This window comes from Lynx rufus, unplaced genomic scaffold (genome assembly GCF_022079265.1).
Source record: "Lynx rufus isolate CCGP_SWC_20201006 ecotype Redwood Valley unplaced genomic scaffold, mLynRuf1.p SCAF_5, whole genome shotgun sequence".
Taxonomy (NCBI): Eukaryota; Metazoa; Chordata; class Mammalia; order Carnivora; family Felidae; genus Lynx; species Lynx rufus.
Window position 1 is genome coordinate 63,290,242 of NW_025814867.1, and position 72,089 is coordinate 63,362,330.

General features: G+C 43.9%; 1 protein-coding gene across 1 annotated transcript; it reads right to left on the minus strand.

Annotated features, from left to right (window-relative positions):
* Nucleotides 1-2,160: 2,160 nt before the first annotated feature.
* Nucleotides 2,161-52,981, minus strand: SLC7A14 (solute carrier family 7 member 14). Its single transcript, XM_047100295.1, has 7 exons — nucleotides 52,678-52,981; nucleotides 31,167-31,403; nucleotides 29,294-29,511; nucleotides 20,285-20,431; nucleotides 17,590-17,798; nucleotides 14,837-15,714; nucleotides 2,161-2,483 (listed from the first exon to the last, which is right to left on the minus strand). Exons 1-7 carry the CDS (start codon nucleotides 52,979-52,981, stop codon nucleotides 2,161-2,163), a joined length of 2,316 nt encoding a protein of 771 aa, XP_046956251.1.
* Nucleotides 52,982-72,089: the final 19,108 nt, after the last annotated feature.

Sequence of the window (72,089 nt, forward strand, 5' to 3'; positions counted from 1 at the left end):
TATTTGATTTAGGCAGATTTGTTGAATCTCAAAACTAGTTCAGAACTTTGTATTCACAAAACATTCCTGATAATTAGCTTACGGTTCATTCCCATGACTATATTTCACAGACCAGCTACCGTGTCTTTATGGTCAAATGTAGGGGAGAGAAGACACGGCATTGCCATGCATCACGTTAAAATGACAGAATGACCTCAGGGAACCAGAAATCTGAACAATTGATACAGAAAAAGAAGATCTAGAAAATAGGAGTTGCTTGAATTTATTGGCATACATTGGCTATGGGTGTGATATGCAATTGACTTAAAAGCGTGTTAAAAAAACTAGTTTCAGTTGACCTTTAATTTTAAGCCCAGTGCGCCATCCACAAGGACTCAGGCTTGGTGGTTTTGTCTGCGTTTGGCAGGCGTCAGAGCTGTGCCCTCCCTGAACTGGGAACCCCAAGGGCACAATGTTACACTTCTTTCCCTTCTCATCGCTTAGCCCTTGGTACTTTCTCAATCAGTGTTCACTGAGTGCAAAAATGGAATTTGCCTCTTCTCCAGAATCCTAAAGCATGCCAAGATGGCAGGAACCTCAACAGTTAAGAAAGAATACACTTCACATTAGTCGATGTATTCTGGAAAACTTTTGGCATAATGCTAGATCCGGGAGAGAGAGGGCATGAAATTTGCTATTTTGTCCTCCTTTCAGGAAACTTCCACAAAGATTTTAGCTCGACTGAAACTGTGCCTTCATGTTTTCGCATGCACATCTCAGTGCAGCCGTGGGAATCCCTGGAACCCAAGAGGAGAGATTAGAGGCCATGAGCTTTCTTCCTGCGGCACGTTCTCTCATCTAGGTTATTTCTGAGAAAATTCTTTTAGGAGCCCCTCTCATTGCCCAATTTAGACCTTACTGGGTAGGTGTTTCTCTGGGCTTCAGTGAATCCTGCTCTGGGAAATAACAGACAAAATACATGTCTAAAAGGGAGCTACTCCAGAAGAATAAGGTTCAGAAGTGAAATGTGATCTCTTGGAATGTGATTACCTAAGTAGCTGTGCTTTCACATCTTTGTTTTCAGAGGAGCCCCCACCAATCAAGTGGTTGCAAATCTCAACAAACTGCACAATTTATAATTTTGGAAATCTGAAATAGAATTTGCAATGTGATCTCCGTGGCTGGGTCACTTCTCCTTGTAAAGATTTTTATCCGATTATAAAACAAACGGCCTACTTCTTCAAGGCATATTAGTGCCATGAAATCATGCTCCAACTTTGCCCTCTTTCATTATATCAGCAGGAGCTTAGGGGCTGGTAAAAGAAAAGGTATGACAGAGAGTTAATTTCTGCCAATGCCCTTCTGGCCTTCGCTGCAAGAGATGCTTGTTTAATTTTTTCCCGGGCACGTAAGTAGGCCTTTGATGGTGCTTCTCACCATGTTGTGGGGTCTGTGTGACTGCTTTATGGTAAATCTGAAACCTCTGGGGAAATGGTCTCAGAGTCCCTAACCTTTGCTGGTTCCTGAAGTTCTGGTGTGGAGACTGAGAACCTCGGGGAATAAAAAGAAGCACGCGTCTTCTCCCATGAATTCGTTTTTGTGAGATCTGAGGACAAAGTGTTGCTGGCTGAGGAAGTGCTAGCACCCACCTGCCCACCCCCTGGGGAGCAGTCCTCAGCCCACCAGCGCTGAGAGGATCTTTGCCCTTGTGATCCCGGTGCCTGAAAAGCCGCCCTGTGCCCCGACCCGCCTGCTTTGGCACATCTCCAGGAGGAGCTGCAGCCTTGGTGTGGCCCAAGAAGTTAGCCCCTTGCTTCTGGGGTCTCAGTAAGAAGCAGAAGGATTCAACCAGCAAAGCAAAGGCCTGGGAAACATTTGCTGCCATCAGCTCTGATGGTGGCACCTAAGATAGAATTTCTTGTAGCCTCCTGTTTAGTTTTTTTAAATTTTTAAAAAATTTTTTTTACAAGGGAATCGGTGACGAAACCCAGGTTAGACCCTTCAACAGAACTATCCTGAAGAGCAAAAGTAGCAAATGAAGGGCTATGACTGGGGACTGACTCTGGGGGAAGGCTGGAGTTTTGAAATGAGAGCCAAAAAATGTTTTCACCCTCTAGCCCACAGGTTAAGTTACTGAAAAGAAATCACCATCGTGTCTACACGTTTCTTGTGTGTTTACTTCTACTCTGGAGAGTAATCTAACTCATCATTTGCAATCAGGGCCTCTGAGTTCTGTTTGTGTTTGCTTTTGCTCTTTGCTTTGCTACTTGTCCGGGTGTTTGCCTTAGCATCTGACATCTGTTGGTAATAGAAGCCTTTGTCCTCGGCGGGCCCGCCCCAGTTCTCCTGGCTTTCGCCTTCGGTGGCGTAGGAGAAACCCTCCTCCACCGAGAAAGGGTCATCCACGTCGTAGCGCTGGTACGTGCTTTGGTGCAAGGCTTCTTCTCGAGCACTGATTTCCAGGGTGCTGTTCCAGATGCCATACCCAAAATAAATGAGCATACCTGCCGGGAGGGAAAGGCACAGGTGAATAAGCAGTTGCTTGGGGATCCATGGGACTAGCGGGGAGATCACTCAAATGGTGAAAGCAGGGCTGGGGGTGGATGTGTTTTCTTTGGTCTGCACAGTGTCTGGAAAAGATTCAAAGTGGGATATCTTGCATTAAGCAACCCTTATTCACAGCTTTCCCTAAAAAACTCCGAAGGTCTGACAACCCTGTCCCCACATTTCTATATGACAGTTTTAGCTGGAGGTGAGAACAGCTGCCTCTTCGGACAGAATGTGGGCTCTTTAGTCGCCTCTGTCCCCACGTCCCTGTTGACATCCAGCCCACTACACTCATGGAGGTGCCAACCAGGACTTTGAATTTTCCACCCTGGCTTAAATATTTATGGATCACCCACAGTGCGTCCCCAGCCTTCTTACAGTATTTTATTATCCCACGCCTCCACCAGGGGACTCCCTCTTTTATCTTACCACTGAGCAATGCGCATATATTGCCCTATGGTTTACCTTGACATTTTTCACTCACCAAAGGAGTGTTATTATATTACTGCCACTCAGAGCTGTTTACTTTCTTCTGTGGGCTCTCAGAGTGTCTGGAGCATGCCACAGTTACGGCCCTGAGAACATCTATTGTGTGATTACCTGCACAGGGTGGTTCTGTTTTATAGACTCTGCAGAAAACTGGCGCTTAATATTTGTTGAATGAAAGAATGAGAACTCCTGATGAGCATGAATTTTCCAGTGCAACCTCCTTACTTTGATGTCATTCCAAGCCAAGGAAAGAAACGTGTCTTCCTAATTGATATGTAGCATTAATAAGGGCTAATGTTTCATTTCTATTATAATTTTTTTGAAATAACAAAATAGTTTGAGAACCCCTGTTTTCCCCCTTGAAAAGCTCATAAAGGCTCAGGGCCTGGAATGGGTGAGAACCATATCCCTGGGAGGTCATAGGGCATGATGATTAAGACTGTGAGCCATGGGTTCAAACCCTGCCTCCCATCACTATTAGCTGTGTAACCCTGGACCAGTTACTTAGCCTTTTTGTGCCTCAGTTTTCCCTTTTAGAAAACCATAAGATAGACACTTATAACTTGGGGTTGCCATGAGGATGGAATGAGATAGGCGGTGGCTTTCAACCCTGGCTTCACCTGGAGGGTCACCTGGGGAGTTTTTGAACCGCCCTTATACCCAAACACCACCCCTGGAGATTCCGATTTAATTGGCCTGTAATATGATCGAAGCATAGGTATGTTTTAAGGCTTCACAGGTGAGTCCAATGGTCAGCCAAGGCTGGGAATCCCTTAGCTCAGGAGTATAAACCTCCTGAGGCACATACTCCATTGCCGACTCTGGACACATTATGGCTTGGCCAGTGGATGGCACTCTGTTATGCAACCCCCTTCCAGACCCCAGACACCCTCTTCTGAGTGGCATTAGCACCTTTGACTTTGCTAACACAGCAGGCATCTCTAGAGCTGTTTGCATAGAACCTTAAGGTCAAGTGTGCTTTCCTCTTTGGTACTTGAGAAATCCTTCTCCCTTTTGAATTTGCAGTGTGTCTTTTTTAAGCTTGGATTTCTCCCTCCCTGTCTCAAATGACTTTCTCCTCACCCCTTCCCCCACCCCCCAGTGAAATCAACTTTCCAGGAGCCAAAGTAAGCAGAGATTTATAGTCCTAATTGGTAATAAATCCTGGAGTTAATCATTTGCAGATGTAGCTATTCTCAAATAGCAACTTCATTTTTCTGAGCACGGATCTTTACTCTTTCTTGTCTGGGGGCGGAGGGTGGCCACAGGGGATAGTTATCATCCTTGTGTAGCACAAGGCATCCAGACCGCCTCTAAAATGGCCAGTATGCTGCAGCTTGAAGAATGCCTGTTTTGGAAGCATGTTTGAGATCTGAGAGTAAATTTCAGGAGACTAGGTGGGATCAACAGGCACACACCTTTTTTTAAATTTTTTTTTGGCCCAATTTTGCTTTTTTGTTATTTTTTGTCTTAGACATCAAGGCAAGTGTCAAATCTTGCCTCCTATTCCTGCTTGGTATCTATTATATCAATTTTTTCCATCTCTGATCCCCTTCTCAGACCCTATTTATAAGCAAATTATTTCCCTACTGAACTTAATACCATTTCCCCCCCTTTTCCCTTTGCCCCTAAGTTCTCTGCTGTGCCATTACGTGGCTCATCATTCAAGCACTGGTTTGACATGTATTCCGACAGACCTTCCCATGCCCCCACCAGAATTTATGGAAATTCTCTAAGAGCCTCATAGAATCCTAGATATATAGAGCTGGGAAAGAGGCTGTGAATGAATGCAATACCTTCACTTTACAGAAAAAGAAACAGGCTGAGGGCAGAACCAGCGTTCTATATGGATAGAGAGAAGGCTCTTGCATACTCAGTCCTTCACATCTCTCCTCCGCAGGCTGGTGTATAGACTATGTATATCACAGTACATATTCAGTGAGAGGTTATGTCTAAAAAAACAAAAAGGGGCACCTGGGTGGCTCAGTCGGTTGGGCGTCCAACTTCAGCTCAGGTCATGATCTCTCGGTTTGTGGGTTCGAGCCCCGCGTCCGGCTCTGCGCTGACAGCTCAGAGCCTGGAGACTGCTTCGGATTCTGTGTCTCCCTCTCTCTCTGTTTTTCCCCTGCTCTCTCTCTTTCTCTCTCTCTCAAAAATAAATAAAAATTAAAAAATTAAAAAAAAGAGGTTATGTCTACATTTGTTGTTTGGGAATGGCTGAGTCTGAAGGGACGTGTGTGTGTGCATGAATGCATTGACTATGATTACTTTGAGAAAGCAACCTATGGAAATCTGCCATGTAAATATGGGCCTTTTAATGTTTGCTCTACAATTTCAAAGGTGCATTATTTTGTCTTCTAAAATATATTTCAAATATGAGTGCTCTGAGCCAAGAAGTGACTTGTGCATGCAGCCTGATGGAATAAATGGTCGACCTGGGCAAAGGTCTGGTGTTCTGTCTGCCTTCATCCTTCTTGCTGGCTCTTGAGTAAATTCAAGAAAAGTGTTGTGAGGGGTGCCTGGGTGGCTCAGTAGGTTGAGCGCCTGACTCTTTATTTCGACTCAGGTCATGATCCCAAGGTCATGGGATTGACCCCTGTGTCAGGATTTGCACTGAGCATGGAGCCTGCTTGGGATTCTCTCTCTCCCTCTCTCTCTGCCCCTTCCCCCCTTGTGTGAGCTCTCTCTCTCTCTCTCTCTCTAAAAAAAATAATAATAAAAAAAGAAAAGTGATGTGAAGCACTGAGGATTGAATAAAAGGAAAAATGTAGGGGGACAAAGAAACAGGAACAAATGAAGTGAGGAAGGGAGGGTAGAAGGGAGGTAGAGAGAGAGAGAGAGAGAGAGAGAGAGAGGAGAGAAGCATGTACTACCATCTGTCACACATAAACAAAGGCTTTGTGTCGGAGGAGTAAACAGAGCTGCTAAAAGCCTCCTGTGTAGAAGCAGGGTGTTTTGTTTCTGCTCCTTTCTTCAGCTGGCTTACAAAACTAAGCATGAGGTAGTTTCTGAAAAGTCTGTGGGGATTCTGGGAATTCTGAATCATCTAAACTGAACTTCGCACAACACCTCCGGGTGCTGAGGTCCTAATGATACATTCGTTATGTTGCGCCTTTCCCCCAAGAAGCTCAAAATGTTATACATATGTTATCCTGTTCAGATCCCTCCTCGCCTGTTCAGGAGTGTGTGTGAGTGTGTGTGTGTGTGTGTGTGTGTGTGTGTGGCCGGGAGTGGGAAGGTTGCGATTACATGCGTCGCACAGACAGGAAAGTTGGGCACGGGACAAAATAAGAGATTTTCCACAGGAACATGGTTAGTGGTTGGACTGTGAATCCTTCAGGGTCTCTCCGTGTCCTGATCCAGGGTGCTTCTGTTATTTCTCTCACCTGCCAGGGCTGTAGACTGATTGCAATCAAGCTTGCTCAACTTTTTAGTTTGAAGAATTTCAAACATATATCAAAGTGGAGAGAATAGTATAAAGAACCCCATATAGTCATCACTAGTTTGCTCCTGACATCCACCCACCGCTCCCTTCTCAGGTTACTTTGAAACAAATCCCTTCCATCCTATGCTTCACCTGTAAGTAAATGAGTACGTATATTTAAAACAGCATTCTTTTTTAAATGTTCATTTATTTGTTTTGAAAGAGAGAGGGCAAGCAGGGGAGAGGGAGAGGCAGAATCCCAAGCAGGCTCCACACTCAGCATGGAGCCCAATGCAGGGTTAGGTCCCACAAGATTGAGATCATGAGATCACGACCTGAGCCGAAATCAAGAGCCGAAATCAACTGACTGAACCACCCAGGTGCCCCTAAAATAGACTTCTTAAAAATACTTAACTTACTATCATTATCACATCTAAAAACTAATAATAATTCCCTAAGATTATCTGATATGCAGAAGTATTAAAATTTCCCTGAATTATTGTGCATGTGGGGGAAATACTCTTTACCGTATGAGGCTATAGACTTACTCCAATGATGCTATCACTGCTTGATAGAGTTTTGGGGCACTGTTATTCAAGTCGTCACTGGGGCTGGCATCATATTCTTTTGCAAACCGTTACAGATGGCAAAGTTTATCTTTTGAGAGAGGATTCGCTTTTGGCCTAAGCCAGAAGTCATTTGGAATGAACCCTTAAGAATGAGACGGCTAATTGATATTTGCATATTTAATCCTGCTGTGTCTTAAAAACTTAGATCCATTGCTTTGTAGTTACACGTCTTGTATCTGTGATAAATGAAAGGCAGGGGTGATGTTAAAAATCAGAGGGGGGTTAGCTCTTCTGTTGCCGTAGGGTCTTGGAAGCCCCCCTGGTGGGCTGAAGTTATTTTTTTAGGGAGAGAAGCTCAGGGCAGCAACAAGTTAGCAGCAGACACAGAAGGGTTTCAGTATTTTAAAAAACAGACATGGCTGTACCGGGCAAAAGGGGTGAATGCCAGCCCTGGTCAAAGGTAATGGCCATGAGTCCTGCAAAAGGCTGTTTGCAGCGAAGGGAAATATTCATTCAAAAGGAGGCATTGGCTTTTCTTTCAGACAGAAATTCCCTGGTGGAGAATGTGCCCAGGAGAGGTTCACGCTAGACAAGATGAGGAATCACTCCTTCAGCAATTTAGTGGGCTTTTTTTATGTAGTAGAATACTTTGTGATCATAAAGCCCTTTGTAGAAAAGTACTTCCTCGTCTATCATCCCAGAGAGGTTAAGAACTGGTTAATAAGTCAGTGATTGAAAAGGCACTGGAACTTTCATCTGTTGAGTCTAAATTGATGGCTGTGCCCATCCCACCGGGGCACCTCCAGGGAAGGTTTAGAAATGCCAAGCCTGCCTTCAGATGCTGGGACAAACAACAACTTACTCTACTTGTGTTGTTCCATTTGTGCAAACTAAGCAAATGACGCCAAACCTACAAGTGAGAGGGGTAGGAGGAGGGGGGTGTCTCTGGATCATATGGGGAAAACCTAGCACAAAACCTCAAGTCTGAAAAGAGACTGGGTGACCTGGAGATAGACAGCAGCAGCAGATTTCTAACCTCACGGGCCCAAAGTCTGGCTGAGGAGCAGATGTTGGATCTCTAGAGTCCCCTGGGGGCTTCCTGTCCTCTGTAGGCAGCAACAGGGCTCAGGGCCAGATGAGGTGGGCCACCTGACCTCAGGCTGGGTGGAGCTACCTCTTCCTGGGGTGCACTTTCCAGCAGGAAGCCCTGCCTGCGGCAGATAACTGAGGCACTTTGTTATGCCCAGAGGCTTTTTTATTTTTACTACTCTGGGATCGACCTCCCAAAACAGACATTTGCCAAGGCAGAAATGAAAACTAAATGGTAATGAGAAGGTGTCCTCCCCACCCACTGCCATCCCTACCAACTCCTGCTTTGCTGGTTAGTTTTTAAAATACCACCAGAGGGACACCTGGGTGGCTCAGCTGGTTAAGCATCTGACTCCTGATTTTGGCTTAGGTCGTGATCTCACAATCGTGAGATCGAGCCCCGCATCAGGCACTGTGCTGGGCATGGAGTCTGCTTAAGATTCTGTCTCTCCCTCTCCCTCTGCCCCTCTCCAGCTCTCTCTCTCTCTCTCTCAAAAAAAAAAAAATACCACCTCAAGCCCACTGATTATAACAACAGTAAGGTTTGTTTAAGATGGTGTGGCCAGGAAGAGCAGGCTTGGATTGAATAGGGGGTTGGGGGGGGTAGAAATTCTCTTCCTGGCCCCGCTACTGATCAAATACAAAGTCACATTACTTTATGCCTCAGTTTCCCACCTGCAAAATGGAACTGGGGACTTATTTTATTTGAGGGGTATAATGGCCATGAAACAGAATGCAATCTTATTAAAGAATATTTTTAAAAATCCAGTAATGCAAGCCAGTAATGCCACTTCTAACTCAGCAGAAACCCAAGGCAGATATGTTCATGTGTCCACCAAAAACATGTACAAGAATGTTCACAGCAGCTCTATCTGTAATAGCCCCAGAGTAGAAGCAAGTTAAATGTCCACAGGCACTAGAATGGATAAGTGCACTGTGGCATATTATTATCACAGTGGAATGCCAGCCGGGTAAGGAGAGTGAACGAACTAAAACCACAAGCAATGACACGGATGAGTCTTATAAATATAATGCTGAGGGAAAGATGCCCAGTGCCCACTCTTTCATGGCTCTAAGTGTGTTCCAGGGGCCCTGTTCACACCTGCTCCGGGGCCCTTCGTCTCTGCCATGGCCATCTCTCCTTTCCTTCTTTTGTCTCAAAGGACAGCCGATATTGTGGCTGCTGCTGGGTGCAGAGCCGTGGTATCACCCGGCCCTTTTCTCCATGCATAGCCCTGCCCGGCATAGCCCCTCTGCCAGCAGGCAGCCTGGACTGTAGCGGGACACGCCCCCCCCCCCCCCCCCCCCCCCCCCCCCCGCCTTGGAATTGCGCTGCTCCTCTTGCCATCCTCGCCCTGGCCTTCGTGAGTTTTGTTTTGCCCTTTTGAGCATGATTTATTTGTCGAAGTTGCCAATTGTTTTCTCCTCTGCCTACAAGGAGAATTTCAAGCTTATTTATGGGACATATCCTCAGGAATTGATTTATCTTGGTGTCCTCTCTGCTTCCCATTCAAGGCCCCCCTCTTCTCCTCCTCTTCCCTACACGACAATGGCTGCTTTGAGTCAATTTCCAACAGGGTTTTCAAATGATACTGCAGGTAAAGACCACAGCTGTGTTTTCCCTTTGGAAACCACGTTTTTTTTTGTTTTTTTTTTAATTTTTTTTTTCAACGTTTATTTATTTTTGGGACAGAGAGAGACACAGAGCATGAACGGGGGAGGGGCAGAGAGAGAGGGAGACACAGCATCGGAAACAGGCTCCAGGCTCTGAGCCATCAGCCCAGAGCCTGACGCGGGGCTCGAACTCACGGACCGCGAGATCGTGACCCGGCTGAAGTCGGACGCTTAACCGACTGCGCCACCCAGGCGCCCCTGGAAACCAGGTTTTAGTACAGGATTTACGAAGCTCATTGCCAGATTAGTGTCTGTTCTCTAAATCTATAGATGAGAATTTGGTTTTTCTCTGAGGGGCTGAAAAAATTCCAGGTGAGAACTTGGCAGCCCTCAGGGTGAGGGGGCCCACGAGCTGGTTCACCCGATCATTATTTTATACTCAAGTCCCACAGGGAACAGTAGACCTGGAAAGTACTGCCGTATAGTGTCATCACTGGTAACTGCTAGTTTCGGGCTCCCTGAGACTCTGCCCAACACTTCGAGGTGTTCTTTTACAAAACTGCATCAGCTGAGAGAAAAGGAACAGGAAGTCTGATCTGTGCTCATTTTGCTGGGGATTATCAAACATTTGCTGTGCGTGTTACTTCTCTTGTCTGAAGGAAAAGAAACAAGTGCTGAGTAATCTTGCTGGGACTTGGGCCTTATTTTATTCAGTGAGTCGTGCTCATCCGAAGGTTCAGAGCTTAGCAAAACAGTGTTAGAAAAATGCTGTGATTAAGATTCATCTAGAGAGGGCTGGTTAAAAAGATATGCCTGAGAAGATGATCGAGTTATGACTCAGCCTAACCATGTAAATCTCGTTTTTAAAAAGTAGCTAATGTTTCATAAGAAGCTCCGTTTAAAAATATCTCTACTGTTCTCCCCAGGAAAGTTATACTATGAATAACAAAATAAAAATCTGACATCTTGGAGACTCAGAAGTTTAGAGATGGGATAATTATTCTATGAGATCACTGAAAATTGTATAAGCCAATTTGGGGTTGTTCGATGGATATATTTTATATGTGCAAAAATTTGTTTTTGAAAAACAGGGAGTTTTTGTAATTAAATCATTTGCCTTGCCTGCTAATATCTTCTTATTCTTCTCTATAGACCAGTCCTTGTCACATTTGAGCATGCATCAGAACAATGTGTAGGGTTTGTTAAAACCTAAATTGCTCTCAGAGATTTTGACTAGGCAGGTCTGGGATAGGGTTTAAAATCTCACTTTTAACCTGTTCCGTGTGTGATGCTCCTGGTCTGGGACCACACTGGGAGAACCACTGTTCTAGATCATTGTAAACCTGCCCGCACATTAAAATTCCCTGGGGATCTTCAAAAAAAAAAAAAAAAAAAAAACCCAGTGCTTGGCTGCACCAGACCGATTAAATCAGAAAATCTCTGAGATCCTGCGTATAGAATATTTCAGGAGCAGCTCCGGTGATTCTGATGTGTAGTCAGGACTGAGACTGTTTGTTCTAGGCAGAAATTACTCAGGGACCATTTCTCAAAGACCACGATGCTAAAGCAGTTAGTAGCCAGCAGCTGGATGCGAGCTGTGAGCTCCTGTGTCTTCCGACTGGCCAACTCCAGGCTGCGTGGTGGCATCCTCCCATGTCATGGAGTATCAATTTCTGGAGCGAGTTTGAAGTTTATGCTATCAGCAAGATTACAAAAGGCTCTCTGGGAGTTTTCTTCTGCCTGATAACTGGGAGGGCAGCCTGAGTCAGAACAGGTTCATGCTGTACTTTGGCATGTGATAGCTAGTCTGGGCGACAATGAATCATTTTAGATTTTAAAGAGAAAGGCAGGGAAGAAATGATTCTTATTACTTTCTGCAATATTTTCTTATTTAAGCTCCAAACAGCAACCAGAAGAAGACGAGTAGAATTAATCTGCATTTTTACAGATGCGTAAACTGAGACCCAAAGGAGCTAAGTGAACTTCCCAAGGTCACAAGACACAGAGGTGGCAGAACTGTGATTTGAACCTGGGCTGTTTGACTCCAAAGGCAAGGGTCCCTGCCACCTTACCATGTTTGCAGAGTGCCTCTGGTGCTCCAGAAACCATAGATTTAGTGCAGAACTGGGGACGTAATTTACGGGCCCCAGTGTGAAATGAAACCATAGAGCCCCTTGTTAAAAAGTTGTTAAGAAAAAAAAGGTTGTTAAGAATTCAAGAAAGCAGCAGCAGAGCATTAGGCCAAATGTGGGTCCTATGCGCCCATGGAGCCAGCCCTGATGTTAGGTGTTAATCCGCACAAACTACATATCAAACATCCTGACCCAATAAGGAAGATGCTCAGAGGCACCCTGGCAGGGAGGTACAGGCTGCAGATCTGGGCGTGGAGATACTGAGTTTTTAATAATAGCTCTGTGAATAATCTCCAGTTATTCCTGTTGACCTTGAGTATGTTGTTTAACCTTTTGGAGGTTCAGGTTAGTCATCTGTGACGTTGAGAGAGGGAGCGGTGGGGAAGGGTAGATGATTTCAGTGTTTCTCAAACTTTGTTGTTGTTGTTGTTTTGTAATGCTTACTTATTTTTTAGAGAGAGACACAGAGCATGAGCAAGGGAGGGGCAAAGAGAGAGGGAGACACAGACTCCGAAGCAGGCTCCAGGCTCCGAGCTGTCAGCACAGAGTCCTAGGTGGGGCTCGAACCCATGAACTGTGAGATCATGACCTGAGCTGAAGTGGGACACTTGACTGACTGAGCCACCCAAGCACCCCTCAAACTTTGGTTATTTATATACCACATATTTTGTATCGTGGCCATGGTCATGATCCCTGGACCCATACTACCTGACTTCTAATTTTGGCTCCCCTAAATTCTAGCTAGGTGACCTCGGTCAAGTGCTTCCACTTCCTCATCTGTAAAATGAAGATTGCTGTGAGGAATACATAAGTTAATGTGAGGAAAGTCCTTGAGTAATAGTTGGTATGTGATAAGGGCTACATTAAATGTTAATTATTACTACAAATCATGGCACCTGTACCAGTAGTAATGCTTTTTCTTTAATTGGACTCACTTGTTAAATTTAAAAATAATCACCAGATTCATGTGAGTAGGTATATTTTTTCTCGTATGTGTGCAAATGTATAATACCTATATAATACTTTTAAAAATTCAAAAAAAGTCTATTCATATGCTCCCTAAAATCAGCCCAAATATTACTGACAGAATGGTCACCAAAACCATGGGGAACATTGTGCTAGATATTGAAGGCCCCTTCCAGCTTTAATACTCTAGGAATGAATGAACAAATGCACGTGTCTTCGTGTCTATGCCTTCAGTCATTTGACAAATACATGACTGGAATATTTCTACCCTCCTCAGTCACTTCTACCCACAGGAGAATCTTTCCATTGGTTGGCTACAGGTTTCAGTGGAAAAATGTTTAAATGGAGAAGAGAGATTGTGAATAAATCATGTAAGTAGTTTAAACTTTGAGGGGTTAGTGGGGTTCTCTCAAGAACTCCCCCTAAAGTCTAACAAAGGATGAAACCTAGAGTTGTGAAAATTGGCACGGGATGCTTCTAAGAAGACACAGGATGGCCTTGAGAGGTGAGGAATCTACCGGAAGGTCTGGACCCTTTCCTTTGGGTACTGTTTTTGCTCCACTTCCTTCTATGCAGATCTTATCTTATAGGATTACAGTTTCTGTTTGTTTTTGTTTGTTTGTTTATTTATAATTTGAGAGAGAGAGAGAAAGAGAGAGCACGAGGAGGGGAGAGGGGTAGAGGGAAAAAGAGAGAATTTTAAGCAGGCTCCACGCTCAGTGTAGAGCCCAATGTGGGGCTTGATCCTATGGCCTGGGGATCATGACCAGAGTCGAAATCAAGAGTTGGACTCTCAATCAACCGAGACACCCAAGCATCCTTAGGCTAATGGTTCAAACTCCACCTCCTCAAGTTCCTTTCCAGCTATTCTTTTTTTCTCATCGGAAGAGTAGTCACAGAGAAATATTTATTAAGCACATGCTGTGTGCCAGACACAGAGGACATAGTGCTAAACACCCGTATTCCTATATCAAGGAGTGGATGGGACCTCAGGGCTATCAATTTGTATAGGGAAATAAAGGCAGTGACTAAGGAACTTTAAAATCAGTTTTCACTTAAACATCCCTCTCAAGTTACCATGAGCACTGATCTCCAACCATTTCATGAACATCAGTACTTGTTGGATATAATAAACGTGTGATGTGAATGTAATATAAATCAATCACAAAGGAAAATGAAAAATCTTGGGACAGGGGCAGAGGGCTTTATGAAGGCAATAAAAGTGAATTTAGAGAGAGAACCTCTGATTTACACCCAAAGTTGTGGACAGTTGAAGTCCTGGCAGAACTGTATCAGTTGTCAACAGACAAAGAGAAAATCAGTTAAGATTGACGGCGTGATGTGTGCTTTCCAAGAGAATGACTAGAATATCGAAGGATGATGAAAGAATCTTGAGAGAAAACGAAAAACTCTTGAATATCTTATAAAAGTCAATATGAAGTGAGGGATGGTAAATGGTATAATCTAGTTGGAAAAATTATGCCAAAATCCACACTTAATTCATACTTTGCTCATTTAAAATATTAGGGCATGATTGGTATTTTACTTTAATTTTGTCAAATATAAGAAAAGTAATTCTTCCGTAACTTTCAGTTGCATAATTTTTAGTTTCTAAGATAGAATTCCAGTCAACCTTTTTCACTCTAATTTTTACTGTGTTATTTATGTCCCTTTATTATGTGGATTCATTTTACTGAATGACTGTTTATATTTCTATAAAATTTATTTACATTTTTAATTAATGACTTTTTATGGAATTAATTATCCATAAAAAGAATGTCCAGTAATAGTATTCAATGAAGTGATGGATTGATTAGCATCATTCTTCAGAACCAACGGCCAAGACCATAATAGGCAGAAAGGGCACAACTGGCTTTGTTGACTCTAATGCAGAGAGCAAGGGTGCATAGAACAAGCCAGACTTCTCTTGCAACGGAGATGCCTAGTCCAGCTAGGAGGTAATTTTGGGATAAGCCTGTTTAAGGCCTTGAGAGGGAATTCTCCAGGCGTCAAAGGAAATTGCTTACCCACAAAGCACCAGACTGCAAACCGGATCCATGTGATGGTGGAGAGCTTTAGCATGAGATAAATGTTCACCAGCATGGCAAAGGCAGGCACGAAGGGGAGGCAGGGAGCCATGTAGGGTAGCTTTTTGGGGTTCTCTGGTTGCTGCAGGATCACGAACACCAGGGCGCCGATCAGCAGCACCATCAGAACGACCAACAGGATGGCCCACCAGCTCCGCTCTGAGATGTGGTCGGAACCAAAGATGAGGAAGGAGCAGAAGATGAACATGAGGATGAAGAGCAGGAGCACGCAGATGGTCACCGTGTGCCCTGTAGCTGCTGTGGGCCGGTCCATTTTGCCTGGAAGGCCCAGCCGGATCCTCATGGTGTAGTAGCGGGGCCCGATCAGCTTCTTTAACTTGATGAGATAAATGTTTTCAGATTCGTCGGCTTCGATGCCTGTGGTCATGTCCACAGTGCCGTAGTTGGGATGGTTCACATTGTAGGTTGACTTGTCCGACTTGCCTATGAGCATCTCGTTGTCTCCCAGGGATGGTAGGTTCTTGGCCCCGCATGTGTTGGTGGGTGGGCCGGAAAACTCTTCCCCTTCACTCACAGGGGAACAAACTTCCTTCTCACAGTCCGCCAGGATGCCCTCCTTCTTCTTTGTGTGCTCCTGGGACAAGAACTTGACAAAACCATCAATGTCACTCTCTGGTTGGTATCGAAGGAGCAAGACGCAGACAGAGACCAAGGTGTAGGCAAGGAGTGTGCCGATGGACATCATCTCTATTAGGTCTTTCAGGCTGACTAATAACGAGAGGAGAGCTGCTAGGAACCCCGATACAATGCAGGCCACCACTGGTGTCTCTGTGTAGGTGCTCACATGAGCCAGGAACCTGGAGGGACGGGCAAGCAGAGGGTTAACAGTGAGCTACAGATGGTGACTGACTCTAACACGGCTTAAGTCCACCTGGTCCTGCCCCTCCAATGTACTTCTGGAGTCACTGCTTTGAATACAGTTATTCCTACTGCAAGATTTGGTTTCTGGAATACAATTTAAAAATAATTTACTTTCATGCCTTGGTTTTGAGGCAAACTTCTTTATTAAAGTCCCTACTTCATTATGCGATGTGAAGGGATGACTGAATTTAGGAAGGCATGTTAGAAATCTGAATCGAAGTGCAAGCTTTGCTGGGAAGGGGTGATATGTGGAACATTCATACACCTCCTTGGGGTCCCCTAAACCTGTGTTGCCTAAAATATGGTCAGTCCGTGGACCAGCAGCATCAGTATCACCTTGGAGCTTATTGGAAATGCACATATTCAGGTATCACCAGAGACCTCCTACATCAGAACCTCTGGGCATGGGGCCTAGCAAACTTTGCTTTAAAAAACCTCCAGAGGATTCTGATTTATACCAAAGCTTGAGAAGCATTGCTGTACAACAAAAGTGCAGAAGTTTAGTTGGCAAAATAGCGCAATAACTCAGAGCATGTGCTCATAAATGCAGCCCAAATCCAGCCACTTACCAACTGGAGAAGACCAACAAAGGTGAATGAATGACAGGTGCCTCTTTAGCAGTTCCTGTGGGCCTTAAGCAGGTTCCTGCTCTCCTCCTCACTCTCCTCCTAATCTGCCCTCCTCCCACCTCTTCCATTTCTCTTTTATTTTCGTCTTTCACATATGACTGACTATCAGCTGCCTTTGGAGCTCCAGCATCTTTCCCCTTTGACAGCAGAAAAACCTTTTGGGTGTGTGAAGTTGTAACATCTCCGCCACACTCAGCCTCTTCTTGACCTATCCAGCTCCCCAAACATGGCAGCTCTGACCTGGTGATGACTTCAGGGGGTATGCAGGGGAAATGGAGCAGAAGATGACAGCTGGCGGCAGAGATGAAGTCCCTGAGCTGGATCCCCCCCCCCCCCCCGCCCCCGTACCCCTGAGCGCTCCTTGACCTCCATGCTTGAAGAATGCCTTCCCTGCAAGCCCCTCATACAGTGGGCACTGGGAACCGAGAGATGGGCCACATTTCCTCGGGGCAGATTGACCACTTCATGGCCAATGTAGGGGGCTGGAAGCCAATATATTGGAGTGCTTGAAAATCCTGTCTTTGGAGTCAGACAGTCATGGATTCAAATCCCGGACTCCCCTCAGCAGCTGGAGGATTGGGGTAAGTGTTTTCGCCTTTCTAAGTATACTCATCTACTATATTTGTCTGCAAAACAGGGTTATTGTGACAACTACATGGGATCTGTATACAAAGCACCCAGGGTACACAAATGTTCAATGAATGGTAGTTATTGTTGCTACTGTTATTAGGTTCTGTTCAGATGGTCTTATACTCCCTGTGATGGTAGCTTTTAATGTTTTCACCTTCAGAGGGGCTGTGGAGAGATGGTCAGTACCTCACCTCAATGTGAGGGCAGGCCTAAGATGTCCCTGGGAGGGCTCCTTCCTTCTGGAAGTCACTCAGTGCAGCAGTTTGACACCCACAATCTTCACAAAGCAACACACAGTGTCAAACAAGAGGGGAGGGGCAGTTAGGGGGAGTATACCAGTTTGTGCTAGATTGGGAGACCCAGAGTCAAACTGAGGGGCTGTTATGGGGCTTACGTTCTTTTCGCTCAAACTCTTTATTAGGATATATGACAAATTCCATCGTCTATGTGACATACACGCACATCAAAATTATAGTCAGGCTGACAGTGGGTGACATTCTCCCTGGACAGGCATGGCAGAGCAGAATTAATTTCATAAAGCATAGTCCTTACCTGAAAAGGAGCCCATCACCAGCCATGGCATAAATGACCCTTGGCATTGGGAAGAGAGAGCCCAGCAAACTGACTGTCAGTCCTGCAACTGACCCAATGGCTACTACGAATTTTGCAACATAGAACCCATGAGCCACAAACATCTCCATGAGTGGGGATTCCGTGTCGATGGCGTAGAATGGCACCATCAGAGTTAAGATTATGCTCACCTGTTGAAACAAGAGAAAACATGGCTGGAGGTGGAGAGGACTGACAGCATGGATGGATGTCCCATAGGAGAGCGAAGAGGCCTGGACTTTGGATTTGTCACTTCTTGGCATGTGCCCTTAATTTAGACCAGTCATTTTGCATCTGGACCTCTTGGTCTCAGTATTTTCTCCTCACATTAGAATTTAGTGGACTTGACAAGATGGTCCTCAATATCTCTCTCAGGCTTTCATATCTGAGGGATAAGTATGTAGGTATCTAAGCCCCACAACAGCAGAACTACACTGACAGTTCAGTGAAGGGCAGATACCATCACATGGAAGGAACTGGAGCCAAAGGTGCTGGAGCCAGGACCTGGCAGTGGCCGTGAGCACCCTGCCGGCATGGGCAGGACTCTCATTTCCTTTATACTTTCAGGATCCTCTATGGTCTTAAATGGATTCTCCCGTTCACTCTGAAAATCAGAGATAAAAACTCCAAAGATAAGTGATCAGAGGTCCATAGCCAGTTAACAGGGGGCACCCATATGAGGACTATATTTCCATTTCCTCTCTGTAGCTCAGCGCCAGGAGCCAGGCAGCCCACAAATGAAGGCATCAGGATGGAACCCGGTCCTACTCTGGGGTTGTAAGACTACTGTGGCTTTGCTTAGCCAGGAATCACTTGGCTCCTAAGACCCATCTTCCTTTATGTCATAAATCGGCCATAACAACCCTCCCTCCATGGCCCCAGGCAATGAAACCACCAGTTATAGGTCCAGGCTCCCCCTGGCCTGCAGGGGCCAATGCTGGCATCAAGAATGGAGGTCAGAGCCTGAACAGGAGAGGGTGGTGCATTTCCAGACCACTTCTTTGCATATTCCTCGGGAGCCAACATCCTCCAGTGAAGCCAAGGGCTGCTAGGGAGGACAGCAGGATGGACCACCACAGCCCAGCAATTTGGCTCTTCTCCTGACGGTGGAATGGCAGCCTGCTGACCGGTGCAAGACCAAACAGCCCCTGAGGCCTCGTTAAAGGCCTTGTGTTCTAGAAGAGGATGTTTCCCAGCAGCTTCACCACTTGCAACATGGGGTGGGCTGGGAGACAGTGGGATTGATTCCTACAGCAGTTTGCGTTGGGTCGGCTGCTCATGTTAGATCTGGATGGGCAAAAAGTGGGCAGATGCATAGAAGTAGTCTGTAGTCTATAAGGCGCTATTCTAAGAAAGGAATTGTGATGACCAACTTTATTATGTGTGCAGCAGGGGTTGACCCCTGGAGGAGGGGGAGGTATATGAGGGAGGAATAAGAGGGGAAATGCAAAGCAGAGCATCTCTGCCCTGAGAAACTCTGCCCCACACCACCCTCATGGCCCGAACACTGTCTGCAGGGATCATCAGAGTATGGTTAAGATGAAGCCACTTGCCTGTGTGTGCTCAAGGGGAGGTGATAATTGACCCATAAAACAATTGCCAGGGACAAGTGAATTCCTATAAACCACATCCATGGCTGCTCTTGTGTTTTCCTTTGGTGCCCAGGACAATCTTATTTTGCAGCTTGCCCTAATGATCGAGCCAGCCGCTGGTCTGGCTTCCTTAAGTAGTTGCTAAAGCTGTTTCTGTTTTGTTTGTTTTTTGGGGAGGAGGTGCTTTTCCTATGTTTTGCAGCAGGGGTGCACGTAACAGCCGTGGATCTTTCCTATTGGTGATGAGTGAAGTGAGTGGGACCCCCAGGGCCTGGGGCATTTTTGTGACCACACACCTATTGACTTGTTGGCTGGTTCTCTCCATTGCCAGGGGCCGAGGAGGACGTTGGCTGCGAGTGAGCTATTTCTGTGATAGAAATTCTGGGATGGGAACTGGGAAATGACACATCACAAGTTTGAGGAGCGTCTGATCCTGAGATGACAAGAAGCTGCAGGCTTCCTTCTAAGGATTCCCCTTGGCAGGAAAACTTGAAAAATGAGCTTGGGCCGGTATAAAAAGAGGGAGCAACAGCAGAAAGAAATGGCATTTCCCCTGAGATTTAAGGGGAAGAGTGTCTCTGGGAGGGTGGTGTCCTCTCTCCCCACTCTGGAGGAGCCTCGCCTCCCGCTGCCGGGAAGATCCCAGAAGACAGAAGAGCATTGAGGAGGGTGCACAGAGGTCCACAATGCCTCTGCTTGCACACCCACCCGTTACTGCCAGCCTATGATCTGAGCTCCTTGGACAGCAGCCCACTCCCTGTACACCGTCCCCTGGGCAGTAGTGGACACCCAGAGCCTGTGTGTGCGGAGGAGCAGGGATGGAAACTCAGAGGTCAAGACTGCCCCCATCTCCAGTTCAGAGTGCTGATTTTCTTCTTGTCATTGGTGGGTGGGGATATAGGGTGCATGGACGCATGCATACAAACGCCGAGACGACACAAGGAAGGGATCATTTCCTGACAGAGGGTGACCCAGTCCCAGAGCTACTTTTTAAGGTCAAATATGAAAAGGCCATCAAGATGGTCCCAAAAGGATGTAGTACTTACAGATACGTATGCTGTCAGGCAGATGACCAAAGAGGCGGTGATGGCATAAGGGATGGACGTGTTGGGATTCTTGGCTTCCTCTCCAGTGGTGGCAATGATGTCAAAGCCAATGAAAGCATAGAAACACGTGGCTGCTCCTTGCAGCACCTGGTGGGACAATAGCATTTTTCAGACTCAGAGTGTCAGGGCAGCACCAGGGCCCAACATGTGGTACCAACAACTGCCCAGTGCTCGGCCACGTCACTGAGCAGCAGAGGGAATAACATGGTGGATCTCGTGCTCAGCACTTGAGTTCTGATCTCCTGTGCTTTCTAGCTGTGTGATCCTGGGCAATTCCCTCATGTGTAAAATGGAGATAAGAAGACTTATGGCCACATAAACACTGGGTTGTTCAACATATTCAAATCATTTCGGGAAGTAAGTGGGGTTATAAGTAAATCAATAAACTGGCTATCCCTATGTCTTGCGGAACTCATTAACTAACCTCTCTGTGCCTTATTTTCTTCCAATGGTTCTCAGCCACAACCAGGGGTCGTATGACTTCCCTTAGGGGATGTTTGGAAATGTGAAGAGCTACTTGTGACTTTCACAGAGACGTGAGGTGTGCTTTCAGCATTTAGGGTACAGGACTCAAACGCTTCTGCACCAAGAATTGTCCTACTGACATTACCATTGGTGCCCTTCATAGATCATCTCTGTGGTAACACCTAGCTCTGAAATGATAGAAAAGATTTTCAGATCTTCAGATATCCTACTGTCTTCCGTGGGGAGACAGGTAGAGACAGTCTGATTTTTCTGTCCCTCTGGGGCTCGAGTGTCCTAGCTGGGTTATAAGGCTGGAGAAGATATGCAGTGAGAGGCAGTGTCAGGCTGGGGAGGTGGTAACCAGTGACATCTGCTGGATGTCTGTTGGACTGAGCCTGCACGGCTGCAAGGGTGGGTGGGACTATAAGTCAAGATGTCAGTGCGAATCTTCTATTAAGGAGTGGGTTACTTTCTTCCAAATAACTGACTGAACTTTAGATGAAGTTTTCCCACCTTGGCATTCTCATTATTGGCTGAAAGCAAAAAGTGTGCCTCTCTGAATGCTTGGGGAATGTCCTTTCAGGGGAGGATGAGAGAGCTTTTTCTAGACTTGTGTGTATGGGCCAGGGGACTTGGCAACATGCAAGCTCTAGCCAGGGGCCCAGGGGTGAGCTTCATTGAAGGATCATTTCTCCCCCTTTAATCCACATTTAGCTTACAAATGATGAAATTCAAAACATGTGCCAAGCAGATACCTGTGCCCAAAGTTTCACTCTTACCTCTCCCACTGACTTCTCAGTAAGTAACAGATAAAATACTCAGTACTGGAATCGACCAGGTACATGACAAACTGAATATCTTCTCAAACCTCAGAAGCAAGTTTGCTCACCTGTAAAATGACTTGGCCCTTTCTGTGGTCTTTCCCACCAGGATTCTAAAGTTCCAAGTCCCTAAGTGGGCATTCTTATCCTGGGGTCCGTTCAACTCAGGGTGGGAGTCTATGAACTTTGCTAAGAAAAGATTACATCTTTATTGTTAGTAACCTCTGACTAACCATAAGCATTTCTTTTAATTATGAATGTAAGTGACAAACTAATAGTACCTGTGATTTTGTCACCAAAGCAATCAGGTATTTTTTCTATACTAGTAGATAGTTGCAGAGATCTTGAAATATTTCTTGTGCTTATTGCTACTTCCAAATTATGATAGTTATTAGACACAGATATTAATATTTAAAACACTAATATAGAAGCACATTGTTATTATATCACAATTAAAAATATTTTTATAACTATATTTTAATATATTTGCTTTCTTTTGAATTCCTATGTAATTAGGTTATTCATTTATAAACACAATTCTCAGAAGGGGTCCATAGGCTTCATCAAACTGCCAAAGAGTCCATGGCACAAAATAATCTAAGAGCTGCTGGTCTATTCCAAATTCCTTTTTTTTTTTTTTTAACATTTATTTCTTTTTGAGAGAGAGAGAAAGAGAGACAGCATGAGCAGGGGAGGGGCAGAAAGAGGGAGACACAGAATCAAAAGCAGGCTTCAGCCTCTGAGGTGTCAGCACAGAGCCCGATGCGGGGCTCGAACCCACAAACCATGAGATCGTGACCTGAGCCGGAGTCGGATGCTTAACGGACTGAGCCACCCAAGCACCCCATAAGAGCTGCTGGTCTATCCTAATAACTCAGGTAGAAAGAACTTCTCAAGGAATTGTCATCAGAGGACTGCTTTCTGGGACAGGAGATATCTCAAAATTTACTCCAGTAAACTCCTTCATTTCAGGGAATGGAAAGTGTTTTGGCCTCCAGGCAAGGAGAGAAAACAGATCTCACTTCATTGTACCTGGAGGTTTACCGGTCTGGAAATGTGCTTGTTTTCGCTTATCTAGCAAATGTTTTTGGTCTTTAAGGATGAACAGAGACTGCGATTGCAGGCTCCCTAAACCTCCCCAATTAAGGAAAGCCTTGCTTTAAGATAGCTACCAGAAAACAGGTTCTGCTTTCTCTTCCTTTAACATCTTTCTTCCTTTACACGTACATACATACGTACGTGTGCGTGCACACGCACACACAGCTCCTGCAAATCATACAGATCTGTCAGGACAGTCAGTTGATGATGTATCCCTCCCAGTTAGGACGTGCCATGCATAGTCCCTATGCCTATTTGCTGTGGTCAGTTCTGGATGGAAAGTTCACAGATATTGCAAGAGCTCACTGTTGAGGAAAGGGGGTTGGAAGGATCTTAAAATAAGAACTTGGGGGCCAATCTACCCTAGAAACAGATGAGAGGTCTGTAAGCCACGCCTTGTGAGGAATCACTGGGGACCCAGGGAGGTCAAATGTGAAGAAAAGAAGACTCAGTGGAAGACTTGGAGGACACCTTCCAATTTTGAAGTGCTGATCATGAAGCAGTTGGAGGAGAAATATACTGTAGGCTCCAGAGGGAATCCCAACGCCATGCACAGCCATCCACAGGTTGGGGGTTGGGGGTGGGGATTGGATTTAGTTAGGAGAACAGATTTTACAGATTGTCAGACTTAGCGTGGTTCTGTCACATACTGGCTTGGTGACCTAGAATAAGTTCCTAACCTCTTGGAACCTCATTTTCTTAAATGGAGATGAAAGTGGTGTTTAGTTCATAGGGTTGTTGCAAGGATTAAATGAGATAATACAGTGAACTGCAGTCATAGACTACAGCAGGTACTTAGTAAATATTAGCTCTTACCAGCAGTATTTTTTAATTACTATTATAAAATTTCTAGAACAGATGAAACTCAAAGGCATAAACAAATTCTTCCTCCTCCTTTTTTTTTTTTTTTAAAGGGCATATATCTTATTAACTGCTCCCTTGTGCCAGGCACTGTGCTTGGGGATGTGGATATAGTCATGAACAAAAATACTGTGAGCTTAACCCCCTGGGGCTTGGAGTCTAGATGATCCTGCAAGACCTAAAATACAATATTGACTGTGGTAATAAACTGAATGAGATTGATAAGTGCCTGTATTATTTATGAAACACAAATTCTGCTGCTCTCCAAATAATCGAAAAAATAGATGGCAACGGCTGAAAATGATGAGATACCAGAATATTGACTATGGCCAAGTTGGGAATGGAGAGAATTAGTCTGCAAAAAGAATGTCTGTTAGCCTGAATTTGCTATGTAAAACTAGAAAGCCATTATAGTTGAAGGAAGACTGGATAGATCAAAGGTAGGACATTTGGAGGTTCTACTGCATTAGGCAGGAAACAGAATTTAACTCAGATGGTTTAAATGAAATGATTTCAGTGAAGGCCCATTGGCTAAATCCATCAGGGAGCAACCAGCAAGGGGCCTTCTGGAGCACAGAACAGAGTATGAAAGATGGATAATGGATCTGGGGAGGGAGGAGAAATAGAAAAAACCCAGCATACCTGTCAAGATCAAACAGATCCTGGCCTAACAAGCTATAGATTAAATAAACACATTATCAAGGAGAAGGTAATAAAATTAGCAAACAAGATCACCTTTTTGCCTAAGTTAGTTTTACTTAAGTTAGTTTGAATGAATTTTTCTTCCTTGCAAGCAAATGATTCCCGATTGATGAATACAAAAGAGCCAGGAAATGAAACTGGGTATGGGTCTGTCTCTACCCAAATAACCACTAAAATTATTCGCTCTATCCAGCCCTCAGATATGGCCATTGGTATTTGTGATTAGGATTCCCTTCCAAGCCTGAAAGAATGCGTATGTTCTTAGGAGTGAACATCTATGAATGAAATTGGTGGGTGAAGTGTGCGTATGTGCATGTTTCTGGGTTCGTTGGTGCTTTCGCCTAGCTTTAAAAAAGTATTTCGCATGAATAAAACATAGCATTGACTTTTTAATTTGACGACGTAAGTGGAAAGTTTTCCGTGGTAAAGCTGGTGTAGCTGCTCAGCCAGGCGATCCAGATCAGCTCATCCCTCTACAGAGCCTTCGTGGGGAAGCAGCACCGTGCCTCAGTTGCTGGAAGGCTGCTGCTTACTTGGTTGTCGAAAGCAATGCCATTAGCGGCATGCTGTTCAGTGTGTGGGGTCCCTAAAAGCTGGCCCTCTGTGTCTTGCTGATATTCAAGAGGCATAGGAATGAGGCAGCTCTCCATATTCTGCCTTGGCCAGTCTGCCAGATGTCTAGGAGATAATTGGGCACCTTTATATAATTCACTCCCACGGTAACGAGACAAAACTCCAACTTTAATAGCATTTTCTACCACCCTCAAGCTCCGGATATCTATTAGCAGCCTGTCCACGGTGACAGTGGAATGCGTTAATAGGTTCCAACAAGTGAATTAAACTGTGGAGAACACGAAAACCAACGTTTCCTTTGTTTGGAGGCGTTCAGCATTCCCCACACATGCTTGCTAAGGACCATTTTCCTTGGAGCTGTTTGTGCGGTGGAGTGTCTCATTTGGTTCAAGAGAAACCATAAGATAACATCAAGAACAAATAACATACAGGCAATACACATCCAACAGTGTCCAGGGGCTAAAGAATTGCAGATGGAAGCAGGGGTTCAGCTGAGGGCCAGCAGTTACTTGATCTAGAGAAAAATGTTTGTTGTTCTTCGGCTCTTCAAGACCAAAGCAGCATCTGACCCAGAACCTGTAAGTGAGTAAACCATTCCTTAAGCTATTTTCTTTGGAAGGATGTGGTTGGGGCAGGGAAAGAGTAGGCTTGTGAAGGGTCTACGGCCAGAGGACAGATTGTTTATTATTAACCCTTTCAGTGTACTCGAGAATTGTGTGTCAAGTCATGTACCGGTGTCCTTATAAACCATCTCCTACATAACACAATGATCTCCCCCAGCCCATCCTACCAGAAGCGATTGAAGAGTAAAGTGGATTGGAGCTCTGTATTAGACCCTTTGTCAGGGATAAGGGTTGGGTTTTCCCTAAGGAGAAGTCTGCAGCTGTCGAGTAGTCAACTCACTTTTGTTGACAATTGTCAAGTAACAGAGTAGGGAGTGTGTTTATTCACTTGGTGGATGTCATGTTCATGAGAGGGTTTCAGACCTTAAAAATTAGGATCCATATTCAAAGTGGCCTTGCTAGGAGCCAGCTGGCTGGCTCAGTCAGTAGAGCACAAAACTCTTGATCTTGAGGTCATGAGTTCAAGCCCCACGTTGGGTGAAGAGTTTACATAAAAAAAAAAAAAAAAAAAAAAAAGAAAAAGAAAAAAAAAAAAGAAAGAAGGAAAAAGAAAAAGAAAAAAACAAAACAAAACAAAAAAACCCCAAAGTGGCCTTCATGGACTAGAAAAGTGACCAGAAAACAAAGTTGAGAAAGAACAGGTCCAGGCCAGTTTGCTAGGGAGGAAATGTACTATGCAGAAATCCAAGGCCGGGCAGATAGAAAAGAGGATGAGTCAGCAACATCCTCAAACTGGGCTGTCCTTTGTGCTCAGCTGATGCTTTTAGTCACAGCCTCTAGAGCACATATTTGAATTCCCTGCAGGGATAATGGATTTGCAGCAAAAAATACAAAATTCCAGCTAGACCTTTTTGGTGGCCAGTGACAAGCCTACTCAAGATCGTAAGGTTGGGTTGCAGCGAGATTGCGAGGCCAAAGGTGCAAAGAGAGGCAATCGGTCCCGTGTGTCCAAACCAGGTTGGGGGAGAGTAGAGTAAATAGGGCTTTGACTGAAGCAGAACTGGGATTGAATTTCAGATCCATTGCCATCTAGATCTGTAGCCTTAACTTTTCTCAATTTAAGGTATTTTGATGTACGAGTAGAGACCATTGTCCTTATTTTGTAAGGCTGCTGTGAAGATGAAATGAAAAGTGTACATGAAAGAGTGCATCACAAAGAAAATGGTTCGTGTTAGGAACAGAATCCTTCCTTTCCTTTTTTATGCCTGACTTCAGATCTTCTTTTCTGGCCACAAAAGCTAGTGAGAACATGGGATATGTATAAATGGGGACCCCCTAAGGCTGGTTTGACTTAGTTTCTTCCTTGATGAGGTAGACTCCTGACTATCCTGAGGAGGGATATGGAGCCCTTGAGTGGGAAGAGGAGACCCCCAAAGAGAATAAATACCCCAGCACAAAGCACAGGGGGAAGGGTAAAAGATTCATTCATCTTTTTTGGCACGGGCACAGAAGAGATTGTTTCTAGTCTTTACGTGGGGCCTAGACTACAATGTATGCCATTTTGGTGAACTCTTAGGAGGATTTTGGAAAGTAGACATGAACTGAGTAATTAAGAAAGGTTTTCAAATTGTTTTGCTGTGTCGTCTTGGTAAACAATGCACTTTGGCCTAGGTTGGTTTACACGCCCAACTGTAGGTAAGAAGAGTAGCTAGACCACGTCTTAATGCTCCTCCTAGCTCGAAGACTTTATGACTTTGTAAAAGCTTAAAGGAAATGAAAATGTAACATGTTGGATGAATTACCTTATTGCATTTTTTTAAAGAAGGCTCAGATGGAAGGGGGTGATCATGCACAAGGTAGTCCATGAAGTAGAAAGCATGTCGTAGTCACATAGACCCAAGTAGGAATTTCAGTCCTGGCACTGACTAGCTAAGTGACCTCAGGTAAGCTCCCCAGCCTCTTTGAGCCTTGGATTCTCCACTGTTAAGTTGGGGACAACAGCACCTTCTTTAAAGTTTTGTTATAAGAGTGAAATAATATCCATAGAACACAATGCTGGGTACCTAACTGGTAGTCAATAAAATCTAGCTTCTTCCTCCTGTAATTATCACTATTGCTAACCACACAATGTGTACTAAAAAAACTATCCAAGATGTTCTTCTTTTTGGCAAACATTTGATACAATTAGTTTTCCCATTTGGTGCATGAGAAAACCTGAGAGCACAGAAGTTAGCTGTTGGTCAAAGTCCTAACAGTAAGTCCATGACCCCCAAATGTCTTAGATTGTGAAAAAAAACGGTGGGAATTTGTGCGCTACAGTGGAAATGCAGTTGTGTTCCGGAAAAACACTTTTTTTCTTTGCCACTCTTGTAATATATTGTTTCTCTTATTTGATAGGAAAAGAACAATTTGTATCGCAAGAGAATATAGACTCAGGGATCCAGAATAAGGTCAACAGTGTTTCTTTGTCTTTTCTGGTTTTCACCAGTTTCGGGATTTATTCACTTCAAGGAGGAGAGATGAACTTTGGGGTACTGTGGAATTCTTACAGATAAGCAGAAGACTAGAAATCTTGGCTCAGATTCCTCCTTTGCTTATTTCTTGGCATTGAACAGTGTGGCACGGTTCAGAATAAACAGGAGTTATTTTGAGTATTCTCCAAGAGAGATTTCTGGTCCCTGGACATCTTGGAGGAAAACCAGTCTAAGCAAAAGCTACACAAGCAAATCTGGGAGAATCATGGACATGCGTCTGCCAGTCGCATGGCAGTCTGCTAGGCGGGCATGCCTTTCTCGGCCTCCATTTCTTCACCTGCTAGGTGAGGGGATAAGACCGGGTGATTTCTAAGACCTCTCCCAGCTCAAAATTCTCGGATTTATGTTCTATTATTAAAAAAAAGAAAAAGGGATAGGTGGGTGAATTTTACCAATGAATTCATAAAGTAGGCATTTTTAGTCATACTAGAAAGAGGATCCAGACACAATTTAGAACTATTTATCAGCCAAGTAGTTGGCTTGCCACTCTGACCTTCCCATTTTTCTTTAGCATAAACCTCACCACCCAGATCATGGGGATGAGATCGGAAAATGTCCTTTGGGTCCAGCCTGCTCTCTGGTCAACTCCCAGACCACTCCAGGTGGACTTCTGTGCCGTGAGCCACACCACTGGAATGGGATTTATGAGCTGCCCTCACTGGGCCGGCCCAGCTGCACTTAGACTTCAGTGGGGCTCTCCATATTGGGCCAAACATTGGGATTAAATTTAAAAACCGTTCTTTCTCTAGTTCTGTACCCAGGCAACACTCATCCCTTACCTACCCACCCACTCTCCCGGCTCCTTTACTACCTTGTCTATTTAGGGCTGTCTGTCTCTCGGAAAATACTCTACAGAGATTCTATAGGACCAAGCTGTACAGGCTTTGGAGTCAGACCATCCTGCCTTTGGGTCTTGACTCTGCCAGTTACATTGTATGCTTGATAGTGAGCACACACTGACCTCTCCAAGTGCGAGTTTTTCATCTATAAGACCAGAATGTGAATATCTTCCTTGCAAGGTTCTTAGGACACCTAAATATTACATGCAGAGCACTTAGCATAAGATTAGGCATATTTCACGTGGCCAAAACATAAAATCTTTTCTTGTTGTTTGTATAAAATAGGATCTCAATAAATGTGAAACAAATTAAAAAATTATATAGGAACCACTTTTTCAGAGCATTCCAATTAAATTCAGATAAAAAGTAATGAAACGGATGCCATGAAGATTACAGGACAGAGCAGCATTTTCTTAAAAATATGTCTCAGACTAGCCACAAGATGGAAGGCAGAATGTGCAATAGCCATACTAGACTTTAGAAGTGAACTCACCCCTGACCAGCCGTGGGGCAAAAACTGGCCCTCAGCCCAGTATTTCCCATTGATGAAGAAGAGGCCTGCAATCATGATGAATGCCCATACTGCCAGATTCAGCACATTGAGGACGTTGTTGAAGCCCACGGAATTCTTCACCCCCAGCGCAACAATGATGGTGACAATCACAGCAATTACTAGAGCCAGAAGGTCAGGGTACGATTTTTCACCTTTCCCTAGAGGGGAAAGATATGAGTTAATGTTGTTCAGAGGGGAGAAAGGGCCATGCAAACCCCCAGCACCGCTTCAGAGCATTTGCACTCTGCTCTGACAAGGGTAATCAGTTTATCATGGAGGGAGGGGAGGCTTGCGTGTAAGTGGGTGTATGTATGAATGCATGTGCCTACACTGTGGTCCACAAGTGTCTATTTGCAAATGGGGAGATTTTGAAATACAAGTAAGACGACCTGATATCCTGGACCAAAAATTGGGATACATGATATGACAATGACAACACGGCCTAGGGAACCATGGCACAGAACATTTGAAGTCAGAACCGTACTGACATATCGATGGTATAAAACATGGGTTTAACATGTCGTTTGAAAACTGGTTTATCTTCACAGTTGTTCAGTATAGAGTCCATAAATTTTCCATCCTAGTAATCTTTTCATTTTTAGAAAGTTTTAAAATGTATATCTTTGAACGCTATTGGAAGAAGAGTATTCTTTGCATTTATGTGTATATGTTTGCAGAGAAGATAAGCAGTGAACATACCCCCACCTGATTGGCCTTGTCTGTTGGCCAGTGGACTCCTGCTCTCTACAGAATGGAGAAGGCACTGCCTCAGCTGTCAGGGTCCTGAATTTCAGCTGTACTTTTGCCCACGACCGGTTGTGTGGCCTTGGGCAAATGCCTCAGTTCCCTGGATCTCATTTGTAAAGTGAAGAGTTTGGACTACCTGATTTTGGAGGCCCTTTTGAGCTTAAAAATTCCATGAAATCAGTATACTGTGGAGATGTGGTCTTCATACTTTTTATCTTCTTATGGTATCTGCTTGCTCAGCATTTTTGTCAATTCTTCTGAGATAGGCACACCAAAGTCACATGACTAGCACACAGCCAAGAATCTATACTTGGAAGTTCTGGGACAAGACCCCCAAGTTTCCCCAACTATTGTGTGGCTTCCCACGAATATGAGAGGTTAAAGTCAGACATTAGGATGGGAAGCAAGGCAAGCGATGGATGGAGTGAGTGGTATTTGTTATGTGAGCTTCTGACTGTTCAGTGTTCACCCAGTTGTATTACCCCTTCCTTGACCTCTGCTAGACTGGAATCCATTTTTCCCTTTTAAAAGTATATTTTCTCATTTAAAAGTTAATACATGCTTATTTATAAAAATTAAAAAAAATCTGCCGAAACCACTAGAGAAGTTCCTTACGGTTATTTTTCCTGCATTGATCTTGTTTTTATATAGTTATTAACATAATGCATATACAATTTGTATCCTTTGTCACATGACATTGCATCAAAAACATATTCCATATTATTACAACAGTCCTCCTAATCATCCTTTTAATTGCTACATAATATGCTTCCACAATTTACTTAATCGTTTGTTCCACTGTAGAGTATTTAGGCGGTTTCTAATCTTTAATATAAATAAGGCTGTGATGAATATCTTTTCATATAAAGCTTTTATGGAAATTAGAATGATTTCCTTAGCATAGATTCACAGAAGAAGAATTACTTTGCAAAAAAAAAATAACAAAGAAGAAAGAGACATATTTAAGGGTCCTGATACATTTTGTCAAATTGAATCCTGAAGGAGGAACCCATTTGTTTGTTGGGGTAATTTTGCACGTTGGGGCAAGAGGATATGGCAGTCTCACCTAGGCCATTGAGGGTTCCCACAGTGTCTACCATCCAGCGGCTGATGGTGTGGTTTGCCAAAGAGTCAAACATGCTGCTCAGAGCACTGGCGCCGGCTGCAGTGCCAATCAGGTACTCCAGGATCAGGTTCCAGCCAATGAAAAATGCCACAAATTCTCCGACAGTGACGTAGCTGTAGGTGTAAGCCGACCCCGTTGTCTTGGGAACACGGACTCCGAACTCTGCATAGCAGACACCTGCGTGGGAAAAGCATATATGGGTGGGGGACTTTAGGAGATGAGATAACCTCTTGGTGGTCAACCATCTTGGGTACAAAATACTGGGAATCTCTGGGATCTTAGAACAAATACGCAAAATTTTATGTATATGAATAAATTCAAGGCCAATTCTAATGTCTTTCAACATCAGTTCTGAAAAACTTTTAACCTGAATGTTTGGGAAGAGAATCAGAACTAATTTCAATGGACTATTGGAAACTGCTCTTTGTTTAGAAAAATTCCTATTTGTTGTATGTGTCTCTGTCATGTTCTTTAGGTGTTCTTAGGTGTCAGAATGAGCACGGTCTAGTTCATGACTTGATGACACTAAGTTTACATTATGTATAACATTCTTCTCTTTCATTTTTACATATTACAGAGGTCCTCCTCATTTGACAATGATAGTTCAAGTGATCTGTGAAGGTTCTGTACTATATACGGGAGGCAGGATTGATACAAAATGCAAATATAAGTGTCTAGTTTTTTTTTTTTTTTGAGAGAGAGTGAGCATGAATACCAATGGGGGAAGGAGAGAGAGAGAGAGAGAGAGACAGATTGAGAGAATCTTAAGCAGGTGGAGCTGATGAGGGGCTTGATCTCACAACCCTAAGATCATGACCTGAGCTAAAATCAAGAGTGGACGCTTAATCTACTGAGTCACCCAGATGCCCCTATTGCCTATCTTTGATGGAATTATAGATTAAATTAGAAAGAGACTGGGAATACACCAAGCTTCTGGGAGCTGGGAGAGTTTCCTGCATCTTGCTAGGGACTCTGGATGTGAGGCCAGTAGGTAGGATGCCAAGTTGGAGGACAAACCTAGGACAGCCTGGAGGAAACACACCAGGAATGGGTTGTAGGAGGGATTTCAAAGTAAACTTTACCTTCAGTCCCAATTTTGTTAAGGGCCAGCCCTGAGGTTCTCTCATCATAAATCAGGGAATAACAGTTCACTCTTTTGTGAATAAAGAGAGCAAATTTCTTCTCCTTTGAAGGGAGTGATATCAGTGCAAGGAAGCACAGAGATGTCAGAAGCCACGGCACAATGAGTGGTTAAAGGTGATGCACTTTCTCTTTTCCTACCCCTTAGTGGTGCCGGCTCTCCAGGTGTCCATGTGAAAGGAGCACTGGACCAGGGGAGCTGTGCTCTTGTCTCAACTTTGCCTTGAACCTGTTCATCCCTTTATATTCAGTTTCCTTCTTTGTAAACTAAAGGAATTAGACAGGGATGCTCTCTTAAGGGCCTCCCTACTGTGACACTCTAGGATTCTACCTGTTACACTGAATTTTATGGATTTTGCTGCAAAACACATTGAACATCGTTCACTTTTCTTTTACATCAATTACTATATTGTTCTACATATGGAGACATTCTCAGGCCTAGCAAAGTCATCCATCCCTGCACTGAATGACCTAGGCCACTGTTTGTTTTGAGTTCCTGTGTTGGCCCCGCTCCCCCGCCCCCCACCTTTGTAAAACAGTTTTTCATCTCCCTCCTGGAGGTCAGACTGTAAGTTGTTTCTTTTTGTTGCTGTCACAGGGATTACCTTGAACAGGCTGACCACCTCCTTTTCTAAATTGCCACTTCCAACACCTGATGTTTACATTGTTAGAGTGAGTCTAAAACTAAGAGGAAGTGGTCCCTGAAGGAAGGACTGAGGAGTGTATGGAGTGAATAAGCACTCTCTCCTGAAGAGAGTTGGGTTTGTGGATACACATTAGGTTGCCCTTTAGTGCAGTGTGAGGAAAGGATTAGGAGGCAATCCTAATTCTGCTCTTGGGTATAGGATCCATAGCTTTACCCAAGAATTCTTACATCCTGTGAACTTCATCTTTTCACCCTTTTTACCCCTGATAATGCACACGGCTTATAAATAGAAAAATCTCAACCAACGCTTTTGAAACTGGCATTGATTTGATTGTAAATTTAATTTGGAGAGGTAATATTTTGAAGTTTGGGCAATCAGTGGTTCTCTCCTTAATATTTGATCTGCCAAATTAGTTGTAAAAATTCCCAATTCACCATCAGAACTCACTCGCCAACTCAATGGCCACATCTTACTTAGGTCTTGTGAAGGAGCCAGGGCATTGCTGTCCTGAGGCAGAGGAAGAGGCCCTTAGCTGTGCACAGTGTAGGAGCATATGACATCAGTTGTTTATTTCCCAAGGTCCAGCTTGTATTCTGATAGGTGGAGTTTGGGAAGAACAGCAGGAAAACTAAATGAGACACTAACTAGGTAAGACAATTTCTGCTCCTAGAGACCATTCTTTTGGATGCATTGTAAAGGATTTTATTTTTGCATCTTTCTGATTTATTTGTATGCAAGAATCCAGGCTTTTAGTGGGCATTAGAGACTATCCAGCCTGGCACTGAACCTCAGTGGTGAGGAGTAAGTGATCTCAACCCCAAATGTCCTGAAAAAAAAAAACCAACCTGGAAAAAGTTGTCAATCACTCCACTTTTTTCAAAAAGATGGTGTGTAAGAGAAACATATTCAAAAGTATCTTTCTAATTTAATGAGAAACAAGAACCAAAGAAAGGGAAACCTCGGTTTTTATCTTAGATTATATAATAATTGAGTGTCGAAGAGCAAGTTACTTACCTAACATGGGTAAAGTGAGGGGGCCAGGTAGATAAACTTTAGGGTCCCTTCTAGTGTTGCCATTCTTTGGTTTCACAGCCAGAATCAACTTTCAAACATTTGAGTCAATGGGGGCAGCTCCGGAGAAAATACTGGAAACCAGTAGTTTTCAGCAAAAGTAGTACTGCCATCTAGGGGGAATTTTGGAAATCTGTGGGGGTGTCCAAGGTTTTCATGATTGTGGACACTTGAGGCATTCAATGGGTAGGGAGCCATTAGACATTCTGCAGTGTGGGACTGTCCCACAGAATGAAGCATTTTCTTGTGTCTTACATAACTTCTGAGGGTCCCAAAGGACCTGTTTATGAAAACAAGTTTATAAATTATAAAAACCTTTTTATAATTTCTGAGCCTGAATCTATCTCCATTTTAATACATTTAAAAAAAAACACTTTTTTTACATTTATTTTTTTGATAGGCAGAAAGAGACAGAGCACAAGTGGGGGAGGGGCAGAGAGAGAAGGAAACACAGAATCGGAAGCCGGCTCCAGGCTCTGAGCTGTCAGCACAGAGCCTGACACAGGGCTTCAACTCACAAACTGCTAGATCACGACCCGAGCCGAAGTCGGACGCTCAACTGACTGAGCCACCCAGGCGCCCCAATTTTAATACATTTTTAAGTTTATTTATTTATTTTGAGAGAGAGAGAGAGAGAGAGAGCGCACAGGAGCTGGGGAGAGGAGCAGAGAGAGAGAGAGGGACACAGAGAATCCTAAGCAGGCTCCATGCTGTCATCACAGGGCCTGATGCGGGGCTTGATCTCATGAACTGTGAAATCATGACCTGAGCCGAAATCAAGAGTGGGATGCTTAACTGACTGAGCCACCCAGGTGCCCGTATCTCCATTTTACAAATTAACACAAAGTTGTTTTTTTTTTTTTTTTCATGATTTTATATGCATCGAATTTTCCAGGGCTGCAACAGCTGGGTAAATTGAGGGACAGTCACAATTTGTTTTGTTTGAATTAAGAGTTGGTCATTATTTTGGGAAACCACATCATCAACAGCAGCATAAGTCATGGTCTCTGAATATACAACAGCACACCTATGCGAGTTGTGTTCACAGTTGTTCTACAAGTGACAGCAGACATCTGATGACTTCGTTACGTCTCCTATTGTTCTTATGCTCTAGCTTCTACACACTGAAATATTATTTTTACTAGAAGTGACTTTTCTTTCGTTTACCTTCCACACTCAGGGGAGATATATATATATATTTAAATTAAGTGTGTGGCTCTGGAAAATAGTAAGCGTTCCTCAAAAAGTTAAAAATAGAACTACCTTATGATCCAGCTATTGCGTTACTAGGTGTTTACCCAAAGAACACAAAACTCGAATTCAAAGGGATACAGACACCCCAATATTTATAGCAGCACTATCTACAATAGCCAAATTATGGAAACAGCCCAAAGGCCCATTGACTGATGGATAAAGAAGGTATGGTGTGTATACACACACACACACACACACACACACACACACACAATGGAATATTACTGAGCCATAAAAAAGAATGAAATCTTGCAATTCGTAACAACAAGGATGGAGCTAGAGAGTATTAATGGTAAGTAAAATAAGTTAGTCAGAGAAAGACAAATACCATATGATTTCACTAATATGTGGAATTTAAGAAACAAAAAAAAAAGGAACTAAGTGGGAGAAAAGGAGAGAGAGAGCGGGGGAGTCAAACCCAGAAACAGACTCTTACCTTTAGAGAACAAACTGATGGTTACCAGAAGGGAGGTTGGGGGGGGGTATGGGTTAAATAGGTGATTGGGATTAAGGAATTGGCACTTGTTGTGATAAGCACCAGATGTTGTATGGAGTGTTGAATCACTAATTATATAACTGAAGCTAATATTACACTGTATGTTAACTGGAATTTAATAATATTTTTGTAATGTTTATTTATTTTTGAGAGAGAGAGAGAGAGAGAGAGAGAGACAGAGTGTAAGCAGGGGAGGGGCAGAGAAAGAGGGAGACACAGAATCCGAAACAGGCTCCAGGCTCCAAGCTGTCAGCACAGAGTCCAATGTGGGGCTTCAACCCATGAACCTCGAGATCCTGACCTGAGCTGAAGTCGGACGCTCAATGGACTGAGTCACCCAGGCGCCCCTATTAACTGGAATTTAAATAAAAACTTAAAAAATATATATAATTTTAATCACTAGAAAAAAATAAGTGTGTAGGAAGGTAAACATTATCTCTAGTTTATTTCTAGAACTATTTGATAGCAAAGGAAGAATTTCAAAGTATTCATTACCTAAAGTTGATTTGTACTAGGGGGGGAGAATCACTATGAGAGAAACATTTATAAATAATCTGTACTCAATTTAGTAATGCATTAAAAAGTTTCTTGCCCTAGGGTTATCTTCCTAGTCATATTTGCTTTATGCTATTGTCAAAGTGATTCTGCATTCCTTGGCTAACCATCAAGTGATTGGAGACAGAGAGATATATTGATTTCAAAAGTATAGCTGTGTGGCTGGAGAAAATCATGAAGTACAACGTCGGGGTACAGATGGTGCAGACCACTGGGTGAAAGTTTCCCAATGGGGTTGTTCAGAGTTGGCAAGTCCAGGTCCTTGAGAAATATAGGGGTTCATTTGAGCAGGACAAGAGGGAATAGAGTGATTTTTCATAGCCTGAAACTCAGGTATCCTTTTCAACTTATCAGCTCTTTAAGTATATTGTAAACATGCCCTTCTTTTCATTTTGTCATATCCCTAGTGTTTTGTTTTATTTCTACGCCCGGAACTATTTTTTTGTTAAATTGACAACCAGCCAGCCTGAATAGCAGTCAAACTTAGGACTTACACATCGAAAAGAAGGTTGGGATAAGATACCAAGGGGATTCTTCATTTGAAATATTCTCTATTGATCTCTCATGTACCCTATAAATGATGCATGGTTTGGAGTTTAGAGAAATTTGGTCCTTTTCAAAGTGGATTTCTTTCCAACTCAGAGAATCTGTGGTTCTATCGCATATAGATATAATCAGCCGGCCTTACATTAAATTCTCCCAGAGAGCCTAGATGGGATGTCGAATTTTCCAAACTGCCTAATATGCTATTGCCAATCATCAAGATAACCTCTACATGTGCTTCCTGTCACTCGAGAACCAGGAGGCGAAGATTCTCCTCCATTCTAAGAGGTGTAGAAGAGAAAGATCCAGCTGGGAATAGGTGAAAGTTCGAGAAGGATTTCTCCACTCAAGAACTATATTCCCTCCACATTCTGCTAAAAAAACAAAACAAAACAAAACAAAACAAAACAAACCATTGTCTACATAAGTACTTTTTAAAATACTTTCACCTGGAAAGATTAAATCTAGAGGTTTTTCACACTTGAATGCCAATTACTCTACTCAGATACAGAGAGGGTTTCCGTTAACATGCAGTTTAACTTATGGACTGATTCCCTAACTTACCTATCAACTAACTTACTGATTTCCTACAATAACTTCTGACTTCCTAATGTCTTTCCTTTAAGTGATGCACACAGTTAAGTGCCTACTATGTCAGGCACTGAAGTGAATACCAGAGGCATAAATCTCCTGATCTTGAAGCATCTGGATTCCAACCAGGAAAGAGTTTAATAAACAGATGATTCCATGCAGCCAGTTTCAGTACTATCAGTATTTACGAGGTGCTCTGGGAACCCAGTGGGGTGAGCGGCTCTTAGAGAACACCGTCCTCGGTTTCTGGGGAGGTAGTGACGAAGGGGAGGCTTCTGAGCTCATATTGAAGGGCGACTTGGGCTTTTCCAGGCAGAATGTAATGGAAAAGGGTGATCTCAGGCAGATGGAAGGGGGTAGCTGGATGGCACGTGTGGGCTGCTTTGTGGATTGAGGAGGATGAGTCTTGTAGAGGTGAACTGAGGATCAAGTGATTGAAGGAGTGGGATCTTCTTAATAGACTGGGGGAATCTAGCTGAAAGAAAAAACTGTTCAATCATCTACTTGTCTCGTTTTAAAGCTTTGTCTTGGTTGTAAAAACCTCTTCGCACACAAGTGTTCTTTAAGAGTCTCATACATAAATAAGTAAAAGCAAGGTGGCTTTGTTTGAGGAGGGGGTAGGGAGCCTGAGGCTGATCTGCTCAGGATCCCCCTCATCCTATACCTCCCAAAATGCCAACCCTCCTCTGTGGACTCACGGGGCCGCACTGAACGCAGTGTGGGGGGTGCGTGTCACCTGCTCATCAGGGCTTTTCCCTTGATGGTTGATGCAACTGAGCCCCAGACCTGACGTTGCACCTTCAATTAGTGATAGAGCCGTGCATATACTGATATGCAGTTCTAGGAGCTTTCCAACTCATCCATTCATCCACAACATTTATAAGGTTCTATCTCTATGCCTCTATGTTAGATTTTAGAGATTTAAAGGTGAGTGGGAAGAATACAGTCCCTTTGTTGTGGGTCTTATAGCCTAGCGGAGAAGACAGACCAAAAAACCCCAACACATTATAATAAAACGAGAAAGGAGATATTAGTCGTGGCGGGGGGATGGGGGAAAATTCATGAGCTGCTTTAAAGAGCTGCAAAACTGAGTTCTAAAGTAAGGTCTTTGGACAGCCAGAAGGACTGTCTCTAGGGCAAGAGGTATCCGGAGATATGAGAAGGAGGGGGCGGAGTCTCCAAGAAAACAGTTTGCCAAGCTGCCGCTTCATTCAGGCCTCTGGGATCAGTAACATCGGGAGTGTTGCTCACAAGGTCAATCAGGCTCTCTTGGTCACAGACATCAAGCCTGTGCAGTTATTTTGAACATGCGTCTCTCAGTGATTTTCATTCATGAAGTCGGTTCCTCCCGAGTGCCAGTCATCTGCTCTGTCTCCCAGACACAGGATGGAATCAGCCATTGGATGGAACCTGTGCACCACACCAATTAGGCCTGAACAAGTCCTCACCAAATACAACATTTTTGCTGAGATGGTTGTTAACTCATTTCTTTGTCCTTTTCTTAGTTTTCTTAAGACATCTTTGTTCTGTTTACAGATTCACAGCCGGGCTAAGACACGACTATATTGCTGTGGGTGATAGCACTGCATAAATGTGGACTGGGAGTGGGCTATCGGAAGAAATCACAGGACCTCAGAGAGAAATAGAGTGTGGATTCTCTCGGAAACATTTGTTTCCTTTCTGACACCGGATTCCAGATGGCAAGTAATGAAGTATCACCATCATTGCTGTTGCCCTTGAGAAGCAGGCTGCTGGATTCTCAGAAACATCTATCTCTTCAGTCCCCTGGTTTGTGGGACCCTGTGATCCCTGCCCCCGTGTCCTCTTTCCAATGCTCTTGATTAGCCAAGAAAATTGTGCATTTCTTTTCCCAGGAGAAATCCATCAGGCTGTCTCTTCCTCTCACCTCCTGCTCCTGTCTCATCTACCTGAGGAACCCTGGTCACTCCATCACCTGTCAGGGAAGTCCAGGCAGTTCTGACAAATGCGTCTGGAAGAAAAGCAATTTGTCTGGGAACGCCCATTTCTTTGCGTCTAAGAAGAGACATCATTTTTCTGCCAAAGCAGGGCCTTAGGGGGACAGTAGGAGCCTGTGTTCAGAGGATGGGTAGCATCTTTGATCAGGGTGTGTGTGACACTATTCGTTACTGAACCTGACAGGGCTCCAATTAAAGTTGGGTTGGGGAAAAGAGGGCTCGCTGGTTCCCTAAACCAGAGCACCAATCTATCAACACCTACACAGAAAGGAAAGAATCTGTTCTCATAGTCAGAGAAGTGACCCCTGAGAGCTGTCGAGGAAGTTTCATAATTTACTGATTAAATGTGACCAGACTATCTGTGTACTCTCTTCTCTAGATCTCCTTCTGTGAAAAGACTTTAAAGGTTTGTCGGAGGTACGATTTCCATAGCATGATGGATTAGAGTATTATATTGTGTGGCCATGCTATTGTTAATTATCATCATTAGTGCATACTAGTTTTATTGCTTTATCAAATGATGATGGAGATGGTAATAATAATAACACTCATGTGGTTGCTTTCAACGAAGTGACCCACAGGCTTAGCTGTTCCTTGATCCCATATTCTGACCCAGATTGGTCCCTCTTCATTGCTGAGGTGGCAGGTGGACGGGGACAGCTCTTTTCTCTGCTGCTAACATTTCTATGTAGGTGACCTCAGGGTAATGTCAAAGGCAGCCTCGGAGGGAAAAAGAAGTTACAAAAGAGAAAGGCACCTGGTTGTTGGCATCTACCTGTGCCAGGCCCATTGTACACAGTTTGTCATCTGATGCCCAGGTAAGCTGTAGGCAAATGACGGGGACAACATCAGCAGCCCGTCTCTGGCTTTAGGAGAAGCAGTGAGTGTCACAGGAGCCACACAGCATCTGGAGAGAGGTCTAGAGAGTGGTTTTGACAGCTAAATGAGATAATGCACACACATCACTTTGCCCAGTGCCTGGCACACAGTAAGTGTTTAATAAATGGCAACTGAAGTTATTACTAACTGTGGCCTTGAGTAAGGCACCCGGTTCACTGGGCGTTAGTTTCCTCATCTGGACAGTGGCGAAGGTGATCCCTGCTGTGAGGTTGCCATGGGTCTGCAAAGGAGCACACGTTCTGGAGTGTGGTGGGCACTCTGGCAGTGGGAGCAATGGCAATTATTACCAAGGAGGAAAGGGAATCGCACAGACTTTCTTAGCAGTAGCCTCCTGAGTGTTTCTGCAGGAACCTTTTCCTTGGGGATGGGAGAGAAGAGTTGGAAGCAAGAATAGTTGGCTCATGGTTTTAGAGAGTCAGCGTTGGCAGGGATATCAGAAATCATCTGGAGTCTAGACCAAGCCCTACGTGTGCCCAATTCACTTCTTGATGGATGCTTTGGTTCTTTTTTTTCTCCTCTAATTCACTTCTAAATGAGAACGTGGAAAAGTTCCTTCTTAGGTTTTAAACCTTTAATCTGGAAACGCATGTTCTTTTCCGCAAGTCCAGCTGGACGTTGTGAGGGTGGAGAGAAATTTCCTGCTTTCTTGCTCAACCTTTCTTCATGAGGCCTCTGGCCCCGTTCAGATGACTCTGATAACCGGGCTAGAAAGACTTTGTGCAGAAAGGAGAGAACAGGGGTCAAGGGACAGCCAGCAATTCTCGTGCACCCAGGTATTTTCCGGCTCACCACTCCCCAGGGGTAGGCAGTGTCCCCATTTCTAAAGCAGATGAAAATGGCACCAACAAGAATGACAGACCTAAGAAGCTCTGTGAGGGGACCAGGCCATCACTCCCTGCCCTGAGGACTCAGTGGGAGGGGGTCAAAGCTGAGTCCTAAGAGAACACACACGAGCCCTTGTGTGGCTGCTCGGCCCAGCTCATGGGCAGGTGGGACCGGGTTCCCCCGGGGATTCAGGTTCCCCCCGGGTTCCCCTGGCTGCATTCTCAGCAGATGCCTGGGAGCATGAGACACGCTGAATCTCTCACGGGCCTGGATCTATTCTCTGTAGAGGACCTTCCCAGAGACATGAGACACCCTTCATTTAAGAAGAGGGGTGCCATCTCCGTTTTCCCAGACAGGGCTAATATGCAGGGAGGGCGGAGCAGGGCCAGGGACTAGGGATTTAGGGGACCTAGCAATGTGAGGAGGGGCACCGAGTGCACAGAGCCAGTGCCTGCAGAACTTCCGAGCCGCTGTGCACGAAGTCTGCTTTGTCCCGGGCCTCTGAGGGCGAGGCCTCTTCACGCTGTCTCATGCAGTCCTGCCTTACTCACTTCTAGCACCCATTCCAGTGCTTCAATACCCCTTGTTCAGAAAGAGTACTTTGTCACGGGACCCTGTTTAATTTCCTTAAGGGCATTTACCACAATTTGTAGTTAAATGTATCCATGTACTTGTTTTCTAAGGCACAGCCTGCCTGTACGTTTTGAAGCACAATCTTTTGGAAGGGGGTTATCCTGGTAGAGATGAGAATTGCTCTTGGGAATATACCTTCAGATGCAAAAGAATGCTCTTTGTGGAAGGTCCATCTGGAGAAAGGGTGAATAGGAGGCAGGCCCTCTGGGTCTTTTACTAGGTGTGCACCAAGGGGCTTCAGAATCTGAAAGATGGGTGCTCATTTGCAGTAAGAACCAACCTAGCCTTGTTAGGTTGGAGATCTGGCTAATAGTGTTGGCAGTAGTAATAATCCGGGCAAATTTACTGAGCATTTACTACGTGCACCGGCTCTACTAAGCACTTTACATACACAATCTTCCCAAGTAGAAACTATTATTATTTCCATTTACAGATGATGAATCTAAGATCTAAATGGGCTATGGTGCAGACATGAGAGGGAGGTCAGCAGGCACAGGGCGAGGCCGCTCACAGGTAGAGGTGATAGCCTGGGGTCTCTGCCACCTGCTAGCTGTGCAGAGGGCTCAATACCGTGGCCCACCTGTAACTTCGGGCAACCTGTTTGGGAAGGTCTAGGTTAAGTATGTTTCCCAAGTCACACAGGTTGTAAGTAGCAGAGCAGGGCTTGAAATGAGGGAGATCCATTCCAGGGACTAAGTGCATCTGGCGCCTGGCTGCTACATGGGGTTGGAAAGTGCGTGTGGAAAGTTGAGACATTGTGTCTTTCTTTACAGATCTTTCCCCTCCCTGGGTTCTTTTGTTGTCCTCACACAGGCAATCTAATCTGAACTGTTCCTTTTGCAGAGGAAGAAACTGAAGTCAAGAGGTCAGTGACTTGCCTAAGCGTCCCGAGCTGATGAGAAACAGAGCTGGAACTAGGACTCGGATGTACCGACTTCTGTCCTGGGCCCTGTGGTCTCTTGCAGTGCTCATGATTATTTCATGCGGGCTTGTCTTGTTTCTTCGCATGGATGTTGAGCCCTTTGTCTCCTGGTTTCTTTCCTGTGTTCTGCAGCACAGCGGCTGTGCTGAGCCCAGAGCAGGTGACCAGTCCCTCCCATGGCCATGCTAGCTGCCCTTGCTCTGCACTGTCTACTCTGCCAGGTGCTGTACAAGATGTAAAACAAGCCCGGTCCTCCTCGGTTTGCTGGAGGAAGCTCATCTCAGAATCAGCAATTTGAGAGCCTTGTAAATTTTTATTAAAATGGGCTCACCTTCTCTGAACTGGTAACTGACATCCTTCCTACAGGACTGTCAATCCAGCTCTGTATAGAAGAGTTACATGAACTTCACAACACCCTTCTCACTGCTGACAGGTGACAGAAAGGTGCTGAGCTTAGAAAGCATTTTCATGACCTGGGTTACAGAAGTTATGATCTAGAAAAGTGCTCAACTGATCAATAGAACAGAGTGAGCTGCAGGCTCTTTTGAAACCTCAGTAAGGGTGAGAGTTTCCTTGATTCATTTGATTCTCTTTGGTGAGTTTTTAAATTTGGGGGATGTGTCTGCATGAAGCAGGTTAGGGGTAATAGCCTTTGGAGCCAGGCAGAATCAAATTTAGATTCAGCCTTCGCCACTGACTGCCTTATGGGCCTGGATAAGCCACTATACCTCTCTGGGCCTCAGTTTTATCATCTGCAGAATAAGTATACAGTATCACTTATTTTGTAGGATTCATTGGGAGGATTTTGCAGCTGTGTGCAGCTAAAGCCAGGCACATGAAGTCCCCAGTGCTTTAGTTGTTACGATTAACCATAAAATGGGGACACTAATAGTGTCTCTCCCTCCCAGTAGGGAGGTTGAGAGCATTAAATGAGGTAATATATGCACAGTGCCTGGGGCACAGTATTTGATTAATAACAATAAAAATAATAGTAATAATAATTACTAACATTTATCACGTGCTTCCTAAGCTATGGCTTAGAGACTTCACAAACATCGGGGAAGCTGCTATCGCTATTAAGAGTTCGACATAGAGCTGTGTGTTTGGACAATATTTTGGAGAGCTAGTTTTCCAGAAGCTTGAAGACTGGCACGTATCTGTTCATCTTTGCCTTTCCTTTCTACCCTTTCAGTGTTTCTACCTCTTGCCTCACCAGGGTGGCTGAGAGCAGTGCTCAGGTATGTTTGGGCAAACGCATAGATGCAAGCTTGTGAAATGAATGAGTGATCCTAGATCACTGAGAACGATCAGCAGTGCAAAAGGACCCACCCTCCTGTGTCCACCTCTCTAGTCTGGCTTCAGTTTGAAGAGGGGAAAATGGTTTGTTCTGAAAAACAAGACAAGGGAACTGAGCAGACTATCTATATAGACTCTGAATCTTTAGAAATCTTCCTTGGTCATGAAAATCCAGCCTGAGATGAATATTGGAGTGAGGATATTCTGCTGAAGTCTGGTGAAGGCCCAGCCCAGAGGGTGGGGAGCTTTGCCTGTGGGGAAGGCATCTGCTTGACAGAACTCTGTGCCCCTTACCGCCTTCCCAGGGATTCTGTTCCCACACTCTCACGTGATGATGGATTAGAAGATGCCAAAGAGTGAATGACGATGGCAGGAAATACAAATGATAAATGCTAGCGCTAAACCATAAATTAAGAATGCCAAGAAAATACTACTCAGCATGTTGGCCTGTATTGCCTTAAAATTGTTTTCAATGTTTATTTGTTTTTGAGAGAGAGAGAGAGAGAGAGAGGAGAATGAGTGGGGGAGGGGCAGAGAGAGGGAGACACAGAATCTGAAGCAGGCTCCAGGCTCTGAGCTGCCAGCACAGAGCCCATGGGGCTCGAACTCACAAACTGTGAGATCATGACCTGAGTCAAAGTCAGACTGAAGTCAGACCGACTGAGCCATCCAGACGTCCCCAGTATTGCCTTTTAGATGGTTGGCTTCAAAGATCTCAGAGGCACTTGCTGAGATGGAAGACTGTGAGTTCTGGAGTCCTGCAGGCTGAGGTTGGAGTTCTGGCCCTGCCACTAAATATCTGCCTGCCTCTCAGGAAGTGACTTTAACTTCTGACCGTCTGGCTCCTCCAGCTGAGGGAGGAGATAAAGTCACTCTTCGCCCCACTGTGTCCGTGGGGCTGCGCGGGAGCCCCGCCTGCGGTGTTCTGCACACACACGTTCATTCACTGCCCCTGGTGGCATTCTGTGGAGGTCCCCTTTCCTTGGGTTTTCTGTTTCTACTTTCACTTTCTGTCACCAGAACTGTGCTGTAAATCCGTTATTCTAATGACATTATTTCAAAAACACTCTCATGTGTTACGTCTTTTCTCAGCTACAGAGAGCATTTATCCCTCTCCCCCCGTCCTCCCTTGTCCACCCATGCCCGCATCCTCTCCATCTGAAGCTTCCTTCTGATCTCCATTCATGGTCTCTTGCCTGTTTTGTACAACTGCATGGTCAGTTTCTTCACCCTTGCTCTCTCTCCACCATATTAATACATTGCAGATCTGGTCACGTTGCTCAACTTCTCTGCCGAACAAGTGATCTCCAACCTTCTTGCTTGGCCCCCAAGTCTCTCCCTTAAGAACCCACTTTGTTTAATGAATTATCTTGATGGGCCATTTTGGTTAGGGGACAAAAGTCTTTGGAGTATGGTGGGGATGAACTTGTAGAGAGATAGAGAGATAGTATACTGCTCTGGATAAGATATGGACAAGGGTTTTAGGGCTTGACAGGGAACAGCAAGGGAAAAGAAGGTGAGATTGAAGGAGAAACGCTGCCCATTAATGGTGCTGGAGGCTGGACCCAAGGAAAAGAGAGCGTCTGTGGACTTGTTTAAAGGCAGGGAGAATTGGAGTCCTACATTCAATTAGAAGTTTGTGGTCTGCTGGGATGGACTGTATTATAGCTCCCGTCTCTCACCCAAACTTTCTTTTTTTTTTTTTTTCAATATATGAAATTTATTGTCAAATTGGTTTCCATACAACACCCAGTGCTCATCCCAAAAGGTGTCTGGCCCAAACTTTCTATAAAGCCCACTGCACATTCAATTTTGTCTTGCGGATATTTGGGGAGAGGAGGGATTGGAATTCATCTGGTTGCATGATGAAGTAAAGAAAATGGGCAGAAGCTAATGAAATGCAGAATGGAGACGAAGACTCCATGGGAGCGGAGATTCCGAGTCGGCAGAACTAGGAAAAAGTCAGCCTTGCAACTCCCTAGGTTTATTGAGGGGGACTCTAGAGTTTCTGGTTGTACGTTACTGGGAATTAGAACCAATTTTATTTAAATATTTCAGAACAACTTGACCTCAGCAAGATGGAGGGCTTAGAGGTTATGCATCCACTATAGATGTGGCAGTGACAGCCAGTTTTCCTGTTCTTCCCCATCGACACAGCCCCTGTGATACTGGGGTTGGCAATATACCCTGTCTGAAGACTATACTTCCCAGCCTTCCTTGTTGTGGCCAAGTGTCCAAGTTTCAGCCAATTGTAAGTTATAGAGAAGGATTTCTGAAGAAGTTTCTTAAAAGGGGACTGAGGGGCACCTGGGTGGCTCAGTTGGTTAAGCGTCCGGCTTCAGCTCAGGTCATGATCCCACGGTTAGAGGGTTTGAGCCCTGCATTGGGCTCTGTGCTGACAGCTCGCAGCCTGGATCCTGCTTCGGATTCTGTGTCTCCCTCTCTCTTAGCCCCTCCCCTGCTTACACACACACACACTCTCTCAAAAATAAACCAACATTAAAAAAACTTAAAAAGGGGGGGGGACAGAAATATGGGAAATGACCTGCCTCAACTCTCTGTTCTCCTTCCTGACTTCTGGAACTCAAATGTACCAACTGGAGCTCCAGCAGCCATTTGGGGCTTGAAGTCATCTTGAGGATGGAAGGCAAGCATCCTCATCGTTAGAACCAAAGATGAAGGGGCCTGAGTCCCCATGACTGCAGAGCCACAATACCAGCCTCCCTCCAGATTCTTTCTACACAGGAAAGAAGTGAAATTGTCTCTCATTTTTAGTTTTGTTTTGTATGTGATGGAATCTGACCCTAATCTGCTACCGCCGTAGACGATTAGCAGCAAGGTGATTAAGATTTGGCCCTGGAGTCAGGGTGCTTTCACTCTATTCCTTGCTCTGTCACCTCTTAATCAGGTGCCTTAAGCAAGTTACCAAACTTTTCACAAGGCTCTGTTTGCTCCATCTGTAGTATGAGGATAATGACACCACTTATCATGTAGAGTTGATGTGAAGGTTAAGTAAAATAATGTGTTAAGCACTTAGAACTCTTTTGGTATATAGTAAATGCTCAATAAATAGTAGCTACTGCTGCTGCTATTATTTCTTTTCTTTTTTTAAAATACTTTTTTATGTTTATTTATTTTTGAGAGAGAGACAAGGGACCATGAGCAGAGGAGGAGCAAAGAGAGAGGGAGACAGAATCCGAAGCAGGCTCCAGGCTCTGAGCTGTCTGCACAGAGCCTGATGAGGGGCTCAAACTCATGAACCGTGAGATCATGACCTGATCTGAAGTCGGGTGCTAAACTGACTGAGCCATCCAGGTGCCCCTGCTGCTTTATTTCTATTATTACTACTATCATTGCCATAGTTACCTATCAGATTAGGTGTTCATCTGCATCAATAAACAATGGGTCCTTTAGAGTAGAAACAATCTCTTCTTTGTTTTTGGTACTGCCCCAGAACTGGTAGATGGTGGGTATACAATACATCTGTACTGAACCACGTCTTATTAGATTTTTGTCAACTATTTCTTAGGAGTAGATGATAGAAATTACTGGTTTCATGCATCAGACTGGGGACTGATGTGATGTATGCACACTGTCACTTAATCCCTACCAAAACCATTTGAGCTACGGGCCTTAAGGGTTATTGTAGGATCCACATGAGCTTAGGAGTCACTCAGACCTGCATTCTATTTAAGTTTCAATTTTAATAATATTAAGAGAGAACTGGAAATAAACTTAGGAAAAAAAGCCAAAGCAGGCATCCTCACTCAAGTTCATAGGAGGCTCTTAGAACTTTGAATGGCCCAGTGTCACTGGCATGGTGGCTTTGCTTTGTGTTTCCTCCTAAGTCAACTGAATTAGAGAACCTCTGTAAGCCATCCTGCTTCTGTCCCTCAGTGTCTCAACAACGTTATAGGTGGCAATCATAAAGGAACACGATTTCTCCTATCTGGTTGATTCGATCTGGTGTATTCAAAGGGTGTTTTAGGTCTGGTATGGGCATGGGGCCTGCTGAACTATTAAAGGGTAGATAATACTCTATGGACAAAGGGTAAAGGTTACAGCACAAGCTGCTTCCTCTGATAACTTTCCATCCACCTGTGATAGGGCTGTGGGTGGTTACAGTGTTGGGGCATGGCTGGCAGGAGCACCTGGGGAGGTTATTGTAACTTTGGGTCTTGTCAAATTGTAGAGGAAGTGGCTTTCTCCCTTAGTCAGATTTGTTTCAGGTTATAGGCTGGTTTGCATGGCATGGGTGATGATGCCATAGGGCCATGAAAATCACTTAAGAATCTGCTATCTGCTGGCCAAATAACTTGTATTTGTTTTTTTAAATTTTCTTAATGTTTACTTATTTTTGAGAGCATGCGCATGAGAGAGAGAGAGAGAGAGAGAGAGAGAGAAAGGAACAGAGGAGGGGAGACACAGAATCCCAAGCAGGCTCCAGGCTCTGAGCTGTCAGCACAGAGCCCGACACAGGGCTCGAACTCATGAACCGCGAGTTCATGTCCTAAGCTGAAGCCACCCAGGCGCCCCAGCTTATATCTTAACATTTATTTTCTATTTTCATAGGTCATAGCTGCAGCAGAAGTTAAGTTTTGGTCCCTATGACAGAGTAATTCTTAACTCTGGCTCCACATTCGAATCCTCTGAGGCTTGTAAAAAAAAATACGATTCCCCAGGTTCTGCCCCAGTCCAACTGAATGAGAATCTCTGGGGGCGGAACCTGGGCATTTTTAAAAAGAAATCAACAAGTTAAAAGAAAACTAAAAGATGAGCCATAAACTGGGAGAAAATATTCACAAAATCACATATCTGATAAAGGACTTGTATCTAGAATATATTAGAAAAATTTAAAAGTTAGTAATAAGAAAATGAAGAACCCAATTAAAGAATGGGCAAGTGATTTGATCACTTCACCAGAGAAGATAGATGGCAAACAAGCACATACAAACATGTTCGAAATATTAGCAGTTAGGGAAGTGCAAATGAAAACCACATTGAAATACCCTCCTTCACCTTTTAAAATGGCAAACAAACGAAGCAACAACACAAAGCAACACCTGACAATTCTGAGGGCTGGCCAGGAATGGAGCAACTGGAAATCAAAGGCATGGCTGGTGGGAATGAAAAAGAATACAATCACTTCGGAAAAGAGTTTAGCGGTTTATTTTGAAGTTAAACCTACACCTAACACACCATCCAGCACTTCCATCCCTAGGTATTTACTCAAGAGAACTGACAACCTGTGTTTACACGAAAACCTGTACACAAATGTTTATAATGGCTTTGTTTATAACGGCCCCAGACTGGAAACCACCCAATTCCACGTTCAACTAGTAAATGGATAAATAAACTGTAGTATGTCCATACAATGGGATACTACTCAAAAATAAAATGGAACGACCCACTGATACATACAATATGAATAAGCCTTCAATGTATCATACTAAGGGACAGAAAACAAACTCAAAATGTTACATACTGAGTGTTTCCATTTATATGACATCTTGGAAAAGGCAAAAGCATAGGGACAGAAAACAGATTAGTGGTTGCCAGGGGTTGGGGGTGGAGGTGAGGAGCGTTGCAAAGAGGTAACATGAAGGAATTATTTGGGGATGATGGGATGCTTCTGTATCTTGATTATATGGAGGTTACACAATGATATGCGTTGGTCAAACTCACAGAGTTGTATATTTAAAAGGGTAGATTTTACTGCATGTAATTATAACCTTTCTCTGCCAAACCATGATTTGAAAAAATAAGCTCCCCAGGTGATTTAAATTCATAGTCCGTGCTGAAAACTATTGCCGGTATAACAAATTTTAACCTAGGTTCTGTTATTGAAATTTCAGTTTTCTCGTATGTGAAAGTAATAAAACCCACCTTGAAGGGGTATGCTGCCTCTTAAATGTGTTAACGTATGGCAAACTCTGAACACAGGGCTTGGCACACAATGATAAGAACGATGTGTCGAGGGCCGTGTACCAGGCACTGTGGCTGGCGCTCACTGGCGTCACGAATCTTCACAGGAACTCTGCGAAGGCGGTGGCATGATGGCTGTTTTCAAAGCGGAGAAACTGAGGCTCAGAGAAGTGATGGAACTTGCTCAAGGTCTCACGGCCAGTTAGTGGCGGAGCCAGGTCTAATTTTAACATCACTGATCGCTGTACCACTTCCAAAATCTCAGCTTCAAACATCCCGCTCTTTGGCTACACGTCTATCCTTCTCGCGCACTTTCTCAGTGTTTGCAATGGTGTCCTCAGAGTTGAGCCAGGTTTTGGTTAAGGTCAGAAGGAGGAAGGAGCAGGTGTTAAAAAGTCTGAAGGTAGAGGGGAGCTTGATTATCGTGAGGCAGAAAGTGGTGGCAAGTTTGGTCAAGGGAGACGCGACACCAGGATGATGACACAGGAGTGGAAAGAAGGCAGCAGGGGGGGACTTCCTTTAGTTTAGTGACAAAGGATCACAGAATCAGACGCCTGGTTGAAGACTTCTGTTATAAAAATGCTAATTTTGGCACAAGTTATTTGGGCCCGGGCTCTAGCTGGGGCCTGTAGGAGAATTCTGGCTGGCCTCAGTCACAGAGTGTAGAGAAGTGTTGTGGATGCAGCCACATGTTGCGGGGGGGGGGGGGGGTCTCTCCCTGGGGGAGAGACAGAGTTTTCTTTTGGTGCCTGGTGCAGTGGTGAAGGTACCAGTTACTGGGCAGTTCCAGGGCTTTCAGTGGACCGGGCCGGTGGTGAAACAACCAACCAACCAAAACAAACAAACTCTACCTGGAGCCTTTGCCAATTTTTGTGGTGTAAATACTCCTGCTGTAGCCAATTCCAAGTTAACAACATAACCTTGCGGAGATGCAAAGGTGGGGAGAGGTGTGCACAATTAGGGATCTTGGCAGCCGGGGCAAGCTAGCTCCAGCACAGTGCTGGCCGGGTCTCCTCCACAGGAGCAGCAGAAAAGTCTGGGTTATATAGCATCATGGGGACCTTGGCAGGGGGGCAGTTTCCCAGAATGCAACTGAACCTTGTGCTGGTTTCTAAATGTAATGTAGCACTGTGAAGGATAAGATGTGGGTGATTTGCTTGCAGGAATCATTGTGGTTTGGGGATGGGGTCATAAAAGGACGGGTCAAGAGGAGAAAGGGCAGTATGCATTAACTAGGCGGGACTCTTAGCCACCTGCCCTGTGCCTTCGATGGGAGCCCTGTTTGTATGTCTGCCTTTTATCCCACCATCACTATTTTGGTCTGTATGCAAACACTTCTAGGTCTCTAGATTTATGGTGAATAGGAATCTGGCGCCTTCCTCCAAATAATTTCTTTGCCAAATAAGTTTGAAAATGAACACAATGAGGTTAATAGCATTTGAGGTATCCACAAAATTCATCCGTGGGAATGATTTATTTTCATCTCTAAGAAAAAAAGCTATCTTTTCTGAAGGAAATTATTAGGCTACTCATGCATATTAGAGAATAACTTCAGGAAAATGGATAGTTGTAACACCAACAGGAAAGTAAGCCATGATGGGAGATAAATAAAATCAGTCTGGAAACATTTCTGCCATTAAGTTAAAAAAGATGTCAAATATAAACTAGCGCACTTTCTGGTTGTGTGTTCCTGGTCCATGCACACCCCGTGGATGGGGGCTGTTCAGTCTGGATATACAATATGAATGTAGAACTTTTCTTGTGATGATGTGCATTTGTACACAGAAATCCTGATATACCCCAGCATTCTTGCTTCTGAAGCTTTGGAAGAGACCATGCATTCCCTGCCAGGATGTGAGTTGACCCACCTGATTCACCACCAAAACCCCAGCAAAGCTTCGGGCTTGCACAATATTATGATCAGGAAGCAGGAAGTGTTGTTTCCTTCTTTTTCAAGTTACCTGTTTACCCATTCCTGGCAAGATACTGTGGACCATAGCTCAAGAGACAAGGAGGGAAGAGGGAAAGGAAAATAGAAGAGCCATTTCACAAATTATCAATACGTAAGTCGTGGCACCTTATTTAAAAAAAAATGAGTTCTATGATTCTTTCTCAAGGAAAGAGATAATGCTCGTTGAACCACCTCTGTAGAATACAATCTGTTGAAGTGTTTGTGGCAGATGGTGCGTTGTGATTCTCACGATGGCTTTACATTTCCTAGCTTGCTTTCCTCCTGCTTGGGTGTCACAATGCCAGTTTTTGGCTCATCAAGTCCCAATCACATCAGATTTAGTGACTTGTCATTTTGCTACTCTGCCTATCCTTTATGTATTATTTATAATCCTAGCTATATCCACATCTCCACCAAGGGATTGACCTATCCTCCATTGAAAGGGAGAGTTATAATAAAAACGGAGCCATTAGGACATGACAGGGAAAGAGAAATTGGGAGGAAGCTGGGCACCAGAATAATTAGTTGTATAGAAAAACCAAAGAAAAAGGAAGCTATGTAATTGAGCCTTGAACTCCCTGGCAGTCAAGGCAAAAAAGGAGCCCAATGACCTCTTTGGTGACACTTCTTACATCTCACCATTCAATATTCTAGAAGAGCGGGATGAGCGGTAACAGACTGGCAAGTGCACTTTCCATAGGCCTTTCACTGTACTGAGGCACTTACCTGATAATATGGATGCAACAGCTGCAATGATGAAGGACACAATGACACCAGGTCCTGCCATTTCCTTGGCCACCAGACCAGACACCACGTACATCCCTGTGCCCACGCAGCTGCCAACGCCAAGTGAGATGAGGTCCATGGTGGTGAGCACCTTGGCTAGCTTGGTGCCATGGGTTGTGGTGGCCCCAGTTCCCTCCAGCATGGACTCCACTGGTTTGGTGCGTAGGATCCTGGAGTGCATGGCATACCAGGCCGCCCCCCACTGCACCCGCCGGGGGTCCAGGGAGGCAAGGAAGCCACTCATCCTGTGTGAGAGGGGTTACGGTGAAGGTCAACTGAAGGAAGTGAGCGATGGAAGCCTTAGTGGATGCTTCTGGAACTCATCTAGTGAATGGGGATCTTCTTTTTAGGAAAGGTCCAGAGGGACCCAAAGCAGTCTTCTCCTGGGCATGAATGTCTGCAGGAAAAACACAAGAAGGAAGAAGATGAGACCAAGCAGGAACAAATTTTCATTTGGAGGTCAGTATACTGAACTGGTCGAACTGGTCTATCTTGTGTTCTCATAATGCAGAAAGGGTGCATTTCCCCCTTTGTGTCTCTTCCAGTCCTAAATAACAATCTGTTATTTGCACTGTGTCCCCAAGTCATTCTGAAGAAGATGGTCTGAGTCAGGGCTCTGCTACTTATTGTTGTAGGACCTTGGATAAGTTATTTCATTTCTCTGTGCTTCAGTTTCACCTGTATCATGGGGATAATAGAGCCTCCTGCCTAGTGTTGATGTGAAGATTAGATTAGCATCTAAACAGAGCATAAGATAATACCTGCCACATGGAAAATGCCCACTTGTCGAAATTCTTAAGTGCTTCTTACCTGACTCTGCCAAGGCGTGGTCTGTGATTTGGGGCATATTCTTTGGGGACACAATATCCTCTTTTTTTATTTTTATTTTTTTTTTTTTTTCTCTTTTTTTAAAATATAAAGATGTAAAATTAGATTTTTGACTCTTAAGAGAGACAGTCCCACCCATGGAGTCCTTTTGGAACTTTGTGCTCAAATGAAATGAGAAGGTTTTGAGCAATTTTTTTGCTCTCAGAGATTGAGAAAGGGGGAGGTGTTCCTTGCCATTTGGTGGGTGAGCCCCAGAGATGCTAACTGGGTGGGATGGTGTCATCCAATTTTCAGTGATCTCACAGACATTCCTGTAGGTGAAAATTCTGGTTATGATGATCTAAACCTAAAACCTAGTTTTAAAAAATGTTTTATTTATTTTTTGAGAGTGCAAGCGGGGGAGGGGCAGAGAGCGGGGGACCGATGATTGAAGCAGACTCTGCACTGACCTCAGCGTGAGCGCGATGTGGGGCCAGAACTCAAGAAGTGGGCGATGGTGACCTGAGCTGAAGTCAGACGCTCAACTGACTGAGGCATCCAGGTGCCCCAAACTTAATTCTCTTTTATATATATAAACATATGGGGGTTTTCAGGGATGGTTTTAAAATACAAATACGTTGACTTTTCCAGGAATGCAACTATAGAGTAAATTGAAGGATGATTGTAAATTCTTTAGTTTGGAACCAAAAAGGAGTTCTTCACTGCTTCTGAAACTCAAGGCCACCTTCCAGCACCACCCATGGTACTGCATCTCACATGCGCACCTGCCATTTGGAATTGGCACACGGACAGTGATTCTTAATATAGTGAGAGCATCTGACAGCCCCATGTGTGCTTGCTGGAGTGTTTACATACTGAAATATGTTACATATAGGCAGGTTTTTCATGCATTTTGCTTCAGGATATTAAAGAGAGGTATAATAAATCTTCAATACAGAAAAGAGGCGCTGGGCCTGATAGAACCGGAACCATTATATTAGACCGTTTCCAAAGTTTTGACAAAGTGGAGAGTATCAAGATGATAAGAAACTATGAAGCCAGGAGCTTTTTACAATTCTATAAAGAACTTCTAAAGTACATCTGATCATTGCTTCCAAGAACTGTGCTGACAAGCCTAGGACATTTACATTTACGAGAAGTACCAGCCCATGTAATCTACCAATATGATTAATTAATACTGCTTAGCACTTAATGTAACACTCGTCTGCTTCTAAAGGCTTTGCAAACACAACCTTAATTAGAAGAATCGGGGGAAATGTGGCAGTTTGGTTCACAGGGGTTGGATGATGATAGATCTAATGGTTTAATTTCCTCCTAGATTTGACAATGTTGCTTCATGCTGTGTTTTAATTCTTGACCATATCTTAAATATCACTATAGTTGGAGAGTGCCATTGTATATGGCAGAGTCATTTCAGAGCCTGAAGTGTCAGCGGTTTTGTTTTTTTTTTTTAAAGATTTCCAGATTCGTGAGAAAACATGTCACATATATCCCAGCAAGACTGCAAGGACAATTGCTTCACTTGAGCTCTTGTGGGAACTTAATGTACATATCTATTTAATTTCAACTCAGCAGGTACCAAGCATCTGTTATGTGCCGTGCATGGTCTTAGGCTTGGGGATGCAAAGACATGGTTCCTGCTCCCATGGACCTTTAAGTCTAGCGGGGGAGGAGGTGGACACCCAAATCACAATGCAAGGAATAAGGTTTGTTTTTGCTTCTCATCTGAAAAGCCTATCTTTTATTTTTCTTATTATTCTATTGCAGAAAAATTGGACAACATAAACAATAATGTTCAGTGAAGAAATAATATAATACAACATACAGGATGACAAAATAAAACCAGGTCATTCCAGGGAGGGAAGAGGAGTAGATATGCTGTGTGCTGAATTGTGTTCCCCCAAATTTGTATGTTGAAGTCTTAACCCCCAGTGTCTCAGAATGTGTCCTTATTTGGAAATAGTTGTTATAGATGTGGTCAGTTAAGATGAGGTCATCTGGAATAGGGTGGGCACTTAATCTACTATGACTGGTGTCCTTGTAGGAAGAGGAAATTTGGACACAGAGAGAATGAGGTGTGAAGATGAAAGCAGAGGTCAGAGCGATGCATCTAAAAAAAAAGCGAAGGAACACCAAGGATTTGCTGGCAAACCACAAGAAGCCGGGAGAAAGCCACGGAATGTGCATCTTCCTCAAGGAAGGAACCAACCTTGCTGCACCTTTATCGCAGACTTCCAGCCTCCAGAACTGGGAGTCAATATATTTCTCTATTTAAGACACCTAGTTTGGGGGAGCCTGGGTGGCTCAGTTGGTTAAGCGTCCCACTGTGGCTCAGGGCATGATCTTGTGATTTGTGAGTTCGAGCCCCATGTTGGGCTCTGTGGTGACAGTGTAAAGCCTGGAGCCTGCGCCAGATTCCGTTTCTCTCTCTCTCTTTCTCTCTCTCTCTCTCTTTCTGCCCCTCCCCTGCTCGTGTTCCGTCTGTCTGTCTGTCTGTCTCTCTCTCAAAAGTAAATAAACAACAGACACCTCATTTGTGGTGCTTTGTTATATAGCAGCTCAGCAAACTAACATGGGTCATGAAGGATATGAAACGGGCTGCCGAAGGGGTGACAGAGGGTCTGTGCAGCCATGACATTGGTTCCTGGTTCCTGAGTGACGACGGGGAACCAGTCGGGTCAGGTGTCAGCGCTCCCAGGGGGAGAGCAGTTGTGACTCATTCCTGGGACTAAGTCTGGGACAGGGTGAGGAGGATTCCAGTGCCCTGTTAGACCGTGTGCCAGCTAATTTAATCCTCACAACAAATCCGCCTTTGGAGAGGAGGTCGAGAGAGGTCCAGTAACTTCTCCAGAGTGGAGGAGCCCATGGCACCGCACTTGGCCCTGCGGTGCTTGCTTGCAGAGTTCACGTCCTTACTCCCCATCTTCCTGCCTGAGGTGGGCAGGATCAGCCTGCACAGGGCTTGCAAGCCAAAAGAGGGCTGGGGTTTGCGGCAAGCACAGTGAGAAGTCACCAGAGGGTTTTATTCAGGTGAGTGATATGATATTTATGTTTTTATTTTTTTTAATGGTTTATTTATTTTCGAGAGAGAGACAGCGTGCGAGCAGGGGAGGGGGCAGAGAGAGGGGGGGACACAGACTCCAAAGCAAGCTCCAGGCTCTGAGCTGTCAGCACAGAGCCCCACGTGGGGCTCGAACTCATGAACTGCCAGATCGTGACCTGAGCTGAAGTGGGACGCTTAACCGCCTGAGCCACCCAGGAACCCCTATACTTATGTTTTAAAAGCTCATTATAGCTGCTGTGCAGTTAACTGAACAATCACGTCCTGATGGTAAGTTAGCTCCAGGATGGAGTAAAAAGGTGCGGGAGGTGTGGCCCTGCTGCTGAGGAGACAGACAAGCAAACAGAGAACCATCACCAGTGCAGTTCCACAGCAGCCTGTGTCAGGACCTGTGCACGAGGACAGGGGACACGGAGGTGTGGGGACAAACTGTCAGGAAGGCCAGGGAGAGCCTCCTAGGTCACTCGTGTTAGAAATGAGGAGAGTGGCCCCATGGCAGGGAAGGCCAGTGGTAAATGCAGGTGGCCTTAATGTCGGCTTTTTGAGGGATGGTAAAAGGGTTTTCTGATCTCCTGATCCCTTTGCAGTGGTTCTCCGTCTTGGCTGCGTGCTGGAATTGTCCAGGGTTCTTCCAGAAACACTGCTGCCTGGCTTCTACCCCAGAAATTCCAGTTTAATCGGTCTGAGGTGTGGCCTAGGTATAGGGATTCTTTAAGGCTCCCCAGGTCGTTCTAGCAAGGCACAGTCGGGTCCACTGCCCTATGGCACCACGGAAGACTAAAGTTTTAGGTGTGGAAAACCAGATAGTTCTTGTGATGATTAAGTTTGTGTCAGCTTGACTGGGCAAAGGGATGCCCAGATAGCTGGTGAAACATGATTTCTGGCTGTGTCCGTGAGGGTGTTTCTGGAAGAGATTAGCATTTGAATCTGTAGACTGAGTGAAGAAGATCCTCTCCCCTGGTGTGGGTGGGCATCTTCTGATCCGTTGAGGGCCGGAATAGAACAGAGAGGCAGAGGAAGGGCAAATTCACAGTCTTTGCTGGAATTGACATCCATCTTCTGTTCTTGGACATTGGTGCTCCTGGTTCTTGAGCTTCTGGATGCAGACAGGGCTCTCTACCACTGGCCCCTCCACCTTGATTCTCAGGCCTTCAGACTCAGACTGAATCATACCACCGGCCGTTCTGGGTCTCCAGCTTGAAGATAGCAGGTTCTGGGTCTTCTTGGCCTCCGTAACATGGGACCCAATTCCCATCATAAATCCCCTCGTATGTATCTGTATATGCCCTCTTGGTTCTGTTTCTCTGGAGGACCATGAAATACATTGTCATTTCCCACATGGGGCCACAAGTCTGACAGGTACTTTCTATTTCTCTTTTTGGGCAGGAAGCTGGGCTTTTTGGCATCTGTCTTCTGCAAGCAGTGACTACGGATGCTGTGAGGTCTAGAGACACCCTCTGGGACACTAGTTCTGATCAGCCTTCCTCAGAAACTGTTACAAGGACACAGAGAAATAACCAGGCTTGTTAGGGAGACGAGGGCTTTTATTTGATAGATAATTAGAAGCGTGGTGAAAACATAGAGAACCAACTGGAACAAAGGTTGAGGGTGGTGAGCATTCCTTCCTGGCTCTATTCCCTCTGCGTAATTCCTCTGAGTGTTTGCTTTGTTGATGCAAACAGGAACTTGGGGGCATTTTCTTTCTTGGTTGGAAATTTACTGGAGAGAACAAAATGTACGAGAAAACATGCTTCGAAGTGACTATTGACAATATCCATATTCATTACCCTTAGATTATGTTAATCAAAGATAGTTTTGGAAGCTCATTGCTGTTGTCTTTCCAAGATGAGCAATAAATGTGTGTTGTGCTTTCTCTAGCACTTTAATTCAAGTTTCTCAAAATACTTCACAGCTATAACTAAGAAAGGCTTACAGGGCCTCTGGGAGGAGAGAGTCCTCATTGTGGTGTTTGCCAGGGTGGTTGAGGGTTCAGTGGACTCCAAGAATAATGATGGTAAAAGCAGGTTTGTGTCAGGATGAAAACAATCGTGGCTCAGAAGTTCACTGAAGAGGTGGGATTATCGAATTAGGTTGGAGCTTGCCTTCGGAGGTGAGGAGAGGAAGGAAATGAAGACTAACAAAACAGTAAACGGCCAAAAATCATTCTAGCTTGATTTTGCGAAAACACCGAGGGATTACAACAATCCCTCCCTCGCGTCCCCTAGAAACAGTTGTCCAGTCTTTGCCCGAACATTTGGAGGGTGGGAAACATGGGCTGATCGAAGCAGCCCCTTCATGGAGTTGGACACTTACGACTGCTACAGAATTCTTCTAATCAATGTCCCCTGGCAAAATGAGGTTTCGGTTAGAGTAAAAGGTGCCTGGTTTGATGAATCCTACCTGGTGACTATAGGATCTCGAGGAGCCTTCTGAGGCCCTCCCCTGTCCCATATCGTGGGGTCCTGCACTACCCCTCCTCCTCACCAGTCTGCTGTTTCTCCTCCTCTGGGCTGAGCTTCTGGTGCCTGGTTAAGAACATAATTCAGGGGGCACCCGGGTGGCTCAGTAGGTTGAGCATCTGACTTTTGATTTTGGCTTAGGTCATGATCTCAGGGTTATGGGATTGAGCCCTGCATGGGGCTTTGAGCTGAGCATGGAGGCTGCTTAAGATTCTTTCACTCTCTCTCTCTCCCTCTGCTCCTCTCCTCTGCTCACATGCTCTCTCTCTTAAAAATAAAATAAAATAGAATAAAATAAAATAAAATAGAACATAATTCAGTAGTAGAGTTCTCTGGGTTCAAATTCTGGCTCTGCCCTTACTAGCTAAGTGACCTTGAATGAAGCCTTTCTGTGCTTCAGTTTTGCCATCTATAAAATGGGATCATAAGGGTACCTAGCTCACAGGGTTGCGGTGAGGGGCAAAGGAGTTAATATGTGTGAAGCTTTTAGCACAGTGCCTGGCACACTGTGGGTGCCATGGGAGCACTAGCTTGCATCACCCTGCTCCCTGACCAGGTCTTTTTGTCCCCTACTGCTGACACCCCCTCTCACTTCCTCCACCTCCCTAGGCAGTTCTCAGAAGACCCTTGGCCTGCTGCCCAGTCCTCACCCAGGGCTTTTCTCTGCTGAAACTTCCTTGGGTACCTTCTGGCTGCAGACTGTGCCCTGATATTTTTCCTCCAAGGGATTTGCTCTTCTCTTTCTCGTGCTTGCAGAGAATGGCTTCCTCCTTTCTTACGTTTCATTATCGAAATGGGCTTCTTAGCAGATTTGCTTGGGGCTCTGGGTGTTACTCATTCTTTTACGCCCTTGACTTTTCTCCCCAAGATGTACATACGCTGTGAGGGGCCTAGGACATGGTGGGTTCATTTACAGTCATCACCGTATCCCTGAAAACATGCTCCACTTCTGACCTCTATGCCTGTTGCTCACTGCGGCTCGCTCAGCCAGTCTCTGGTGGTGGATTTTCTGCTGAGGTACTTGCTTCTGTTGCTCTTCTATTCTTTTCACGCTTGCCAGATACGGCTCTGTGTTTGCACCCTGACTGTGGATGGGCTTGGCTGTCAGTCGCTGTAACTTGATTCTGGGTGGCAAGATACAGACGTGTCTGAGTCCCAGGGTCTGCCCCATTCTAAAAGAACATCCTAGTGAATGGAATTGAGATCTGTGTCCTGGTAATTTTCTCCTGTTATCCTCAGTTTTGCTCCCTGTATCTATGCAGATTAGGGTTAATCTCCTTACAGGAACAGGCTTCATGTTTTTGAAGGCAACTAACATAACTCTTGGAGTTTTATCTTCCCCAGACTGAACATCCTCAATTTCTTCAGTGAGCAGTAGTGTCTTACATAGTACAGCTTCTAGATCAATCACATTTTGATTTATACTTCTTGGGCAGGCTGCAGTTTATCATTGTTGACATTTTGGGACCATGACAAGGCAGTAAGGAAGATGTTTTTGATCAGTCTAGCTCTGCGTGTGTGTGTGTGTGTGTGTGTGTGTGTGTGTGTATGCACATGGGTGTCCTAAATCATGCAATACTGGTGCCTGACAAATTGACTCAGAGGTACCCTTGACTTCAAAACTAGGATTCCTGACTTTGAGACTGCTAATTTTCCCAGTTATATATTTTCTAAATGTTTGATTGATGGAACCCACTTTAAGTATTTTTGATCACTTCCCATATTACCTAACAACGTGCTACCCCATTTACATTACATGCAGAAACTCAGGCACAGCTGGCTTTGTTTTGCTTGGAATGCTTTTAAAGGAGAGTTTGGATCTCTGACAATCGAGTAGCTAAGCAAAAGAGGTTGTTCCAATTCAGCTTGTTGTTTCTTTTTCTGTTTCTAAAATGTTATTGAGTGCATTAATCAGCTTTTGCTGCAGTAACAAACAATATCAAATTTCAATATGTTACAACAATGACATTTATCTCTTGCTATGACTCTACTCCAGGCTGTGCATTGGCTTTAGGTTTTCTCCCCAGGGTGGACTGTGAGTCCCCACACGTCTTCTCATTCTGAGAGTCAGGCTAAGGAACAATCCCTACCTGACATATGCTGTTCTCTTGTGGCACAGGCCAAGAACAGGCAACTGGTGGAAACATGCAATGCCTCTTCTGCTTCTGGTTGGGACTGGAGTTCAATAGGTTTCCATGGATTAAGGTGAAGCAAATGGCCAAGCTCAAAGTTAGAGGGGTGGGATGTGTATTTCTTTCATTGAAGACAGGTAAGTAAGCATGAGGTTGCATACTTCTCTTATGAAGGAGGATATGAAAAGCTGTGACAATCACGTAACTTATCTTACGGAACCCCTTCTATGTACTAGGCAAAACAATTGTATTATGATTTTTTTGAGGCTTCTTTTCCGGAATGGGCAGAAGTCTGGGCATCTGATATATAAACTTAAAGAGACTCTGATATTCATTCCTGTACTTGCACGATTAACGCTGTAGAGGTATGAATATTCATTTCCTTTGAATACCAGTATGAATCCAAAATTCATCTGCTTCTGACACCAAGCACAACAAAACAATGAGAAGTCATTCTAACCTTATTTGCTAGAAATAAACAAATACATATATGAGTGGATATACACACATACATATGTATGTTAAAAAATATATATGTATACGTATATATATATTTAACCTTATGAGAATATTTGATCTTTGCCTGGTCTGGGACAACATTTCTGTTTAAAAACGTTTCCCATTCTGCTTCCCTATTTGTCAACCCTTCAGGGGTTGAGAATATTATCTGTGTATGTATTTGGCAGCAACTGTTGTGAAAATAGTCTCAAGGGAATGCCTGGCATCTACTAAGGAGGAGAATTGAGGAGAAGCTTGTTCAGGGATCTGATTATTCAGCACTGAGATACCACGTTTCTCCTCCAACAACCCAGTCAGGGAGGATATCACAGCCTGATGTCACCCTTCTACTCTTTCCTCTAGGAAAGAGTAGGTCCAGGGTGTCAGGTCTCTGTGCAGTGTCTTGTGTTATTCATTGTGCATATGGCCACATGAGCAAGACCAGAGGAAATGAAAAACTCTGCACTAACCAGATTTTCTTGGGGGAACACTTATTTCAGAAGGGAAAAATTACACAAGAAAATTAGTTCATTTTCCCATGCCAATAGAAAAGATTTAAGAAATTGCATTAAATTAATCATTGCTAAAAGTATTTAATGAGTTTCTACTATGTGCTGAACTCAACGGTAGCTGTTGTGGCCATAAATTACTACAAGACACAGAATATCAGGAACTGGGGTCCCAGAATCCGTCTTTAAAGTCAGCAGCATTGTGTCTTCTCTCCTCTCTGTCCTCCAGACTCCCTCCCTGTGATAGCATCAGCCCATTGATTTAATCCAGGATTAATATCCCCATCTCAAGACCCTTAATTTAATCACCCACAAGTTTCCCCTTTATCATGTAAAGGAACTTAGTGACAGGTTTTAGAGATTAGGTTGTGGGCATCTTTGGAGGAGTTATTCTTCAGCCTGAATGCCTTTTCATACTCTTTAAGGACATATCTCTTCATAGTCCTACACTCTATGGCAGACTTCCACCTCTCTCTTTTTCTGGAAATACTTGGCTCAGCTTTTCTTCATACCCTCTCTCCAAAGTTCGGTCCCTAATTACAACGAAAACTTAACCCAAACTACATTTGCCCATTGTTCTGAAAGAATACCCTTAGCAGAGTAATTCATTCAGCTACTTTCAGATAGATGGATCCCGGGCCTGAGCACTGGAATGACTTATCCAAGGCCACACTCAAGGTAATGGGATAATATGGGTCTCCTTTCCTCCACCCTGCGGCCCTCCCTACTGCTCCATATTTAAGAAAGTGAACGGAGTTGCCTCGATTTTCTTTGAATGATATCACTCTCATGTCAGGCTTGGGATGATCCCCAAAGGAAAAAAGGCATTTGTGGTAATGTCCTATGTGGTAATGTTCCTTTAAAATATATTTTTCTTGGTTGTGGGGGAGAGGGAAAAATGGGTGATGGGCATTAAGGAGGGCACTTCTTGGGATGAGCACTGGGCATTGTATGTAAGTGAAGAATCATGGGAATCTCCCCATGAAACCAAGAATGCACGGTATATGCTATATGTTAGCTAACTAAACAATAAATATTAAGAAAATAAAAATAAAAAATTGAAAAAAATAATAAAAAATAATAATAAAATAAAATGGAAAAAAATGGGAATGAATACTAGGGATAAGTAGGGAAAATATATAATTGTAATACATAGTGAGCACTAGTGGTTGTTCATATTATTTCAGCTGACATTATCTAAAATATGAGAACCAGTGCCCTCCCTAAATTATTGTATTGACTGGGTTGATGGGTTTCAATATGTTCTGTAAATGTACTTAACAACCTACAATGAACTTAAATATGGCCAAAAAGAAAAGCTCTTTCTTAGCAGCTAAGGGAATGGACAAAGGTGTTTAATGTATCTCAAAACTCTTCCTGGTGACTTGGCCTCAGTGGGCATTTCGTCATGCCAGTTTGGAGAAGCATGGCTCTTGTAGGAGTCTTCCAAATGCTATTATTCACATGATTAACCAGCTGGCATCCCCAGCGTTACTCAGGAAAATCCTTCAGTAGGTACATCCCTACAGCTACTCTCCCCGGAGAGGCTAAACACAAATCAATAATTGGATAACTGACTTTGTGCCCTTGGGTGTGGAGCTAATATATGAAACAGTTTTGTTTTTCTATTCACTGTGTTTTAACTGATACCCAGGACTCTTTTTTGTACTGTGGATTCAGTTATCCTGGAAGCCATTCACCCGTCTCTTTGAGATTCCTTCCTCTCCCCCAAAGGAAATTTCTACTACTCTAAAGAGTCTGCATTTTAAGTCAGGTAATTTCAAGTGGACTCTTCAAGTTTTGATAATGGCCATTTACATGCGATACAGCTATAAACAGACAAGTGGACAGAATCTTCATTTTAATTGATGTAGGTCACTTTACATGCTCTGTGAACTTCTAGCTCTTAACAAAGACTGACTCCTCACACCCAGCTCCACTCTTCTCTTTGTACTGCTCTCAATACACACCATCTGCTTTAATGGGTTCAGAGCACATAGTAAATGTCGGGCACCATGTGTGCAAGATGCAGGGACAGAAGGAGGAAGAAGATGGCCCCGTTCCTCCAGGAGCTCCCGATTTGGCCAGAAAGATAAGCCTGCCAATGAAGTGACCATCTATCGTAACAGTATGTCTCCCCACTGATTATAGTGATTTTACTTCTTAGCCTTTCTATTTGCTGCTTTTCTGACCTTTCCCTGCAGCCATCCACCTTTTCATGTTCTTTTGAAACTCAGCTCATACTCCATCTGCCATTAAATGTGTGCTAACCACTTGGGCCTCCCCTTCTCTGATTTCCTACGGACCCCCCAAGTCAGCATGTATTTTTCAATTGCCTTGCACAGATTGTTACACACTTGAGGGCTAGAGTATCCTTAAAACCCTCCCTTTTTTTTTTGGAAAGGAAACGAAATACAAACTCCTTACAATGGTCTACAGAGCCCTATGCTGTCTGGTGTCTCTTTCACCCCTGAATACATCTCCTGCCAGCCTCTTTCTTGGTGCAGCCATTCTGTCCTGCTTTCTGTTTTTGAAACACAGGAAATATGCCTGTTATTTCAAGGGTTGCATTTGTTTCCTCTACCTGGGATCCCTTGCTCCAAGTCTTTGCATGGCTCTGTCCTTCTCATGATTCTGGTCTCAGCTGGAATGTCACTCTGCAGGAGAGGCCCTGCTGAACTACTTGAGTTGAAAGTAGCCATATCTTGAGACAAACCATAAGAGACTTATATACAGAGAACAAACTGCTGGAGGGATGTTGAGTGGGGGATGGGCTAAATGGGTGATGGGCATGAAGAAGGGCCCTTGTTGGGATGAGCACTGGGTGTTATATGTAAGTGATGAATCGCTAAATTCTATTCCTGAAATCATTATTACACTATTTGTTAACTAACTTGGATTTAAATTAAAAACAACAAGAACAACAACAACAAAGACCAAAAAAACAAACTGAATTAGGAAGTGGGGATTAAAAGAGAAAGACTTTTTATTTTATTTTATACTTTGCTGTAATGTATGAATCAAATAGATTAAAAAAATGATCTGGAAATAATAAAAAAAAACCAATGGCCTGGTCTTTGTACTCTTTCCCTCATGTTCTTCTATCTATATATCCATCTATCCATTTATCTACTTATTTATTTATTTACTTTTGAGTAATTTATCCCTATTGGATATTTATTTGTTTATGGTTTCATTGTGTGTATTCTCCCTCTAGACTGTAAACTCCTTAAAGGTAAGGATTTTGTCCATCTTGTTTTTTGCTGAATACCTAAGGACCACAGCAGGGACTGGCACAAAGCAGGTAATCAATAAATATTTGTAGAATAAAATTCCTCCACAGTGCTTAAAAGACTGTTGGGAACAAAGTATTTCTTTATAAAAGATATAGTTTACAATAGCAGTTTGTAACAACCCTTGCTATCTTGCGATTATCTATTGGAATATGAGATGACTTTCTTTGTTAATTACTCTTTGTGCATAAAATCACAGAACACAAAATTTAGAAATCAACTGGTCCAAGTCTCAGATTTTACAAATGAGAAATTTATTTTTGTTGAATGCCTTCACAAATCCTTTTGGGAGCCTAAATTATCTAAAAATAAGTATGTCTGATTATAAATAAGTTATCGCTATCTATTTTTGATTCTTTTATATTCATTAAATCAAGAGAAGACTGGATGAAAACTATACAGTATTAAAATATTAAAATCTAGTTAAGGTTAGAGTTGTACTTTTTGATGTAGATGTTCCATGCGGCAATTTGTAGGCTCCAACCAGAGAGTCAGAGAAACCTCCTAAGTCATAGAGTATGAACCATAGAAGGGAAGGTATATTTTTCAGTTTGCTTCATTGCTTTTTTGTTTTGTTTTGTTTTCTATCTGGGAGGAAAATAGTCGAGACTTTAATAGCCTGGGAATTTAGCATGTTGTTGAAAAATGGAGACGTGCTTTGTCCTATGGGTGCACTATTCATTTGTAAGTTCTGAGTCTCTTTTGAGAATGGCACCTGCATGCAGGGTTGGTTAGTCTGCAGGCCCTCAGGGTGCATTCTGGATCCACAGCCCAGAGAATTCTTTGGAGGCAGATTCCTTTCCTACTATGTGTCATTTCCTCAAGAAATCTGAAAGCTCCCAGTGCATCTTTCAATGTCAACAGCACGAAATCACAGAAAAATGCCAGGTTTCATTAGGGGAGTTTAAAATGAATATCCAGGGGTGCCTCGGTGGCTCAGTCGGTTAAGCTGCTGACTCTTGATTTAGGCTCAGGTCATGATCTCATAGTTCCTGAGTTTGAGCCCCACCTCCGGTTCCATGCTGCCAGCGGAGCTTGCTTGGGATTCTCTCTCTCTGCTCCTCTCCTGCTTGTGTGTGCTCGTGTACGTGTGTGTGTGAACACGCGCGTGCACACGCACTCTTTCTTTCCTTTAAATAAATAAACATTAAAAAAATAAAATGAATTTCCAACCTACAAGCTATACAACTGAAAAGTGCTTACTTCCAAACTGTTGAGTTAAAAAAATTTCCATTCTTCAAGTTCTTTAGTTTGAATGTATTCCTCATAGAGCCCAGTAAAGAGCAACCGTTAATGCAAATATCACTGTTCAATAATATGAGACATGTCCGTTATCACAAGTATTCAAATAAATGCCAAAAAAGGAGTCATTTTCACTTATTAACATGGCAAAGGTTAAAAGAACCACTCATTGCTGATGGTGGTGGGGTGGTGGGTGGTGGTCAAAGAAACAATACTTCCATTCATTGGTGATGGGAGTGCAATCTGTCTTAAATGTTTTCGAAAGTAAATTGATCATGTGGAAATAATCAGGTGCAATTTTTTTTTCAAGGGCATCTATTGTAATATTATTTAAAATTTTTGTAATGTTTTTATTTATTTTTGAGACAGAGAGACAGAGCATGAGCAGGGGAGGGGCAGAGAGAGAGGGAGACACAGAATCCAAAGCAGGCTCCCGGCTCTGAGCTGTCAGCACAGAGCCTGATGTGGGGCTTGAACTCACAGACTGTGAGATCATGACCTGAGCTGAAGTCGGACATCCAACTGACTGAGCCACCCAGGCGCCCCTATTGCAATATTATTTATAGTAGTAAGAACTGGAGACAATCTAAATGCCCCTAACTATGGATGGAGTCAAATCAATCATGAGCTATTCAAAGAATAAATAGTAAACAAACATTAAAATATTATTTTAAGATAATATTTAATGACACAAAAATCACTCAGGCTATATTAAATTAAAGCTACTACAAAGAAAGGATAAGAACTGTGTATTGAGTGCGATCCAATTTCATTCTCTCCTTCTGAAGGCAGTGTGCTAGAATGTTAAAAATATGGAACTAGGGTGGTGGAGGAACGATTTCTGTAAGAGTGATTTCTACTCCATTTTTGTTGTGGGGAGCATGTATCTCTTTAAAATCAGGGAGAACTATTTAATTAAAAATCAAAACAGAACACGGAAGATCCCAGAATAATGAGCATGCTCTTATCTCTGGCCATGAAGAGATATCTTTGATTTTTGTAGTTACGTGTCCATGCATCTTTTATGGAGAACTGTTTTAGGATCTGTTTCCCCCATAAAATTAGATTAGTCAGTATCATTACCATTCTTTTCACATTGGAAATAGAATTTTAAGACCCGGGGAAAGCTCAGACTTGGTTACAGAATCAGCTTCATATAGCAGGTTTGAGTCACCAGGGGCCTGAAGGTGGGATTCTCTCGGTTTCTACACAAAGCTCAGGCTAACCTCCCTCCTGGGAAGATAGACTCTGCCCCTAAAGCAAATACCACAGCCCTATGACTTTGGTTTCTCATAGTTTGGTTTTCTTTCTTTCCATGTTGATCACCGCCCACAGGCAACTAATTCTAATAATTTCATGGACTATTGTAAGAATTCTAATTATTTCCAGTAGGTTCATCTTGTAAAACAAACAAGTAAAAACCCTCCTCTTCCCCTAAACACTATGCCCTCTTTAACTATTGCCACACTTAGACTATCGTCCTAGGAGCAATCTCCACTTCTTTATATCTTGTCAGTCACGGACCCTCTCCATTCTCCCATATGCATCTTTCTTGCCACCAAAACTGCTTTTGTTGAGGTCATCAGTGGCTTCCATGATGCTAAATCCAATGAACGTATTTTAGCCCTCATCTCTTTCACTTGACCTGTTAGAGGCATTCAACACAGTTAAGTCTTCCTTCTCAAAACACTCTTAATTCTTCACTAAGAGATTTGGATTTCATCTTCTAGCAGTGAGAGGCATGAGGTGTGTGTGTGTGTGTGTGTGTGTGTGTGTGTGTGTGTCACATGCAAGCTGGACTGTGACCTCCTATCATTCTTTTAGGAATAAGCTCTTGTGATTTTTTTCTTCTTCAGTGCAATGGGATTTTAAAAGGAAGAACATATCCTCCAGACGATCCTTTACTGCTGGTACATTTTTAGTTATTAATACAGTGTCTATTATTACATGGAATCACAGAATGAGATTCTGATGTGACCATGTATTGGTCAGTGTGAGTCAATGTCAAGAAGTCATTGTGCCTTGATGCCTGGAATGCCTTTGCTGAAAGAGTGGTCCTGAAGGGGAAAGAGACTATGTAAATGTCTTTTAATTCAACATGAAAAAGAAATGGGAGAATTTGCTTGATTAATGTTAACAAGAATTAAAATATTCCTTGAGGTAGAGTATTAGATGGTTTACAACCTTTCAGGTCCATCTGGACTATTTGGCCATCCCTGCACCTTGACCCATGCTTGGAGCTGACCTGTGTGAGGCTGTCGCCCTCTCTGAGATTGAAGCTCAGGTTGAAAGTGTAAAGTCCTCTTGCCAAACTAGGCTGGTGGACTTGCTTCCCTGGTGTCTTTGACTTCTTTCCTTCCCCCAGAAGGCACCGGCCCAGATCTGATTGATACTTTTATTCTTTCTTCTTTTGTAGAGAGGTGCTTGCTGTTTAGAATCAGCCCAAGAAGAGCCCATTTCACTATGTTTTGCATCAGTGAGGTCCATGAGCCCGTGGTCCTCTATCTGTAAGAAGCACTCTCTCTCTAGAACCAAGAGAGGTGGGAAAAGAGATGTGCCAAGTTGTGGTTTGTACTTTGACAATAGAGGAAAATCCCAACAAATGAGCCTCTGCATTCAGAGCCTGGTGTCTAGAATGCTTAATTGGTTCTACCTGCCATAGGCAAGTGCTGAGCGTGTAAGTCCTTCCTGTTTGCAGTTTGGGTCTGACCAGAACCCCCATCCGTTCAGTTAGTGAGGAATTTACAAGTAGAAAGGGGTGAACCACCCTCAGGCACATAAAAGGTCTGAAACAGCTCTCTTGTTATTTTGAATTCTGGGTCTCATTCTGTATTGAGTAGATAAAAGGTGAAATAGACTAAAAAGAGTCTCTTATTATGAAGCTAAAAATTAAGAGGTTAAATGGTCATATATATCTAAAAAACAAATCATAGTACTCAAATAAGAGTGTCTTCCTTCTCTGCCTTCTATGTTTGTACACCTGAGATAGAAACATTTGCCCATTGGGGCACCTGCGTGGCTCAGTTGGTTAAGCGTCCAACTTTGGCTCAGGTCACGAACTCACAATTGCAAGTTTGAGCCCCACATCAGGCTTTCTGTTGTTATAGTGCAGAGCCCGCTTCAGATCCTCTATGCCCGCCGCCCCCCACCCCCCATCTAAAAAATGAATAAAAATTAAAAAAAAAAAAAAAGAAATATTTGCCAGCCCCTCCTATGTGCCAGATACTTCCCATGCTTTTTCTTGGGTGACTGTACTTAAATAATAGCATCACTTATATGATGTTTACTATGTACCAGGCATTTTTAAAAAATGTTTATTTATTTATTCTTGAGAGAGAGAGAGAGAGAGAGAGAGAGAGAGAGAGAGAAAGAGAACAAGCAGGGGAGGGGCAGAATTCTAGGCAGACTCCAGGCTCCGAGCTGTCAGCAGAGCCTGATGAGGGCCTCGAACCCATGAACCATGAGATCATGACCTCAGCTGAAGTTGGATGCCCAACCGACGGAGCCACGTAGGGGTTCCTGTACCAGGCATGATTTTAACTGATTTATACATATATATAATTTTGACAACACTACTGTCACTACTATTTTTAACCACTTCCAAGTTAAAGACGAGGGACCTGAGGTACAGAGCAATGAAGGCCGCTACTAAGTGGCAGAGCTGAGCTTCAAATGCCGGCCGTGCAGCTCTGGAGCAGCGGGCCACCTGGAGCAGCACCGCCCAGCAGAGCTCTGGGATGCTGAACACGGTCCCTGTGCTGTCTGGTACAGCAGCCACTAGGCACATGTGTCTACCGGGCACTTGGAATGAGGCTAGTGCAGCTGGAGGAACGAAGTGTAAATTTTACTCAATTTGGATTAATCTAAATTTAAATGGCCCCACGTGGCTAGAGGCTACTATACCAGACACATAGCTGTAGGGTCTACACTTTAATAACTTCTAAAATATCACCAGAAAGGTGACGATATCCTTTACAGAAGAGGACACTGAGTGTCAAAAAGGTTAGGGGATTTATCCAAGGCTCCGAAGCTAGAACGGGGGGAAAAGCCAGGATTCTAGCCTCTAAGGCCCCGCCCCATGCTCGTGTCATCAGAGATGCACCTCCCCCTCCAGTTCTGCATCTCTTTCCAAACAGGATCTGAAAGCGTACCTTTCTTCCTCCACCCTTATCAAAGTCTCTTTTTCCCTTCCTCTATTATGAATGCAGTAATGGTAGAACAGTAGCACGTGGTGGCAGAATGCCATGCGACATGTGTGGGGGATGTGGCACGGCCCTGGAGAGTTTAAGTGGCCAAATCCGAATAGCTGAACCTAAGAGTAAGCGGTGTACTCCTTCTTAATATTCTTAAAGGCCTATCCCACACTATTCTTTTGTTGTCTCTTTCTTCTCGGTTGTTCTTCTCTCCAGCTTACCCTAGTTCAATTCTTCCATCATTGGTAACAAAATATATGCTACATAATCAAACAGACTTTGCTTAAAAGTACTAAAGTTTTATCTACCTCAAGCTTTACTATTTAATTTGAAATTCCACCCCCCCCCATTCCCCAAACAAACTTCTTCCAATTAGGTTCATGTTGGCTAATATCATTAAAGAAAAAAATACAATCATTATTGTTTAGAAGACTGTCATTTTCTCTTAAGGGTAGTTTTGAATAAGCCAACCTTATGTTGACCCATGGTGAGCCAAGCGTATTGTCTTGTACAACTATTAACATTTCACTGATTTGCCTTTTTCTACCTTCCATTAGTGAGTTTGGAATTATCTGAGTAGGAAACCTCACTTTAACCATCGGGCAAGAAAAGAGAAAACAGAGCTCTGTTCAACAAAGAAAAACCAAATTCAAATACTGGTGCGTCCAGGCTTAAAGCATTCAGGCAATCCGTTTTGGCCTCAGAAGAGAAGAAATGCTGTCATTTGTCAGATAGCAGCCTGCCAATCTGATCACAAGATGCGATCACTGTTTTATCTGGAGACGAGGACTCAGACAGGAGGAGGCAGAATCTAATGTTTCCTGATGGAGAAGAGCACACCAGTATTTCCAATGACCCGGAAAGTAGGAGTCCGTTGGAAAGCAGCTTGAGAAGAGACAGAGGAGGGAGGAAGGCTCTTTTAGAACATAATAAAAGTGGGGGAGAAAGGGCATCTGTGTTTGGGTCTCCTCGATGATTCTAATTCCCATGTGACATGCCCTGGACACGGAGGATCTCAAATGATGATTGAGCTATGCCAGTACAGCCAGCCTGATGGTACTTAAGAATCCAGAGCATTCATGTAAATGAGCGTTCTCGTTTCCACTGACTCACGTAGAGGGAGCGAGTTCATATGGT

Excerpts from the sequence above, each read along its gene's own strand:
- SLC7A14 (XM_047100295.1), bottom strand. The coding sequence starts at position 52,981 with ATGAGTGGCTTCCTTGCCTCCCTGGACCCCCGGCGGGTGCAGTGGGGG. Across the intron at positions 17,799-20,284 it reads GCCTGACAGCATACGTATCT|GTGAGCATAATCTTAACTCT; the intron begins GTAAGTACTACA and ends TTGTTTCAACAG. Across the intron at positions 15,715-17,589 it reads GGTGATGGGCTCCTTTTCAG|GTTCCTGGCTCATGTGAGCA; the intron begins GTAAGGACTATG and ends CCGTCCCTCCAG.